This window comes from Physella acuta, unplaced genomic scaffold, assembly GCF_028476545.2.
Source record: "Physella acuta isolate Inbredline_101_S28 unplaced genomic scaffold, ASM2847654v3 ptg002184l, whole genome shotgun sequence".
Lineage (NCBI taxonomy): Eukaryota > Metazoa > Mollusca > Gastropoda > Physidae > Physella > Physella acuta.
The window spans coordinates 113,068-174,226 of record NW_026733685.1 but is presented as its reverse complement, the minus strand read 5'-3'; the positions used below and the strand labels follow the sequence as shown (position 1 = coordinate 174,226).

Sequence of the window (61,159 nt, the reverse complement as noted above, 5' to 3'; positions counted from 1 at the left end):
GATATTTGACTGAACTAAGCACAGCCGCTTTTACTTTCCCTAATGTACATCAGAGCTGGTTGGACTTAGGGACCGAGATCCAAACTTAAGAGTTTTGAAGTAGAACGTCCTTGAGTATACCCAGCGCAGGTTGGTACCCAACACATAATAGGTGAAGTAAAGGCGGCTGGGCATGGTGCTGACCACACTATCTCTTCATACGCCGAGGACACAGAAACAGGTGAACTCTACTTCTCTTACCCCATGGGGGACCGTCATATTCGAAAGGGAACTTTAACACTTTTACCCTTACCCGCTTTTGGCCTATATCTCGCAATACTTTGAAGCTAATTTTGTTAATGCATTGTGTTTCTTTACCAGCCATAGGACTGGGATTATGGCTGTTCCACATATAGCTTACATGTAGCAATACTTTGAAGCTAATTATGTTAACAAATTGTGTTTGTTTACCAGCCATAGGACTGGGATCATGGCTGTTCCACATGACACTCAGATACAGCATGCAGGTATTTGTTTATTATTTGACCTCATTTAGTTCTTGTCAAATGAGAGGGGGTGGGAGTGGGGGGTATTAAAAACGTGTTCATTTGTTGACCTCATTTAGTTCTTATTATATCGAAAAAAAGGGGGGGGGGTATCAAAAACGTGTTCGTGTTGACCTAATTTCATTCTTGTTATATAGGATTGGGGGGGGGGGGGGTATTAAAACGAGATTTAACATGGGTGGTGATGACTGATGGAAATATTTTGCTTCATGTTGTACGAAAGGGGGGGGGGGTCAAAGTGTCGCATTTTGTTTAGTATAATATGTGCACAATCTCATTGGATTGGGACTATAGTTAGGGTCGTGGATAGTGCTATGATAGCATAACCAGGAAAAAGTCTGGGTCTTGAAATACGTAGGCTACATCTTTTGAATTAAACAAAAAGAAAGGTTATCTGTATGGTAGTCTTCATTAAAAATAGCCTTTAGTAAGGGAAATATAAATTTGTGAGAATTAATAATTCCCGATGATGAGTTACATTAAGTAATTATATTCTTTAACAATTGGCTAAGCGCGTAGCTTGAGTTACTAAGTAAATGAAAACCGCCAAATAAAAAACTGACCCAGAACAAGAGAACAACAGTGAAACGAAACAAATAAATGACTTTTTAGTTTTAAAAATGTGTGTAGTTTTTATATCCGTCGGTTGACGGGCTCATTTATACATAAGTATAATCAGTGACGTAGCGAGGTCGGGTGTCACCCGGTGCGGCACTTAATGGTGTCACCCCCAGAGGCCTAGCTACCCTTCCCGGGGACAAACTTTTAAGTTTTCGATTTGCACCCCCCCCCCTCTCAAACTTTCGATTTGCACCCCCCTCCTCAAATTTTCGATTTGCACTCCTCCCCCCTCAAACTTTCGATTTGCCCCCCCCCCCCCCCCTCAAATTTTCGATTGCACCCCCTCAAACTTTCGATTTGCACATACCCCTCAAGTTTTTCTCTATATATTTTGCTATTTTTTGCCTTGGTTTCACCCCCCCCCCCCTAAATGGTGTCACCCGGTGCGGTCCGCCCCCCCCCCCCGCCCCCCTCGCTACGCCTCTGAGTATAATATAATTTTATTTCCTTACAGCTGTTGGATGAGGTTCCGATGCTGTGGGCCAGCACTTGTTTTATTTATTTAACGTAAGTATTATCGATTGTTTGATGATAGGGTTACTATAAATGGTCCTTATTGGAGGCAGGTAAAGCGGGTGGGGTGCTAAAAATGGTTATGGTCTTAAGTTTAATGAGCTGATGGAGTGGAATGGTGAAGCACTCAATTGCGGGCCTGCAAGAATCGAGTTTGGTTCTGGTGTTTTCCTGCAGGACATTCCTGTCCACACTGGTCTAATGGGCGCCTGACCAGTGTTTCTTTCAGACTTTTTTCTCCGGGAGGGGGGGGGGGAGGGGGCACTTGAAATTTTCGGGGGGGGGGGGCGTTAGACTTTCTTGGGAGGGGGGCGGACACTGTTAAAAGTATATATTTTCTTTATAAATTATATAAATTTAATTTCGTTCGGGAGGGGGGCGGAAATTTTTTTTCGGGGATGGGCCCCCCGAAGAGGTGCCTGGAAGAAACTCTGCGTCTGACTTGGGAAAAGTAGATCAAAGAAATAAATGAATTTTACTTCATTAACCCATTTGTTCTCAAGGCGAAAAATGTTTGGAAATTCGTGTTAGGCCTATATAATTATGGATGTGATTTAAAAATTACAATAAGTTTGTTATTTACAAGAAAATAGAGCTAGAAATGTTCTTTCTGACCAAAGAACTTCTGTTTCAGTATTTTATTACACAGAAAATGTTAGGAGAAATCTAATTAAGCATTTCTTTTTAAGGTTAATGGTAAAAGGCAAGCCAAATATAGAAAACAAAAAACTTCAAGCGGCCTTGTTTACAATGTGTACTATTGTCACTCTGGCAAGTATTTTTTTCGTCTTTTTTTTTAGTTTAAATTTATTTCAACTTAATTCTAAAACATTCGTTTTGGTCCAGTAAAAAATGTTGTAGGACTTTTATTTTTTTTCATGAATATATTTGTGACATCGATATTAAAATTACTATATCATTTTTTTGCAAGCAAATACTCCTACTGTAGTAAATATTAATCAAATATTAGATAATTAAAATCAGATGTGTCAAAATAACTTAATAATAATTTAAAAAAAAAAAAAGTGATTTCAATTTATTAAGCAACAAATAATTTATTTTCAGATGCACATTCTCATCAACCTACCTGTTTTTTTCCAGGTAACTCACACATAGTAATATATATTAGATTTTTTTTCTATTTTTCAGTATATAGGCCCTATATCAGATTTAATGGAAAAAAAAATTCCAATGGACATTAACTGTATCACTATCTTTTTACTTCATTAGACATTTCATGTATTAAAATGACGTTTTTATAATTGTTTTTACAGGTAGTTTATGGTGTTTTGAATGTTATTGTCATTTTTCTTCTATTTAAAATTGCATTGTAAGTATTTTTTAGATTTACTAGTTTCGTTACAATTATTGATTACTGCAATTATTTAAAGTTTAGTAATACAAAAGTAAATAAAAGTTCGTAATTTTAGTTTAGGACTCAAGTCCACAGGTTGTCTCCCCATTTATCTAACTTTAATTTGCAAAGGGAAACAACCAAATAAATACCGAACAAAGAACAAGCCAAGAAGCGGGACAGATTTAAACATTTGTGTGCTTTTTTACTCTTTTTTTTATGACTGATGTCTGATTGGTATTATTGCTAGTATTATATACAAAAAGGAATTATAAGTATATATTAGAAGCTTATGACAAATTTGTCATTTCAGAACAATGGAATGTAATAAAGCCCTTTACATGTTAGGGTTTTTATGTTACCTGGTTGGTTTCATCCTATGGAATGTGGACAACCTATACTGCCATAAACTTAAGTGAGTGAGGATAGTCTCCCTTTTGAAGAGACATGTATACAATATTATATTTACACATTTACATTTTTAACACTAGAAAAAAATATGAATATTTTTTGTAATGATTTTAAAAAAAAGTTGTTAATGATAGGTAACTGTCCTAGTTATAAACCTGATCAGCGTATTATTTTAAGTTAAACTATTATTTTTATCAAACATAACTGTGGACCCTCAGTGAATATTTGATGCTTTAACTTTCAAATCAAAATAAAAAAAATAACATCAACACATTTTTCTGGATTGTTTTAGATCTCTAAAGGTTGCACAGACTACAGGCATGTTGTTTGAGTGTCATGCATGGTGGCACATTTTTTCAGGCATTGGTGCATATCTCGGCTTTTTATTTTTGTAAGTAAATTCATAAAGTGTAGTGTTTTAAAAGAATTTTTTTTTTATATTCCACAAAAACAAAAAGATGGTATTCTGTTTAATATTATAATGACATTTTGTTAACGATTTCAAAGATATAAATTCATTATTTATCATCTTTCCCCATTTGTGTCTTAAAACCTAGGGCAGATGAAGTAGAGTTCATCTGTTTCAATAATCATGGTACACGGGGGAATAGTGTGGTCAGCACTATTTTATATTTAGCTGCCTTAGTTTCTCTAAGATGAGTCATGTACCTACCAAAGCTCAGGAAAGTCCTACTAACACAAGCCATGGATTCAAACTTAAGGCTTTTGGGTTAGTGGTTGCAAGCTCTACCATCTGACCATGCCATCCCTTAAACTATTAATTGCATGTATACAAATCCTGGTTTAAAATAATTTTAAAACTCTTTATTCTTGTCTATTTATTTGCAATTAAATTTTCTTTATACTTAGGCTACACACTAGATATGTGTTTCTAAAAAAGAAGCCAGTTATTCAGGTTTGTTGATTTGTTTCTTTAATACATACATTATATATATATATATATATATATATATATATATATATATATATATATATATATATATATATATATATATATATATATATATATAAATAAATATAAATATATATATATATATATATATATATATATATCTATCTATATATATAAATATAAATATATGTATATATATATATATATATATATATATATATATATATATATATATATATTTACAAATTATATATATATATCCACTAAGTACAGCAAAAATGACACAATAATTTAAATGTTTGTTTTTATTTTTCTTTCAGTTGGTATTTGAATTTTGGCCTTATGTTATTACAGACACCACAGAAAACAATAATAAAATAAATATGTAATCTATTATTTTTGAGAGCCATGATTTGACTTATGCAATCTATTTGGATTAATTCTATAATTCAGTATTTTTTGTACATTTTGCTAAAAAATTATTTTTCGTTTTTGTTCTGTTCCTTTAGTCATCTAAAAGTGTATTTTAAGCATATTTTTTTATTTTACCACGTTTTTTTGGATGCATAATTTATAGTAAAAATTATGAATGAATTGAAATGCATTATTATAATATAAATAAATGTATTGATGTTATTCACTAGAAGATTTAGACTGTTGTTTTTGTTACTGTTTATGTGCTTGCTGATAATTAAAATTATATAATTGTGTCATATGTATAACAGATAAACCATAGCGATAAATCCAGCATATTGTGATGTTAATCTCAGCCAACACCTTTTTTTACCATGCTACATATCTTTTTTTATGGTTGTGTGTGAATATTTTGATCACAATTATTTCAATATTTGATTTATATATATATATTCACATTTCATATTATTTATTTTTTTAAAGTTGCTATAACATTTATATTAAATCACATTTCATTTTATAATTCAATTTTATAGATCACATTGTATTGTATTGTATGAAATAATGTGCTAGTAAAAAAACACATTCCAAATAAAAAGGAAAATAAAACCTACTTTGGCTTGTGGAAATTTTGTTGCTTTAGTGACTTGACAAAAAACTCAAATATAAAAAATCAAACCAGATTTTTATTGCATTTCTAAATGGGTGCTTCACTATAAAGGACGTGTAACATTTTTTACAATTTATCATAATCTAGGGCCTATTTAACAAAATTTATTTATAAAGTATTTATAAATATAACAAAAATAAATACTGATAAGGATATAAATATGGCAAGCAACCTGTGTACATTTATAAGACAATTTTTTTTAAACACCTTACCCAATAAACACACTTTTAAAACTATACAATAATATAAGCATGATATAAAACAATAAAGCAATATATACAGTTTTTATTATACTAGAAAATTATAATATTAAATAATTTAACATTTTGTAATGTAAATTGTAACTCTTTAATATATCACAGTAGAATAGATCCCAATACCTGAGCTTGTATTATTTACTTTATTAGTCACATGATGTTGGATTGAAGTTTTAATTAAAAATTTCAAAAGCAACACATTTTTAATGTGTTTGCTATTTCTGATGATAACCAATTCTGATTAAAAAAAATTATTTGTTTTGTTCCATAAAATTTCTATTGCCTTCCAATCATTGACATATTTATAAACAAACGAGATACTATTATGGAGTTTGGCTTTTAACGATAGGCAATTAAGACCATTGGCAGTAGATTTTAAATAACATTCTAATTAAACAACTTATAGGTTGGTGTTAAAAAATGTGGTTTATAAAAATTTATCTTTAATTATGAGCTTGACAAAAAAATTAACACTAACATCTAACATAAAAAAAAACAAAATTTTTAAAAATATAATTAAGATTTCTGTAGATACATCAAAATTTTAAAAAATCTGTTTAGATGAGTTATTAAAAAATGTTTGCAACTTACGATTAAAATTACATTGCAACTTGCTCACAAACAGATTCTATTCAACATAAAAAAATCTTACTTTTGTTTTGAAATTAGTTATTGAAACTCTTTAAAAGAACTAATGATAAATAAGCTTTGTTTTATCTCATCTTCCATGTATACTGAATGAGACAAAATGCAGTGTTTTATTGCAGTTATATAAATAAATTATACTGTGCAGGAAATAAAATGATTGGTGCATTAAATACAATACATATTCACAGTAATTGAGCAGAAAGATTTCACTTAATAATTTAATAATGGCACTAGAAACAGAACGGCAAGAAAAAAAAACTTAGAAAGAGAGAGGCATACTTATTTCATCTTGTTTAAGTTTATCCAGATAATATGAAAGGTCCAGAAAGGTATACAGTACAGCTACATATTTTAAATTAACAATTCTTATATAATTTCAGAAAAGTGTGTATATAAATAGAATTATTGTTGCATTTTTACCTCTGCATTTGTTTAGATTATCTCCATTGAGATATATGCATTGTTTTGTTGAAACATGTACATTAAAAATGATGACAATATTTTGTAATACAGACACTAACTAGGCCCATTTAATCTACAAAAGTAATTTTCTCTATATTTTATGGGACAATTTCTTTTTTTCTAGTTGTGACTATAATTATCAATGAAGACATAGTCATAGTGTGGTGGACTTCCAGTTCTGAATTTATGTTTAGCTTGTTTTCTCTCCCCTTGAGCACTCTTGCTTAGCCCTTTGACTGGCACCTGTAAATTGAAGCACAAGAAATAGAAAAAGTAGAAGACAATTTTTTCACAGCACTTGTAGGTTTAAAGCATTTGAAGGAAATTATATACAAATAATACATGATCTAAGAAGAAGGCCTTTTTGAGTTGATATTTAAAGATATAAAAATACAATTTAAAGATATAAAAATACATGAGTAATATGGTTCTAATATAAAAAAAAAATATTTTACATTTCATTACTAAGAATCATTAATCTAAAGTACTGATTTGGTAAATAAATATTAATAATATTTAAAAAAAATTAATGTTGAAGATTAGAAAAAGTGAGAAACATCACCACACATGTTATTTAAAATACTGGTCAACGACTAGAAAAATACTTTTTTAGGATTATTTAAAAGTTTATTTAGTAAATTATAAGAATAAAACAATCTCATCAAAAGATGTAGAATAAAAAAAAAAAATAACCCCTGATTGGTTAAGTTAATTGATTTCTTTCTTTCACCACACCAAATAGCCATTAGCGGAAAGATGTAAGTATTTAGTAATTATTTATTGTTATGAATTAAATGCACCTGTTTCCAACAATAATGTACAAATATGAGTGAGAAATAATAGGATAACACATGTTTATTTAAATATTGTTTTTGAAATGATATTTTTTGTAGCGATAATTTAAAAAAAAAACTTTTAAAAGTTTCAAATTTAAGATTTTATCTTGAAGTCAACTAAGAAAAACTTTCAAAGCTTAACCATTTTTTTGGAATAGGCTATCTATAGAGTACGTTGTAAATTTACATAATGAAATCTACTAACAGCAGAAATAAACACATTAATCAAATTTGAACAAAAATGTGATTACACATCTAATATTAAAAATTATATCTCCAGTTTGTTGTTAATTAAATGTGGAAGCAAAATGTTAAAATCCCTGCAAAAAAAGTGCACCTATATTTGGTTAAAGACAATCATAAAAACAAGAGCAACCCATTCTAGTGATGATACAGAACCGCCATTAATGTATTAGCTTGACCTAGTCATGCAGAAGTTTTAAACTGTTAGCTGCCATGCACCAAACAAGATAAATCTTACATTATTTTTTGATGCGTTGAGGGGAGGCAATATGATTTTATTACTTCTCCTGTACACAGTAGAATCTAATTTGCCATCCTTTATCAGAGATCCTGTAACTCTCCCTTTGACTAATTGCTTTTTATTATTAGAATTTAATTGAGCTCCTTGTTTTTTATTTCTTTTATTTCTATTTGAAGAACTTTTGTTGTTTAAACTCCCTGACCCAAATCTGCTTCCAGAGTTTGCTGATCCATTTTTAGACAACATTTCTGAGTTACTTCTGCTATGCCAGCTTCTCTCCCTTTCCTCGTCAATTTCACTTTGATCATTTTCAATATAAGAATCAGATTTGTTATACCGAACGCTTTCGTTTTCAGAAGATTTATGACTTGAGGAAGATCTGGCTCTAGTTTTCACACTTCTTCCTGAAGCCTGTAAGTTGTCATTAGTACACAAACTTAACAAATCTAATTTTACATGGTGATACAGTGTGCCGATTTAAAAATAATTCATGAAAATAAATAATTAATCAGTAAATTTGTGTTGCTACTTGTTTAAATAAAAATAAGACATGTTTTTTGTGTGTGAAGCAAATCCGTTGATTTGAATTAAATTAATTTGGAGCTGTACAATCAAAACTTACATCACACTGTGTTCATTTCATAGATTTAAAAGAAAATAATTAAAGTGAAATTAAAATATTACAAATTGAAAAAGTAGGTTTTTGCTAAATAAATGTTAGATAAGTGAGATTTTTAATTTAAAATCCCTTTGTTGTAACTAAAATGACAAAGTTTAAATTAGTGAATATGTGAAAATTTCTGAATTTATTTGTTAACCTATGTGATTTTAACACATTCCATTTATGTATACAACAATATTAAAATCAGTAGATACATAATTTTAGATGAAGGCCCAACTAGTGTTCAAGATTTAAAATATTAAAACCAACAAGCTGAAACATATAACGACAGAGACAGTGCAAACCATCAACTTCTTTAACCCACAATCTCATGCATAAAATTGTGTATACCTACATACTTGTCTGCCTGATGAAGTCAAAAAGGTGAATCAAGTTGGAACTTGTTAAAAGACTTTCACAAATATTTTTTTCAAACAAAACAAAATTCTTTTAAATTAGATGCTTGTATTACTCTTTACATAATGAAAAATTACTCTTTCTTTTTCAGCAGAAACGTTTTAATTTTGAAAAAAACAACAAATATTTGTATTCTGTTTCACTCTGGTTAATATTTAGGGACATAATTGAAAGGAGAGGATTTTAATAGTGTTGCTTAGACAAACTGCTGAAAAGAAGTGGGTGTGACTTACAAGAATCTTCTGAGACCCGGCAGTTTTCTTGTTTCTCTCAGCTACAGTGGCAGCAGTTGGGCTGTCACCTCTGTGTTTGGGGCTAGGACTTCTGGAGTGGCCTAGTGATACGTGAGAGTCAAATAAAATTCAGGATCAAATTTAAAGAAAGCATGTGTGGTAATAAAATAATATAGAGGATCAAATTTAACAAAATGTGTCTTGTAATAAAATAATATGAGGATCAAATTTAACTAAAGCATACATGGTAATACAATAAAAAACTTGAACTACATAGTCAACTATGGTAACTTTTAAAAAAGCTGTGCTCAGACCATATTAGAAACAAAAGAAAATAGATAATATAATGTCATGCTCAACTTTTTTCATTTAAAATTATAACACATCCACTTGTGTGTTTTTCCCAGTTATTTAACAAATTACATTTAATCAGACTTGGCTAAAATTCAATTTTTGAAAAAATTAGGACTTTAATAAATTAAATAACATGTCAAACTGAGATATCGATCTTATATATAAACTTGAACTATCAGCTGCAAGTTTGTTTAAGTATTTGGCGATGATCATTTTTATTTACATATATTTTACAAATATTTTATTTACCTCCAATTCTTATGCATTCTTCTTTATGTCTGGAATTCCATGCTTTCATCTTACAAGCCTTGCTGCAGTAGTAGACCTCCTTACACCTTGTACATGGAACCAGGCGTACTCCCACTGAACGTCCACACTCGTAACAATATTTGAACAATGGTTTTCTGCAAGAATTCATAGTTAATTTAACATCCATGCTATAATCATAGGCTAGTAAAAAGATTGAACATTTAATTTAAAAATTAACCTTACTACAAGATTATATGTGTAGCATTTGTAAAAAAAAATTAAATTTTGAAAAGTAATGTAAATATGTTTTAGAACTGCCAAGAAGTTTTTGAAATAAAGAAATTTAAATCATAGTTATGCAGCCTTATCTTTCAACAAAAACACAATGTTGTCTTTTAAAAAAGAAGATAGAGTAAATTCAAAAGTCACAATGTACGAATTTTAAAACAGATTCTATCAAAAGCTCAACTTATAATCATAAATATAATCAACACTTTTTTCACTTTAACAAAAATTCTAAGGTCTATTATAATTGTAGTAAACATTTTGAAAATTTATTTTAGATTTTCTTGGAGAAATAAAAAATTTATGTGATTTTGTATCTGTAATAAAGTGAAATAAATAGAATGTGCATAGATATAACATACAATATACATAACATATTACTAAAGTAACATCATATGTTATTTACATAATGACAGCGTAATAATTTACAATGAAATAGTTGAATAGGATATATGGAATAAAGTCTATGTTAATGATAAGATAAATAATAATGACACAAAGAGATATACATTTTTAAAATACTAGCATCCAGAGTTTCTTCCAGGCTTCAACCTTGGGGGCTCTGGCCACCTGAAGAAAGTTGCCTTCTCCCTCCCCCCCTCCGAACAAAATGGAATTTATAAAGAAAACGTATACTTTTACCAGTGTGAGCCCACAGAAAATCCCCACCCTGGAGAAAAAAGTCTGGGAAAAACACTGCTAGCATCTACTAATAAAGTATCATTTTGAAGTATTGTAATATCTAGCAAACTAACATTTATATTAAAATATGTTTTCATGTACTGACATTCATGCATCCACATTTTTATGTTTTCATACAACATTTTAAAATACAATCATTCTTTATATTGCAATCTAATATCAGAATAAAAAAAAAATTATTAAAATTATTAGAAATAAAATGAAATAAAATGCAAAATTAAAGCAGTTTAAAAAAAAAAATTTTTTTTTTGTTATTATTTTAAAATCTTATTGTTAAATTTTAAAAATTACTATATAATGAGTGTTACAGTAATATAATGTAATATAAGATTTAACCAAAACCATGGAGATAGAAACATGGGCTGCCAAAGGGATTATTTCTAGTAGGAAATTAATAGCACCAGCAGAATTTAAACTTGAAGCTCAATGGATGTTGAATTACTATAATCTGGATGTTCAAGTAAATATTTATACATTTTTATTTAAAAAAAAAAAGCATTATTTTTACTTTAAAAAACTACTCTTGAACAATCTGCAGGAATACTGAGAAGTCTAGGATACTGGCATTGTACTATACATATTCATACATATGTGTAATAGAGAGTATAAAGCAGTTACACAAGTTATGTTTTTCAATGGCTGACCTCACTGGGGTTTTTGACCGGCTACGGGTCAAACTCTTAATCTGTTTAGCATCCACGCCCTCTATAACAATGACACCTGACCTGGGTTTTGACCATTACAACCAGTACATGTATAATTATATATACATACACTAAATTATTAAATAAGTGGAATTAGAAATACCTTTGATGTCAAATAGCTTATTTGGTTAAAAAAATATATGGATTTAAACACAACATTTTATAATAAAATATAATATAAACAATTATGTTACGGTAATAGATTATCTTTTTTTAAATTTATGTCTTTAAAAGTGGGATTTTAAGTTGTATATTATTAAATGATAAGTTGTTAAAAACAATGTAACATGATCGTTTCAATGACATTCAATTATTAATTTAGAAACACACACAAAGTAAAATAAAATTTGAACTACAGTTAGAATAAAAAGATGATGATAAATCTTGCTAAAATGGTCAGAAGGAAAAAAAACTGTCTTCATTTAATTTTTCTTTTATTAGTGTTTTTTTTTAAAATTATTTTATTTATGCTATGAGATATTTTTAAAAAATAGAGCACACAAACTTTTGGAAAAATTTCAAGTCTGAGACACAAGACAAAGACTCACTTTGTTGGTGTTGATGCTCTACTCTGTCCTTCACCCTGCCCTAGTGTGGGGTCAAATACAACCTGATTTTGGTCTTGGTGAGCTGATGCATACCTTGACCTGACACCAGGTGGCAGCTTAGCGCCAGCACCAATGTAAACAAAGTTGGTGCTAGCACTCTGGCCTTCAGATCAAAACAACAAAAGAAAAATTAGCCATTTAAACTTAATTATTCATTAGTACACAAACCAAACAATGAAAATTTATAATACTTTTAATTATATACAATTTTATATATTTTTTTTATTTTAAAGCTTTCTTTTTAACACAAAAAAGTAATATGAATTCTAGTTAATAAACTGACAACAAAACAATATAACTTTAAATAATATTCAATTATAGATAATTTTATAGAAATTCTCATTTTAAAGCTTTCCTTTTATGTATAGCTATATTTAAGCAGATGAAATGTTATAGTGATGATAAAAATAATATTTTTTTCTGAAATAAGACAACTTACATCTGATTCCCTCCTTTTCTATAATAACATTTCTTTTTTTCTCTCTCTCAACTGCTTTGATGCGCATGATATCACCAATGTGACCAAGCAATTTACGACGTGCATTATACGTTTCACGTTCAGCATGAGTTAGTGCATGGTAAGGCATATGTGCAATTCTACGATCCTATACAAATTGTGAAGTCAATTTTGTGATTTAAAACAACACAACAACACAACAGTGAAATCTGTATGTGAAACCAGCTTTTGTAGAGACAAAGTATCATAAAATTTTGTATGACCATGGTGATGGAAATATTTACAAGAAATGACATATACTTGACAACAATCAACAGTGAATTGATGATTAAATAGTGAAAAAAAAAATACAGTATTTTTATGCATGCCATCTAACATTAAAAAAAATAATAGGTCCTAGGTAATTTTTCATAAATATTTTTAAAGCTGACAGTTTTAAATTAAATATCCTAAATCTAAAATTATAAAAAATATTTTATACTTTAATGAAAATATGTGTCGAGCAGAATTAAACTACATTTATTAACAACAAAATTCAACACAACAACAAAATAACACAAATGCCACAATGAAAAGTGATGTGAACATTTATTTACACACTGACATTGATTTACACAGTAACTCACCTGATTAAACATGTAATAAGCATAGTCAACGGCTGTGCCCACTTGACGCTTTGGTCCTATTAGAATTGGAGCCAGCACATCCGCCCCTGCCTTGATTAGTTTATCAACCTACAAGCATAAAAATAAAAGTCATAAAATGTTTAATGTAGTTTAATTTATTATTCTAGATTTTAACTTTTATATTTCTTCTGGTTGTTGTCAGGTCTTAATAAACAAAAAATTTACTAATTATGTTAAAGCTAGTACATTTATATGTTGATTATTTATTCTGGTTGATACAAACCATAAATAAAGAGCCTGGACAAAATATTGGTGTCTTAGATTTGCCTAACTGATTACTGATCATGTAATTAATTTAATTTAATTTCAAAATTTTAATTATCACAGCGTGTCACATATGTTATGGGGGACCAATTTAACAAAATTCTGAAATTGCTTTTGATTACATGTTAATGTTATTTATCTGTTGAAAGCAGGTAAATTGGTAAATTTCCTTTTGCAAGCAGGAAATTACTAACTCAACTTTATACTTGAACACTGAACCACCAATCATAACACCATGCCCTTACTCTAAAATGTACCAACTCTACCAACTTATCAATGTTAAGCCTAACCCAAGTCTCTACCCCACTGACTTCAAAGGCTGACATTACCTACAACAATAGTCATAAAAAACTTAAAACTCTACTGACTATAAAAGCTGACATTACCTACAACAATAGTCATCAAAAACTTGAACAAATGAGAAAAGTGTGGACGGACTCACCAGCTGTACCCTGGCCTGGATGCTTCTCTGATGCTCGTATTCAGTGCTTGTAGCTACACACAAAGCACTGCCTACCCCGTGGGTCAATGGGAGGCTGGGGTCAGCACCAAAGGCCAATAATTCATCAATGGCCTGCACATTACATGTTAAGATTGTAAGCTTTTCATTTTAAGATTATTATAAGCTAAAAAAGGGATATTTAGTATTTTTTATGAGTATAAAAGAAGCCATTTTAAGAAGTTATAACTTGTAAAGAATTCAGTATTATAGTGCAACAATCAAATATTTAAGTCAGCAAAGTAGACTATTGTTGATTTTAATGCAGTAATGGGATATCTCATTAAATGTTATTTCTTAAAAACATAACATGCCATCTAGTTTGAACAAGTGTGAAATTCGGATGCATGTCTGCAAAATACATATTTCATCATTCTGTAGACCCTGGGTAATTTAAACTAATTTCCCATTACTCATTAATAAATTAAAAATCAAAACAAGAAAAAAAACACAGTTTGGCTTACAAAAATTATATACCCAAAAAAAAAACAGGTGTTATGTGAAAATAATATAATTAATTTGAAAGATGTCTAACTAAGTTTCTGAATATTGAACTCAGAAAAACAAATTTTTACATTTAATAACAACTAAAAAAGATGAGTATTGACTTTGAACACCAAGTGCCGTAAGTTTTTTTTCTTCAGAAAAATGATTTAAATAACTTACCAGATCATTACCACTGGCAATAGCAAGGGCAAGGGCAGAGAAGCCATTGCAGATCAAGCTGGAGTTGGCTTTGTGTTCTAGAAGCAGCCTGACAACTCGACTTGCATTCTGTACATGGCATTTAAGAAAATGTTTATTAAATAAAAATGTTTGCTTTAGTTCAGTTATCATTTTCATTATCTAAAACTAAAAACACAATTGTTTTATCAGCCCAGACTTGAGTTTAGGTGCCTAATAAAATAAGATTTTGAACCAATTCCATGTGATTTGAAATTTTAGAACAGGAAAAAGAAATGATATAAGTATTTTGAAAATAATATAATGTATTATAGAAAAAAAATCAATTACTTTGTAAATAAAAGTTACTTATTTTGTATTTACTTTATAATTATCATCCCTGGCACACGCAATCTGCAAAGCTGTCCTTCCTCCTAGAAGTTGTTTTGATTCCTCTGATATGGGATCTTTTAACCACTCTTCTTCCTTGAAAATAAATACTTTTTGTTGTATTGCATTGATTATACCATACAAATTGCACAGAAAAGTAGATAGTAAAATGTGTGTTTTGAAAGATTAAAAAAATAATAAGGAAAGAAAGTTAAAACAAAAAAATACAGAAACAATAAATGTTACCAGATTTCTATTTAAAAAAGAGTCATCTTCCTCAGCCCTGGCATCTGGGTCAGCCAGTGCATTTAGAAGTAGCTCTGTGATTTGTATTCCCTCCTCCCCAGTTATGGCACAGGATATGTGTAGGGGATACAGGCCGCCTCTCTGTAAACAAATTGTATTTTTTAGAAACATAGTTGCCATGTATAATCCAGCAGGCTCGTAATAATTTAAAATAATTATTACAAAATTAAATAGAGGTTGTTTAAATAAAATACTTAAGGTTTCAATTTTTTGCATTCAGGCAAAAAAAGAACATTAGCAGGGTGTTTAATCTGTTTGTGATTAAACTTAGTTTTCAATTTTATTATCAAACTTATATTTTTAAATATAATATTTAAATTATTTATTCTAGGTATAAAAATTTGAAATAAACAGAATGGGTACCTCTTTTCCTAGTTTTGTATTTGGGTTAGCTCCCTTGAGAAGAAGCTGTTTAACCATGTCAACATCAGAAGACTTTATGGCAAAAAATAAAACAGGCATTGGTACAAAGGATGCATTAGGGTCAGCACCTCTTCTTAGAAGAAGATCCAAAGTTTCTTTCATTCTTTCATTCCTGCAAAATATTATGCAACATCATTTACATTATTTTTTTCAATCGAGTCAGAAATAACAGAGTTACTTAGTTTTAAATTGTTTGAAAGAAATCCTAAGAAAAAAAAACAACTTTCAAATACTTTCTTGCAAGCAACAGTATAAAGGACAATAAATCATTCAGTTGGAAAATATTTTTATAAACCCCAGATCATCTTAAACAAGTATCTTTTGACATAGTCACATTAGTATCTTAAACCATACAATCAGAATCTGTATCTCAGCCAAAAAACATCTAACCCTTATCCTGAATTATTAATAAATACACCATACTGAAAAAATTTAAATACAAAAAAGCAATAAAAACTAAAATTATCTTCAAGACTTACATCTAAATTCATGATACTTTTTTGATTAAGAGCAACAGTAAAAAATAAAGTTCCCTTTTTGAGCTTGATGATCCATGGGGCAAATAAAGTAGAGTTCACCTGCTCATGTGACCTCAGCATTTGAAGAGATTTTGTGGTCAGCACTATGCCTTGCCACCTTCACTTTCCCTAATGTGAGTTAGGTACCCATCAGAGTTGGATGGACTCAGGGATGTTTTACTGAACCCAGATTCAAACTTGAGACTTTCGGGTTAGCAATGTAGTGCTCTACCTCTAGACCATGCCATCCCATAAGAGCAAAAGTGTATCAATTAAAAGTGTGTTAAAATGGAGACATTAAAAATAAAGGAAAATAAAGTTCCTTACTGGGATAACTGGATGGCTAAAAATCTGGCTTTCCCTTCACCAACTTCAGAAGCCTCTCTGCTAATAATTCGCTCGTTCTGACTCAGGTGTGTGGCACACCTTTCCACCAATTGCTCCGAGACTTCTATATGGTAATTCCTGATACTGTGGTTTGACTCAAAATCTTCTCCCTCTTCATTCCTTTCTTTTTCACTATCATCTCCTTGGATGTCATTTTCACCACCGTAGGCGGAATCAGCATCTTCATCAGGACTAGGTTGAGAATTCTCATTTAGGAGATTTGAAATTTCCTCATTATCGACAGGCTCGTCTAAAGTAGACGTTTGTTCCATTAACGAGACAGATTTAGACGCGAGGTTGATTGGGGCCGATACAACTGACTGTGACCTGATCCGGTTAATCTGGTTAAGCCGGCTAACTCTTCGTTCTTTGGTGTTTACTAATATACCCTTAGGCTGTGTCTCTGGCTTTAGAGTTGACTTGAGGATGTCTTGAAGAGGTTTCATGAATCTCTCAGCAATGTTGTATGTAAACCCTTCAATGGGGTAATAGAAGATGGCCCCAGCAGCAAGGGCAGAGCACCCTTCGTCACTAAGTTTGTTGACGTCTGCACCTTGATTTAAAAGAATATTTATCACATCTATGTGCCAGTTTACCTGCATTAAAAAAAAAAAATTTAGATGAAAACGAGTAAACTGAGGCACAATGTATAAAGTATGTTTTTAAATGCTAATGGAAACTTAGGTATGGATTTTAAAAGATTGGAATATAATGAAAAAAAAAATGGTTAAATCATAGTAAAATACTTTAGCATTTGTCAATCAATGACATAACACAAGTAAAGCCAAATTTATCTCAACCATCAAACCTCATCGTAATATCCATTTCCCCCCTATTTCCTAAATGATATAACTAAATTCTATCCTTGTCCTAAATTAAGATAATTCTAGCATCATTTTTTTAAAGAAAAAAGCCTTTATGGTATTGTCATAAATGTCTATGCACCCTTTCCCTAGTTGAGTAACACTGTTAATAGATGACTCTTTAGGATAGTTTAACAAATTGATAATATATATACTAACAGAATAAAAAAAATACTGTATTCAATAAGTTCATGTTTGAATTATATCATTATTAATGCACATCTTTGTATTCCACTAACTAACCTACTTATCATCTTTAATACGTTAATTTAAATAATAAAAAAAGGATTTATTACTGTTGCTCCAATTAGTGGGGTGTATCCATCTCTATCCGCTACATCAGGATGCACCTGTCCAGAAGACAGCAGCAGTTCCACTCTCGATGCATCTCCTTTGGCAGCGGCTGTTATCAGCTCCTCAGATTGCCTCTCTAGTGGCCCTTTGCCTTTGAACTTTGACCTATCTAATTTTAGAACAGACTCCACATCAAACTGAACACTGGATGCCCCATCACAGTGCCGGATGGTGTGTTTTTGTAAAGCGATCAATGATGGTGTGGCGTTCCAAGCTACAACCTTATCAGCTGTCTCTGATTGCTGTGAAAAGTTTTTGAAAAACTCAGCATCAAATGCTTTACGGTTGACAGCAAGGCTTCGGGAATCCAAAGCAGGGCTTAAAATTTCCTGAATTCTGTTGCTCAGGTTAGGCTTAGGCATATAATCAAAGGCCAGCTTGGGGTTCAAAATATGATCAATGGTTGAACCGGTATCATCTTTTTCTGACATGTCAATGTAAGAAATATTTTCCTCAGGTTTAAAGTCAAACTCTGGGCAGGAGTTCAAGGTAAATGCTCCTTTTATAGGTGAGCAGAGTTTTATAAGTTTTTCCCCACTCCATAATCCCACATCTTCTTGGCCGTTTTGGTAGGTGATTACACCAGGCCCTTCTCTCTCATCTTCTTTATACAGTCCCTGTAGGGTAAGAGAAATCATTGTTAAAATAATAATGAGATTTCAAAGAAAGTTATGTACATAATCCAAACTATAAAATATTAACAGATAGAGTCTTTAAGAAAAAGAAATTATGCAACACTAAACCGGAAGTTAATCCTTACCTTGATTCACAGGTAGCATAATAAACAACCTCAATACAAAACTGGACTTTTTACAAGAAAAAAAAAATTATGAATAAAACTGCCCTGTTAATCTACCTGAAATACATCTCCATTCTCAAATACAAAAGTCCCATAGCCTTCTTTTTTGTCCATATAAAATGTTCCTGAGTAGGATGAGCCATTAGGCCATTGGTATGTGCCTTTACCATGCCGTCTGTCTTTAAAGAATATTCCTTCGTAACTCTACAGAAGCAAAAAGCAAAATATTAGTCCCCTATAAAATGACACTATTTTTAACCCTCATATATATCTTATAACTAAAAATGGAATAAAACAAATAAATTTTAAAAAAGGATTCAGGTTTATATTTTTTGTTACTGCAGAGCATTACAACTACTAGTGTCTGTATAAATAAATAATTGGCTCCATAATCTGAAAGATGATTGAATAATTGTGCCTTGGAATTCAAAGCACTAAGCCTGATTAGTAAGTTTAGAAGAACTAAACATTTTGCCCATATTTAAGGCCCTCCTCTCTCTACACATTGCCGATGTAGCCATTTTGGCATCAGTTGTGTCACAGGAGCTTCCAAAAAGGTTTAATTTCTGCATTTTCTCTACATGAGAGATTGCTGTTCCAGCTAATGGGCCAGGGGGCTCAAACTCAGGACTTTTAAAATATAGTAACCATGTGCTTTCATAATGTAGTGTTAATCAATGAGTTTATTATCACCTTTTAAAATTCTAACAGATGTGTATAATGTTAAGATAAGCAGCTTTAATGTAAAGGAACATAACCTAAAGGAAAATGCATGCTTACCTCCCCATTGGACCACACAATCTTGCCCCTGCCATGTCTCAAGTCATGTTCAAACTCTCCTGTGTAATAACTTCCATCACTCCAATGTTGGGTGCCTACACATTTTATATGAATGAGTTTATTTTTGTAAGCTTTAAAATATGAGTAGAAAACATTGAAAAACCTGAGGTCAACTTTTTAAACAAATGTGTTTACTTATTTTTCAGTTGGTTTATTTATTTTTTCAAAAATGGAAATTTAAAAGTTAATAAATTAACCCAAAAGTTCTACAATCAAACAATTATCATATCATGAAGACCCGAAAAACTTTTTTCTTAAAACCAATCAAAATGTTAACTTCAAATTTATTTATATAAAACATAAACATTTTACAATTTCCACAATGAACTACAGGTTATCTAATTGGTATAAAACCCAGTTGTCTTCAATACAAAACAACCATGATGAATTGCCAAATAGGCCTTGTATTTTTAGAATAAACATTAAAAAAAAATGTGTATAAATATTTGTATTCAGTTTTAAAATGAATTTAAATTGTGCACTTACCAATGCCATGCCTCTGATTATCAGCATAATCTCCTTCATACTTTGACCCATTAGGCCACACAAAAGTTCCCTTTCCAACACGTTTGTGGTTTATGACTCTTCCTTCAAACTTTGCTCCTGACTCATATTCAACAGAAATCTGATGATCCTCCAATTCATCTTCTTTAAATGATGCTGCAGTACTTAAGCGATGCATACTTTCTGTGGCCATTACTGATTGTTTATTTTCTATTTTAGATAATAAGTCAGTTTGAACATCAACAATTTAACTTTACCAACCTTATGATACCTTACACATCTTTCCTAATCATAGTAATATATAATTTTAAAAAATTAATTTAATTTAAATATTAGAAGATCTATTAGCCTATTAAATTAGGCATACTAAAATTAGTAATACATATTAATTATTGGTAATCTATCGCTTTAGGTACGTAAAATCGGCAGCGGCTAGTAATGTAGGAAAAAGTTACCTCATTGTCAAGGCTTTAATAGAAGTATATTGTGAATTATCTGTGTCAAATATTCTAGATAACTGAATAATAAACCTAAATCAATGGCTAAATATATCAATGTAGGCCAGAAATTAACTTTAAACAGCAGTGTTTGAGAGCAAGATTTGCTATATAAACAGCAGCCATTTGTAAAATAAAGTGGCTTCCCCTGAATCTTCGCTATAAATTTAACAAAATAAAACTTGAACAAGATGGCTGCTACAGTAAATGAGCATGGTTGCATCTGATGAAAGCATCGCTACTCTTCATTTATTACTGAAATTTTTTAAAAACATGTACATAAATGAAACAAGGAAACATTTTTGTATTTTTCAAAACATAAATCCTCATCAAAATGTGAAATAATTATTAAAATTTAAGGAGTCACCTGTTTTTCACATTACTAGTCGCGGGCGATTTTACGTACCTAAAACAAACCGATAGATTACCTAATTATTTATTGAGCCAAAATAATGAAATATAAAATAGTCCTACTCTAAACTCTATATAATATATAATTAATACAAACAGACAAAAGAAAGACTCAAAACTGAATATACTGAGAGTAGCAACGTTGTCACTGTCACAGAGCCTATGGCCTGCGTTTTTTTTTTTTTTTTACAATTTTGACTAAAAAAAACAACACAACACAACTTGAACTCAACAACCGTCCTTCCTTCCTTCCTTCATCTTTCCTTCATACCTTCGGTTTAAAGTAAAGGTTCCGTCTAAAATTTAAACTATTGGCATTTCAAATATATTTTTCATTTTTGAAACCTAATGATTTTTAAAATATGAAAAGGTATTTCATCTAGCAAAAAACTAGCGAAGTACTCATGTTATGAAAAACAATGTCGCCATTTTGACTCCACGTTGCCAAGCAACAGTACAAGGGATGTTACTCTTTGTTGAAAATGCTTCGGCTTGGCCTAAGATGTTCAAAGACCATCGCCATCTCTCTAGCCTTCCGAGAATTAATAAAGACTTTTTGACATTATCAGTCTAAAATCTGTTAATTTTTACAAGATCGATCACCATCATTAATCAGTAACATTTTAAAACTATCAATTCAGAATGCTTTAAAATGAACATTCAATGAGTCATAGATCTAAATATCGGCATAATGAGGTCGAAGGGAAATTAATGAAATAAACATAAACTTTAAGTAAATTAGAGTACAATCCCTTTAATTGAAAAAAAAATCAATTTTAGGCCCATGTATTTGCTGTGGTACAAGAACCAGATAAAACAATATTTATTGAGTTCCGTTATTAGATGTTTTATGATTGAAAGTAGCAAACAAAATTCCGTTGATGAAATAATAAGTAAACTTATTTAGGCTCGACGAAGTTCATTAGTAAGTATATCATCCGCACAATTTTTTTGCATTTTCTTATCTAACCTTATCTGTATGACGATTCTAAGAGACTCACATGTAATGAGACTGTTTATAATACACTTTTCGGCTAACATATTTTGGGAGCAACATTGCATTTACAACCAGTGGCGTAGCGGGGGGGGGGGGGGTGAATGTTAAATAGTCTAAAGTTTGAGGGGGGGGGGGGTGGAAATCGAAGGGTGGCTACGCCTCTGGGGGGTGACACCATTAAGTACCGCACCGGGTGACACCCGACCTCGCTACGCCACTGTTTACAACGCAACCTGTTTATGTTAGACTAAATTGTAGAAACAACTTTAGGGTAGGCCTAAACATGAAATGGTGTTGGAAGCAGGCTTTGTTAGACATAATGTTGACATTATTATTTAAATGCCAAAGGTGGACATAGGTACATATGTCGACGTTAAAGTAGAAACTACTTTAAAACTTGATGTCCCCCACCCCAACCCTCATCATAATAGTAGGTCGTAACCTGGTGTCTTACAGAGTAACCCTTGTCTGTATGTGTACATATCTAATAGAGGGGTGATGGCAACTGGACATAATAAAATGAAGGTAAAGTTACGATTTCGAACCTGGGTCAATGGAGCAGGTCAAGTAGAGTTCACCTGGTTCTGCGATTTCCGTAGATGCAGAGATAGTTTGGTCGCCTTTCGTAGCGGACTAAGCGGATGACTAAGCAACGAAATCTAGCTAACAATCAGGATGGAGAAGATTCCAAATTGACTATACTTTTAGTCCATCATGTATTACATAGTCGTGTGTGTGTGGGGTGGGGGGGGGGGGGGGGGAGGGGGGTTAGGACTTTGGGGTCGCGTCAACTTTCCTAAACGAAAGTCAGGTATCCATCCTATGGACTGGAGCCCGGGATTCGAACTTATGACTTTTGGGTCAGCAGGCTTGTAGCCTACCGTCATGCTGAGCATAGTGCTGACCGCATTATCACTTCCTATGAAGGTTTTACTGAAACTGGTGAGCTCTTATGTACGCGTATTCTTTTTTTTTTTAATGGGGCACAATGTAGGTTATAAATTATAGTTTCCCTAAAGTTCTGTGATTTCCCTAAAAACTTAGAAAATAAACAACTTTTTTTTTCGTGAAAGAAGATTTCATTGCATCTCTCTCAAGCACAGAAAAAGTGTGCACCAATTAGCATGACGATGCGACGCAAGGAAATGAAAACAAGAAATCGTCTTTAAAAATTACGATACTCTTTTAAAGTAGTCGATACTAGTGGGCTAATTTCTTGCATCGCTTGCCTTGTACAACTACACAAGGACTGTACATTATACATTCCCCTATTTATACATCTGGATAATCACAGATGTATAGGTGTTATTTAGCAACTTTCGGTAGTATTATGGAGTGTTTGCGTGCGTGTTTGTGTGTGTGTGTGTGAGGAAATAAGAAGTGGGTTGTTAGACCCACTTAAACGCAAATTATAAATGTAAAATTTTTTTTTATGCTTTAAGTACATTATCCATAAATCTTAACCTTATCACCACCTAACTGACACACAAGTAACTCATCAATTTTCCCATCTTTGAACTTTAGCAGATCGTTTTTCTCATTTCACTCAGATATCGTATTCGTAGAACAAATAGGTAGCCGGTAGTCGACTATGCCAACAAAGTGTGAGAGTGTGTGTGTGTCAGGTGAACTTAAAACTATTTGAAGGTATTTTTTTGTTGTATTGTCATCTACTTCACTACAAACTAAGTCTCTTTACTTGGGTTATTTTAAACTTAAACTAGTTGTTTTAAATAAATTTAATTTATGAAAAATATAAGAATAAGCCACCTATTTGAGTTCGGTTTAATACTTCAATGTAGGCCTAATTTCTTCGTGAGCTAATTTGTTTACTTTCTTTTTATAAATTGTAGATTCCTAGATATATGATCTAGTCTATACATTATTATTCCGTTTTAATTGTTGACCATTTTGTTCTCCTTATAATACTAGGTTGACATAATCAAGGGTGACACCAAACCAAATAACTGACATAACTTACTGGAAAAAAAAGATACCTAATAGAACCGGATAAAAATTGATTGAACAAAATATCGCCTGATTGTAGTGCTGACCATATTATCCCTCCATCTGCCGAGGTTACAGAAACAGCCGAACTCTACTTCACTTGCCCCGTGACGCATTTGGTGGAGGGGGGGGAGCTGCTATTTTGAATTATAATTATAAAAAATATATGAGGGGGGGGGGGGGCGGGGTTACCATCGCTAAAAAAATGCCCGATGTCTACATTCAGTAATCTAATAAATAGAAGAAAATAAGCTCTGTTAAATGACATGTTGGCGTGTTTACAAAAAAATATTTAAAATATCTTTCATATCCTGTAGATTGAAGGACCTCCATGGCGGGCGAGTCCCGCGGTGCCATTAACCGCAAGTCTAGTCAGAGGACTAAAAAAGGAGCTAAGAAAAAGGAAGCAAAAGTGGTTGTTAAACGTGTGTAAGTGAAGGCGTTTTCTGCGGTACTGGTTGATGGTTGGTCTGAACCAGTGGCGTAGCCAGGATCGTCTCAAGGGGTGGGGTGGAGGGGGGGGGGGTTTCCAATTTTTACCCGGGGACAAACTTGCGATTAGCACCCCCACCCTCAAACTTTCGATTTACACCCCCCTCAAGCTTTCGATTTGCACCCCCCTCAAACTTTCGATTTGCACCCCCCTCAAACTTGTTATATATATACCGAGGGGTCTATGGGGGGGGGGGTTATGACCCCCCCTAACCCCCCTGCCTACGCTACTGGTCTAAACACCAGTTGTTGGCCTAAAATAGCGTGATGTGACTTTAAGTTAAAGTAGTTTGAGGAATGTGTGAATAACAATTGATATTGTAAACTACTGTTACGAGAATGGGACGGTGTGGCCTAACGGTAGAGAGCTAGATTGCTAACCAGAAAGTCTGGAATTCGATTCTGGGTTCAAAGTCAGTAGAATGTAGCTGTCCACCCAGCTCTGATGGGTATCAAACTTAGTTTAGGGAACGTAAAGGCGGCTGTCCATAGTGCTGACCACACTATACCTTTATATGCCGAGGTCTCTGAAACAGATGAACTCTACTTCATCTTCCCCATATGCCATGGGCACGAACGGGAAAAGATGATGAGATGATGGTGACAGTCACGAGATTTATAAATTTAGGTTTGGTTTAAAATTAGTAAATAATATCAAGCACAGCCGTGCTAAATTCAAATTGTAATGCTGTTTGGGGGTTATACAGAGAGAATATTGCTGTCATTTTGTTTGAATCTACCTTGTTGAAGGCAGAAACATAGTTAAGTTTTTAGTATTCTTTATTTCATGTTTAACAAATAAATTACGTGAGTTTGGATTAGTAGTCATTTAGATTCTCGGTCTGCTCAGAATGCCGAACGCACGACGAGCTTCGTTCAACTGACTAACTTGACCTCTTCGTACTGAGTTATACTCAGAGGCGTCGCGAGGGGGGGGGGCGGGAGGTGCGGACCGCACCGGGTGACACCATTTAGGGGGGTGACACCAAGGCAAAAAATAGCAAAATATATAGAGAAAAACTTGAGGGGGGGTGCAAATCGAAAGTTTGAGGGGGGGGGGGTGCAAATCGAAAATTTGATGAAAGTTTGTCCCCGGGAAGGATCGCTACCCCTCTGGGGGGTGACACCATTTAGTGCAGTACCGGGTGACACCCGACATCGCTACGCTACTGGTTATACTAGTCAGTCAACTAATCATTTTAAGGAGGAGATGGGGGGGGGGGGGAGTCCTAACTTAAATGTTAATACATTTATCAACTCTTTGTACTGAGAACACAACAGTTGACCCCGTCAAGTTGACAAACAATTTATAAGCCATGTATATAACATTAACAACCTCTGAGCACCTCGTTTACAGTGACTTCGGACGTAAACAAACAGCTTACACACTACACACTCAAGGGACATAACTATGGAAAATGTAATACAAGGGACGTAACAATAACTCACAAGACATAACGCCACAAATCTCGCTCTGTACAATTTTAACTAGAGTTCTACTCCCCCCTTGAAACAGATGCCAAGTACTGCCCGGTTTCGGGAATGTCCAGTGGCACAACGCCATCACCAGCCTCTTCAAGCTCATTAAGTCAGAACCGAAAGTAGACGAGACTGGGCTCCCGTTTGATTACAAGCAGATCAAGAGAGAGGAGACGTTCACATACCTTTGTCAGAAGTAGGTACCAGCACCAGTGTGTGTGTGTGGGGGGGGGGGGGTGTAGGGGGGAGAAAGGGGAGGGGGCAGCTTGGTTTAATCAGCGGCGTCTATTAGGAATTTATAGGTGGTTCGCAGCACTTACAGGGCGACACCAAATTCATTAAAGAGGATGACACCTAAATATGAAAAGTCGAAAGGTTTTACCCCCCCCCCCCCCAAATTAACATCTATCTCTTATACATACATGACTTGACTTTTTCCTTTATGGCCTCTGGGAAGCAAAGGGCTACAGCCACACCTCTTCACAGGACTCTGTTTTGGGTATCTCTCTTTACATTCACCAACGTAAGCCCAGCAGCCTTTGCCTCATTTTCTACTGCCCTTCCCCAGGATTTCCTTAGCCGGCCTATTTTCCTCTTCCCCTGGGGATTCCAGTCTAATGCTTCCCTCGCGATATTATCCTTCCCTTCTCAGGGTATGCCCAATCCAGTTGTGGGCTTTAATGTCCCTTCCTAAGAGGAACCTCCTCGACCACATTGATGTTGGGGTTTTCGGTTTTTGTATTGGCATACACAGACATACATTATATATATATATATTTATATATATATATATATATATATATATATATATATATATATATATATATATATATATATATATATATATATATATATATATATATACACACACATATTCTGTTTATTTGATTGGGAAGACACCTTTGAGTAACAACCAAACTAACGACGCTGATGTGAATTCTGTGCGTAATTAATAATTAATCTATTATATAGGAACTCTACGAACTATCTCACGTTATTTTTCTCTGTACTGTAGATACATCCAATACATCCAAGTCTTCCAGAAGCTCGTCGACTGTCTGCCCCGGCTCATCCACCCACAGAAAAGAAAATTGCTGAAAAAATGTATCGAGTCTACGGGAGGACGCATCTGCGAGATCAAGGTAAGGTATCAGCCTTGGTTAGCGTCATTCACACAGGTAAAAATATAAAGGATCGGCCTTTTTAGCGCCATTCACACAGGTGAGGAAAAACAAGGGATCGGCCTTGGTTAGCGTCATTCACACAGGTGAGGATAAACAAAGGATAGGCCTTGGTTAGCGTCATTCACACAGGGGGAAAGACAAATATAAAGGATCGGCCTTCCCATGGGGAAGACTAATATAAAGTACCAGCCTTGGTTAGCGTTATTTAACCACGGGGAAAGACTAAATAATATAATGGATGGGGCTTGGGGTTAGAATACAATTCTAAGAAAATGTATCACCCCTCCCCCTCCCACCGCCCCCACTTACCACCCATGAAATGGCAGTCCCGTTAATTTTTTTAAATTTCCAATCAGCACCAGATGATCAATTGGGATCGATCTCTCATCCACTACTTCGACGATTTACTGCAGGATATGGGCCTTATTCCGGAGAATTTGGAGATACCAATCCCAGTGTATATGTTACATGTGAGTTTATATTATCCCAGTGTATATGTTACATGTGAGTTTATATTATCCCAGTGTATATGTTACATGTGAGTTTATATTATCCCAGTCTATATGTTACATGTGAGTTTATATTATCCCAGTGTATATGTTACATGTGAGTTTATATTATCCCAGTCTATATGTTACATGTGAGTTCATATTATCCCAGTCTATATGTTACATGTGAGTTTATATTATCCCAGTCTATATGTTACATGTGAGTTTATATTATCCCAGTCTATATGTTACATGTGAGTTTATATTATCCCAGTCTATATGTTACATGTGAGTTTATATTATTCCAGTCTATATGCTACATGTGAGTTTATATTATCCCAGTCTATATGTTACATGTGAGTTTATATTATCCCAGTCTATATGTTACATGTGAGTTCATATTATCCCAGTCTATATGTTACATGTGAGTTTATATTATCCCAGTCTATATGTTACATGTGAGTTTATATTATCCCAGTCTATATGTTACATGTGAGTTTATATTATCCCAGTCTATATGTTACATGTGAGTTTATATTATTCCAGTCTATATGCTACATGTGAGTTTATATTATCCCAGTCTATATGTTACATGTGAGTTTATATTATCCCAGTCTATATGTTACATGTGAGTTTATATTATCCCAGTCTATATGTTACATGTGAGTTTATATTACCCCAGTCTATATGTTACATGTGAGTTTATATTATCCCAGTCTATATGCTACATGTGAGTTTATATTATCCCAGTCTATATGTTACATGTGAGTTTATATTATCCCAGTCTATATGTTACATGTGAGTTTATATTATCCCAGTCTATATGTTACATGTGAGTTTATACCATCACAGTCTATGTTACATACAGTCTATACTATCCCAGTGTATGTGTCCATACCATCACAGTGTATATGTTAGATGTGAGTCTATACTATCTTAGTGTATATGCTACATATGATTTAATATAATATCGGACTATATGTTAATGTGAGAACATACCATCCCAGTGTACATGTGTTCATACCATCCCAGTGTAAGTTTATACCATCCTTGTGCATATGTGAATTAATACAATCCCATTGTAGATATGTGTTTCATACCATCTCAGATATAATGTGATTCCACACAATCCCAGTGTATAAATTATGTAATGTGTGAGTTCGTACCATCCCAGTTCATACAATTTCACTAGTGTAGTATCAGAATTTTCTAAAAAGGAACACAACAAATAAAAAAAAAACTACAACAAACAAACTAAATAATGTCTTGTATTAGAAACTGAACACGAAGAATTTTCTTGAAATTTTTAGATATCACAACGAATTACCCAATTTTGCCTTAATCACTGACTTCTATATCAGTGGCGTAGCGTGGTCGGGTGTCACCCGGTGCGGCACTTAATGGTGTCACCCCCTAGAGGCGTAGCGACCCTTCCCGGGGACAAACTTTCAATTTTCGATTTGCACCCCCCCCCCCTCAAACTTTTGATTTGCACCCCCCTCAAATTTTCGATTTGCACCCCCCACCCCTCAAACCTTGTCGGTATTTGTCAAATTTGCTCTTAAAAGACTATTCAACAGTCTAAGTAATCACTTAATTAAGTGGAATTATAATTTTTCTGTATATATTTTGCTATTTTTTTGCCTTGGTGTCACCCCCCTAAATGGTGTCACCCGGTGCGGTCCGCACCATCCCCCCGCCCCTCGCTACGCCCCTGTTCTATATAACTCTCTAGTAACCCCGCCCACTCTAATCAAGGTACACTACTCACACAAACGGTTACCACCATGATTATCTCCCTTACACAGGACAGGCGAGAAGTTCTCGGCATGAGACAGCAACTCTTGGCGTGGATGCTGAAGAGGATAGAGACAGCCGGGGCCGTCAGTGTGGAGGAGCTGACGAGGTCTGGGGGGCCAAGTCAAGGGCCAGAGTCGGTCAAGTCAAAAGTTGACAATGTACCCAAAGAGGTTAAGTCAGCGGAGGAAACTCATAGGTAAAATAATTTCAAGGAAAACAATCCGTAAGGTTTTTAGGGGAATCAGCTGGCAAAGACAGGACTGTCATGGGGTACTGCCTGGAAAATTGCCGGTGACCCACTAAAGTGGAGAGAGCTTTCTCAGTTTCTTCCAGGCATCTCTTCGAAATGGAATTTATATAGAAAATATATACTTTTAACAGTGCCTCCTCCCGGAAATTATAGTCCGCCCCCCCCCCAGGAGAAAAAAAGTCTGGAAGAAACACTGCTTTCTGTGGTGGGTCCATGTCTCTTTCGCACAAAAAGCGAAAGATAAGGATGAAAAAAAAGCCGTAAGGTTTTGCCGTAACAAGTAAAGACTTGCTGTTTTATAAAACATTGGCTAAAATATTAAGGATTTTTAAAATGTAAAAAGACGTGGAGTTTACATGAGGCCTAAAATTATTTTTCGACTTAAAAAAAGGACCCTTATCTTTATATCATCAACCGGAGACAGTTTTCAATACAATAAAGACAGCCGGAATGGTCACGTAATTTAGAACCGCATTTAACATTTTTTTTGTACCACTTAATTTAAGATCAGAGTTAGTGTACGTGTGCGTGTACGTTTTTACTTTCTCGTATATACGAAGTATAGAGAAAGTATTGTAATCGTGCAGAAAAAAAATCGAGATTTTTACAAATCTCGACGTTTTACACCTCACTGATACGGAAAAACATAATTTTGCAATCTTGTCCGTATGTCTGTGTGTGTGTGTCTGTGTGTCTGTCCGTGTGTAAACACGATTACTTGAGTACCGTTACAGCTAGGTTGATGACATTTCATATATAAGTATTATATCAAAATCGTAGATCCGTATCAACTTTTGAGCGATTTCCGACAACCGGAAGTGGTACTTTTTCTACTTTGAATTTTTCAAAAGCCTATAACTTGAGTACTATTTCAGATAGATAAATGATATTTCACATGTAAGTAAAAGATCTAATTCTCTACCTTCTGTAAAATTTTGAGTAATTTACGTTGACTCGAAGTAGTACTTTACGCTACATCCGATTTCTCAAAAAACTAATGTAAATTTTTAAAGTACTAATAATATTGCGCACTATTATGCGTTTTTTATTTAGCGTTCACTTGGTGTGCAATTAATTTGTCTACGAGATTTTATTCTATTTTTAAAACTTTAAGTATTTAAAATGGATTAAAAATCATTTCTATAGCCCGAGTTCCCATCCCCTGTTATTTTATATAAGAATATTCGAGAAAGTTTAGGGGAGATCACTCCCGGTTTATTGAATTTGTGCTTGTACGTGTACGTAGGAATGTGAATGTTCATGTTAATACTAATATGTATACGTATGCATATATATATATATATATATATATATATATATATATATATATATATATATATATATATATATATATAATTAGGCTTTTAGCAAGTTAAAATCTGCCTCTGTAGGTACGTACCAGACGGTCGGTGTATGCTACTGATTCGAGAAATTAACAGAATTCCTGCCATGATGGCCAAGGTTGTCAAGATCCAGTGTGCTTGGAGGGGCTGGCTGTGTCGACAGAAGGTCAATAAACTCAGGGACGCCGAGTTTGAGGATCTCGGCATGAAGATGCCAACGGGTTTAATGGCACCAGTGGAGACCATAGACATGGTAGGTGGAGGTGCGAGGTCATTGGTAGGTGGACCTGTTGAGGTCATTGGGAGGTGGAGTTGTGGGGGTCATTGGTAGGTGGAGGTGTAGGGGGGGTCATTGGTAGGTGGAGGTGTCCGGGTCATTGGTAGGTGGAGGTGTGGGGGTCATTGGTAGGTGGAGGTGTGGGGGTCATTGGTAGGTGGAGGTGTGGGGGTCATTGGTAGGTGGAGTTGTGGGGGTCATTGGTAGGTGGGGGTCATTGGTAGGTGGAGGTGTGGGGGTCATTGGTAGGTGGAGTTATGGGGGTCATTGGTAGGTGGAGGTGTGGTGGTCATTGGTAGGTGGAGGTGTAGGGGGGGTCATTGGTAGGTGGAGGTGTGCGGGTCATTGGTAGGTGGAGGTGTGGGGGTCATTGGTAGGTGGACCTGTTGAGGTCAATGGGAGGTGGAGTTGTGGGGGTCATTGGTAGGTGGAGGTGTAGGGGGGGTCATTGGTAGGTGGAGGTGTGCGGGTCATTGGTAGGTGGAGGTGTGGGGGTCATTGGTAGGTGGAGGTGTGGGGGTCATTGGTAGGTGGAGGTGTGGGGGTCATTGGTAGGTGGAGTTGTGGGGGTCATTGGTAGGTGGGGGTCATTGGTAGGTGGAGGTGTGGGGGTCATTGGTAGGTGGAGTTGTGGGGGTCATTGGTAGGTGGAGGTGTGGTGGTCATTGGTAGGTGGAGGTGTGGGGGGGTCATTGGTAGGTGGAGGTGTGGGGGGGTCATTGGTAGGTGGAGTTGTGGGGGTCATTGGTAGGTGGGGGTCATTGGTAGGTGGAGGTGTGGGGGTCATTGGTAGGTGGAGGTGTGGGGGTCATTGGTAGGTGGAGGTGTGGGGGTCATTGGTAGGTGGAGTTGTGGGGGTCATTGGTAGGTGGAGGTGTGGTGGTCATTGGTAGGTGGGGGTCATTGGTAGGTGGAGGTGTGGGGGTCATTGGTAGGTGGAGTTGTGGGGGTCATTGGTAGGTGGAGGTGTGGTGGTCATTGGTAGGTGGAGGTGTGGTGGTCATTGGTAGGTGGAGGTGTGGTGGTCATTGGTAGGTGGAGGTGTGGTGGTCATTGGTGGTGGTGTGGGGGTCATTGGTAGGTGGAGTTGTGGTGGTCATTGGTTGATGGAGTTGTGGTGGTCATTGGTTGATGGAGTTGTGGTGGTCATTGGTTGATGGAGTTGTGGTGGTCATTGGTAGGTGGAGTTGTGGTGGTCATTGGTAGGTGGAGGTGTGGGGGTCATTGGTAGGGGGAGGTGTGGGGGTCATTGGTAGTTGGAAGTGTGATGTCATTGGTAGGTGGAGGTGTGGGGGTCATTGGTAGGTGGAGGTGTGGGGGGTCATTGGTAGGTGGAGGTGTGGGGGTCATTGGAAGGTGGAGGTGTAGACGGACCTGTGGTGGTCATTAACAGGTGAACCTGTGGAGGTCATTGTTAGGTAGACCTATGGAGGTCTTTGATAAGTTGAAATGTGGAGGCCATTAGTACGTGGACCTTTTGAGATTATTTGTAGTTGGATCTATTGTGGCCATTGGTAGGTGGACTTGTGGAAGTCATTGGTAGGTGGACCTAAAGAGTCCACTGGTAATTAATTTACGTAAACCTTTTAGACTTCGTTGAAGGAAATAAAAGATTAATAAAACATTACTCATCTTGTGTTAGGCTTCCTGAATTTAATATTTTGTTTCCCAAAAATTAAATAAAATTTACTCTTTTTTTTTTTAAACGAGCTCTTTATCTTGTAGGTAGAATACGAGGAAAAAGAGAACATGTACTTCGAGAGGGAGGAGGAATATAACGTGAGCAAGGTTCTGGAATACGAGAAATACGTCGAGCAGAACGGCATGGACCTGGCCCTACAGATGAAGCTCAACCTTACCCAGTGGCTCCTTGAGATGCGCGACCTGCAAGGGGAATTCCCCGACTACCCGGAAGACGAAGAAGGCGGATGTGACGAAATTTTTAAACTGAAGACGGTCGAAGAGGTGATGGAAGAACTCGATGAAATGGACGACCCAAAGCAGAAGGCGCCGGAGCCGGCTAAGAAGAAGGAGCAACCGGCGAAGCCGGCGAAAAAAGATTTTTTGGAGGATCCTGGGTATATGATACCGGCTTCCGGGTTCATGGTCGGTTTGATTCACTTGTTGAATGAGTACAACAGTTTTTGGTACTGCAAGTACGAGGGGCAGAATCCTTTTCAGAGGTTTGACAAGGAGCGTTTGTTGGATGAAGTACGGTCGGAGGCTGGGAAGGTTATCCGGACACAGGTGAAGTATACTTTTGGTAGTAGTGTACACAGTATAGCTTTCTCTGTAGCGTACATGTTGCTTTTTCAGTAGCGTGGATCGGAGCTTAGTGTTCTCGAATAGCTTTTAAAATGTTCTAAAACAACGACAATATTCGAGGTAGTATTTGAGCATACAAAAATGTTTTAATGAATTATTAAATAGTGTTTAAATACTTCTGTTGGTTTTGAAATTGCTAAACAAGTATCAGCATGGATGTAATAATTAATAAGCTGATTGTCTGCACAGGAAGATAAGCTGATTGTCATATGTCAGGTAAATAAGCTAATGGTCCCTATATCAGGTTGATAAAATGGGTGTTTTTAAAGGTAGATAAGCTAACTGTTCCTATGTAGGTTTATAAGTTGATTGTCTCTATATCAAGTTGATAAACTCATTGTTTGTACAGGTTGATAAACTGATAACAGGTTGATAAACTAATTGTTTATACAGGTTGATAAGCTGAATGTTTGTACAGGTTGATAAGCTGAATGTTTGTACAGGTTGATAAACGTATGGATTGTACAGGTTGATAAACTAATTGTACAGGTTGATAAAATGTTTGTACAGGTTGATGAACTAATTGTTACAGGTTGATAAAATGATTGTACAGGTTGATACAATGTTTGTACAGGTTGATAAACTGATTGTACAGGTTGATAAAGTGATTGATTCTGCAGGTTGATAAAGTGATTGATTCTGCAGGTTGATAAACTGATGAGGTACGAGCTGGAGAAGCTAAAGTTTGCCGTGGACGACAAGATCTACAAGAGCACCATCGACAGGAAGAAGAAGGAGACGGTGCCGAGGTAGGTGTGTTGTTGTAGGAGGTGTTTGTAGGTGTGGTGGTGAAGGAGGTGTTTGTGGCTGTGGTGGTGTAGAAGGTGTGGTGATGTAGGAGGTGTTGGTAGCTGTGGTGGTGTAGGAGGTGTTGGTAGCTGTGGTGGTGTAGGAGGTGTTGGTAGTTGTGGTGGTGTAGGAGGTGTTGGTAGTTGTGGTGTTGTAGGAGGTGTTTGTAGGTGTGGTGGTGAAGGAGGTGTTTGTGGCTGTGGTGGTGTAGAAGGTGTGGTGATGTAGGAGGTGTTGGTAGCTGTGGTGGTGTAGGAGGTGTTGGTAGCTGTGGTGGTGTAGGAGGTGTTGGTAGTTGTGGTGGTGTAGGAGGTGTTGGTAGTTGTGGTGTTGTAGGAGGTGTTGGTAGCTGTGGTGGTGTAGGAGGTGTTGGTAGTTGTGGTGGTGTAGGTAGTGTTGGTAGCTGTGGTGGTGTAGGAGGTGTTTGTAGTTGTGGTGGTGTAGGTAGTGTTTGTAGCTGTGGTGGTGTAGGTAGTGTTTATAGCTGTGGTGGTGTAGGAGTTGTGGTGGTATAGGAAGTGTTTGTTGCTGTGGTGGTGTAGGTTGTGTTTGTAGCTGTGGTGGTGTAGGAAGTGTTTGTTGCTGTGGTGGTGTAGGTTGTGTTTGTAGCTGTGGTGGTGTAGGAAGTGTTTGTAGCTGTGATGGTGTAGGTAGTGTTTGTAGCTGTGGTGGTGTAGGTAGTTTTTGTAGCTGTGGTAGTGTAGTAGCTGTGGTGATGTAGGAGGTATTTTTCCCATGTATTTTGGGCACGAACGGGCAAATTTGATGACTCTCCTATTAAATTTTCGAACATGGTAAAGAAAAGACGAAATCCAAAATAAATCTTTCTAAGTACTAACGTAAATCTGTTGAGTGGTCCGAGTTCTGGCAAATATCTCTCTCACAGGGACAAGAAGAAAGCTGACCCGACAGGAACCAAAACCGTTGAAGAACTCTACGGCGAGCTGGTCCTGATGGGACTGGTCAAGCCGGTCAACAGCGTCAGGTTCAAGGACATCATCGGTGACAACAACTACCAGCGTGACGCCCAGAGGGGGTGCATCCCCACGGCCTGTGACGTCAAGAACGTGGTGTCGCTCTTGCTGGGTCTCCCGCTCAATTCGCAGTTTATCCATTCCAAAGTGCCGTTAATTAGGTAGGATAAAGTTAGAATATATCCATTCCCAAAGTGCCTTTAATCAGGTTGGATAAAGTCAGAATTTATCCACTCCAAAGTGCCGCTAATTAGGTAGGATAAATCACAATGTATCCACTCTAAAGTGCCGTTAATTAGGTAGGATAAAGTCAGAATTTATCCACTCCAAATTTAATTTGGATAGAGTCAGAGTTTATGCATTCCAAATTGCCGTTAATCAGGTAGGATAAAGTCACAATTTATCCATTCCAAAGTGCCGTTAATTAGGTAGGATAAATCACAATTTATCCATTCCAAAGTGCCGTTAATTAGGTAGGATGTCACAATTTATCCATTCCAAAGTGCCGTTAATTAGGTAGGATGTCACAATTTATCCATTCAGTGTCCTTAGTCAGTTAAGAAAAGGGTCCTGTGGTCATCGACTATGGAAGCCAATCTAAAATGAAAAGCAGGCTGAATTAGGAGTCAACGGTCTATATCTCGCATAACAGATTTGACACTATTGTGTTTGAGGGAATCACGTCCAACAAGAAGGAGAGGTAACTTAAGTCAGAAATATTTTTTTTTCAAAATTGCCCTTTATTAGTTAGGATCAAGTCAGATTTATCCATTCCAAACTGCCAAGTCCAAGTGCCCATAATCAGGTAGAAATAAACCAGAATTATAAATTCCAAAACGCCATTCCCACGTCAAAAAAATCTCAGTTAAACCAGAACAGCATTCATACTGTCCAAAGTTCATAAGGTCGAATCAGGTGGTCGGGCTTATATGAAGCCAAACTCTTGAACCAGAGCGGGTCAGAACTTCTCTATCCCCTACCATCTCCTACTTGTAATACGTTGCTATGACTACTAGAAGTTTTAAAACTTGTGACGAAACACCTGACCTGACATCAAACATGACGTCTGAAATGAAGTTAACTGTGTCGTAAGACAAGATATGATGTGTAAAATGACATAAAATCTGATTTTAGACAAACATAAAATGAGAAATGACGTGAACTATGACGTAAGACATAACGTCGGATATATTTGAGATGTGACGTCAGACGTGTACTTGCAGCTCCCTGATGTTTGCCGGACCCCCGGGCACAGGTAAAACGATGCTGGTCCACGCCATCTGCCGTGAGACGGGCTCGAACCTGATCGACCTGTCCCCCTCAAACCTTCAGGGCAAGTACATTGGGACCGTCGAGATGAACTACCTCAAGTTTGCCTTGTTACGGGTAAGATTTTTACTGCTTCAATTCTGCTTTAAATTCACATTTTGTTTTACCTCGACTTGTGAAAGGTAAACTTTTTACTACCTCAAGTTTGCCTTGTTAAAGGTAACATTTTTACTGCTTCAATTCTGCTTTAAGTTTAGATTTTTTTACCTCGACTTGTGAAAGGTAAACTTTTTACTACCTCAAGTTTGCCTTGTTACGGGTAACATTTTTACGTCTTCAATTTTGTTTTAAGTTTAGATTTTTTTACCTCGACTTGTTAAAGGTTAACTTTTTACTACCTCAAGTTTGCCTTGTTACGGGTAACATTTTTACGTCTTCAATTTTGTTTTAAGTTTAGATTTTTTTACCTCGACTTGTGAAAGGTAAACTTTTTACTACCTCAAGTTTGCCTTGTTACGGGTAACATATTTACGTCTTCAATTTTGTTTTAAGTTTAGATTTTTTTACCTCGACTTGTTAAAGGTAAACTTTTTACGACCTCAAGTTTGCCTTGTTAAAGGTAAGTTTTTTACGTCTTCAATTCTGCTTTAAGTTCAGATTTTTTACCTCGACTTGTGAAAGGTAAACTTTTTACGACCTCAAGTTTGCCTTGTTAAAAGTACATTTTTTTACTTCTTCAATTCTGCTTTAAGTTCAGAATTTTTTACTTCGACTTTATCTTGTGGAAGATAAACTTTTTACTTCATCAAGTTGGCAATGATAAAGGTAATGTTTTTTTACTTCTTCAGTTTTGCTTTGTTAGCGTTACTATTTGAAGCTTGTTTTGTTAAAACGAATTTCTATTCATAACATTCAGAACCCACCCTGTTATAAATGTTAATAATCAATCCGCACTCTACATTGTTTTCTTCTTTCAAGCCAAGTTGTAAGGAATCCAAATGCTGCCTTCAGGGCCTTTATATATTACGTTAACGCAACTTTTAGGCTTTTTCTTTTCTTCTTCTTCGTTCTTAATTTGTAATGTTGGAAGAGATTCCCTCCAACATAATTAAGTGTTTTGTATCAACTGGTTATGTGCCATAGAGGCCATTGACTTCGATTTCAGCCTGCTTTTCTTTTTGGTTTTTTTTTTTTGGATTTGCTTCTATAGCCTTTGTCCAATGAACAAACTACACAAACTACAAGGCAGCAGTTGTTTGATTTTGGAGTTGTCTCTCCTAGAAAAGCTGTCCACAGCTATCACACCTCATCTGCCCGGGTGTTCAAACTCGAGGCTTTTCGGTTTAACAACCATGAGCTTTACCGACTCGACCACACCGACCCTCTTTAAGCTTCTATTAACACCCAAATGCAACACAATTTTATCCATCATTGTGACTATTCATATACAACACTAATACACCATCTTCATTATATTTCATGTATAACAATTAAAAAAACCCACCCATTTTACCACCGCCTCAGGTGGGTAAAGCTATGGAACCCACCGTATTCTACATCGACGAGTGCGACAACCTCTACTCCACCGCCAAGTGGTTGGGCAAGAAGGAGGACAACCCGGCCAGATGGATGTCGTTTTTCCCCGCGCTCATGAAGATGGTGAAAAACGGCGATCGCATGGTGCTGATCGGGGAAACACACAACCCGTTCAATTGTAAGCGGCCACAGATGTTTTCTATGTTCAAGGTAGGTGGGAGGGGGATGGGGAGGGGAATGGGGGTGGGAGGGTTGTTGTGGTTTTGTAGAATAATGCTAATGTTAAATTACATGGCCGAATTTTGTAATTGTTTTGTCGAGTTTTTAATGTTAAGTCGACATTGTGTTGTTGTTTTGTAAAATAATGTCAATTTTTAATAGTAGGGCTAACATTCGTTGCACTTTTGTATAATACAATTTTTACTGGTAAGGCTAGATTTTGTTTCTCTTTTGTATAATAATATCAATTTTAATGGTAGGACTAGATTTTGTTGCTCTTTTGTATAATAATATCAATTTTAATGTTAAGGCTAAATTTCGTTGCTCTTTTGTATAACAATATCAATTTTAATGTTAAGGCTAGATTGTGTTGCTCTTTTGTATAATAATATCATTGTTAATGTTAAGGCTAGATTTTGTTGCTGTTTTGTATAATAATATAAGTAAAGTTCCATTTCAAACCTGACGGTGTACTTGGCAAGTGAAGTTCACTTGTTTATGTGACTTCGGCATATAAAGGGATAGTGTGGTCAGCACTATGTCCAGCCGCCTTTACTTACCCTAACGTTAGTGAGATATCCATTAGTGTTGGGTGGACTCAGGGACGGTCTACTGACTTGAACCCAGATTTGAACTCGAGACTTACGGTTAGCAGTCCAGCTCTCTACCTCTAGGCCACCACGTCACATTTTTAATGTTAGGGCTAGATTTTGTTGTTGTCTTGCCTGTTTATTTCACTTTTATATTAGTTTATTAAATTGATAATTTTTTATTTCGCTGCGGCGTGGTCGTGTGTGTTATTACTATCCAAGGGTTAAGTAATTTCTTTTGCAAGAGATGATAATTTATAGTACAGATAAAGTATAGCTCGGCTGTATCTGTGGTGGAATATGACGGTATTGTGGTTCCTGAGAATACACTACCAACTTTACATTGACTTTTAAAAAATCATTAGGACTCCAGCCAAAGAATAGAACATGTAGTCATTCAGCTATTTTTCGCGTGCCTTATCACTCAGCCACTCTCATTACCTCGGCAGGGTCAGGACTTTGAATGATTAACATAAATCTTTGAGCCCACTTAGCTCTAGCAGTACCCAGCATTAAATCGGGAGTAGGATGAACAGTTATCTTACCCATTAAAAACCCACGATGAATGCTATACCACATAACTTGCCTGCGTGTTTAAAAAAAATGCACTCATCTATTTATCCGGGGCTGCCAATTTCTATTTTTTTCTAGAACGTTCTTCTCTTCACCATCCCTGAGTACGGCAGCCGGACCGCCATCTGGTCGGCCTTCCTGGCAAGACTTCCGGCGTTTAAAGCTTCCACTCTCAACGTATCCGTGCTGTCTAAGGTCAGTTTTCTAGAGCACGCACATATCCGTGCTGTCTAAGGTAAGTTTTCTAGAGCACGCACATATCCGTGCTGTCTAAGGTAAGTTTTCTAGAGCACGCACATATCCGTGCTGTCTAAGGTAAGTTTTCTAGAGCACGCACATATCCGTGCTGTCTAAGGTAAGTTTTCTAGAGCACGCGCATATCCGTGCTGTCTAAGGTAAGTTTTCTAGAGCACGCACATATCCGTGCTGTCTAAGGTAAGTTTTCTAGAGCACGCACGTATCCGTGCTGTCTACGGTTAGTTTTTTTAGTGCACGCAAGTATCCGTGCTCTCTAGGGTAAGTTTTCTAGAGCACGCACGAATCCGTGCTGTCTAAGGTTAGTTTTCTAGAGCACGCACGTATCCGTTGAGTCAAAGGCACTAGAAGCTTTCGAGGAGAATAGGGGGGGGGGGGGGCGCACTGACATTTCGTCAGCCCCCAACCCAAAGAGACGCCTGACAGAATCTCAGTGTTAAACGCAGTTTTGACCCAGGTTTAAGCCAGGTTTAGGTCGGGTTTAACCCAGGCTTAGTTCGGCTTAGTTCAGGTTTAACCCATGTTTATCCCTGGTTTCCCATCTCCCTCCCCAGATGACCGAGGGCTACACAGCGAGGGAGATCCAGTTTGTCGTGGACAACGTTCTGCACGCTGACCGCATCTCCCGCAAGAGGGCGGTCACGAACGAGGAGTTCCTGCAGTGTCTGGGCTTCATGGGCAAACCTCCGGACGTCACGGAAGTCTGGACCAACTGGTACATGTCCACGCCAATGGTCAAGCAACACATGGACTGGCTGAGGGCTATGGACGAGCTGGATGAACTACTTGATTCGGAGGAATAGTAGATTCATAGGGTATCATTACACTGAGAGATAGTTCCGAAGTTACATTCATTGTATTTTAAGACGGCAGTGCGTTTGGCTTGCAAAGTTATTTAGTACGGCACTTTTTCAACGTTGTTTTTCTTGAAATAACTGTACCACAATGACTAGTCACACTTTTTAGTATTAGAATAGTTCCGACGTTATATTCATTGTATTATAAGACGGCAGTGCATTTGGTTTGCGAAGTACTTTAATACGGCACTTTTTCAATGTTGTTTTTCTTGAAATAACTGTACCACAATGACTAGTCACACTTTTCAGTATTAGAATAGTTCCGACGTTATCTCATTGTATTATAAGACGGTAGTGCATTTGGCTTGCAAAGTACTTTAGTACGGCACTTTTTCAACGTTGTTTTCCTTGAAATAACTGTACCACAATGACTACTCACACTTTTCAGTATTAGAATTGTTCCAACGTTATATTCATTGTATTATAAGACGGCAGTGCATTTGGCTTGCAAAGTACTTTAGTACGGCACTTTTTCAACGTTGTTTCCCTTGAAATAACTGTACCACAATGACTAGTCACACTTTTCAGTATTAGAATAGTCCCGACGTTATATTCATTGTATTATAAGATGGCAGTGCATTTGGCTTGAAAAGTACTTTAGTACGGCACTTTTTCCAACGTTTTTTCATTGAAATAACTGTACCACAATCACTAGTCACACTTTTCAGTATTAGAATAGTTCCGACGTTATGTTCATTGTATTATAAGACGGCAGTGCATTTGGCTTGAAAAAGCACTTTAGTACGGCACTTTTCAACGTTGTTTTCCTTGAAATAACTGTACCACAATGACTAGTCACACTTTTCAGTATTAGAATAGGATTTTTTTTTTCATCTTGTCAATCGCGAATTTCCCAAACAATGTACAATCCAGTATTCAAAATGCCCTTATTGTATTTTCTATTTATGTAAATAGTGACGCGAATTTATCCCTATCATATTTATCTTGAAGTACATTATAGAGCATAAAAATGAGTAATTGAATGGAGAATATGAGGAAAGATTTTTTATTAGTAATTTACAGACTAGTTTGTTTTTTTATAACATTTTTAAAAATAATCTAGAATTCGCATATTATATTATATATATACATAACTATTTACCTTTATTTTTGAATACCATTTATATTAGCCATTAGCCATTTATAGTTTAAACATTTTTTACACACTATAAAAATTAAATGACGTATTTTATAGCGTTCGGTAAAAAAAAAGATTATTTTAAATGTGTTTAATTAGGCCTGCATTAAAATAAAATGAACAAAAACAAATATTACTAAGATTGTAAAAAAAAAAACAAAAAAAAACGAATAACCTAATTACTGTTTGAAACTCCTAGCCTCCTTTACTAAATCCCTGACTAATTTAGAGTAGGACCAACGAGATCGTTTGGACTAGAGCATGTAGACTCACTTGCTAGTTTTTGTGTAATCCAACTTTTTTAAAAACCTAAATCGCGTAGTGTTTTTTTTTTTTTTTTTTTTTTAAACAATGACTTAGCTGTAATTTGGAGGACCGAAACCAATTTATTTTCAACAAGTCGACATGTGACTGTAATCTATTTTTAGCCATTATTTATTTTTAACACTCGGCCACGATATCCTCTCCTTCCGGAAACTACCGACTTCTATTCGGAGTTGCCCGGAGGTACAGTGTTCCGTTATGAGGTATCCGGAATCGGATGATAGATAATCGAAGCCCTCAATAACTGTTTTAGGCTAATTTATAAAGCAAGATTTTTAATAAACATGTTAATATTTTTGCAGTATGTATAAAATTTTAAATGTGATAGAGTATAATTGGTAAAATATTAATCACATGGTATATTGCGCTCGTATATATTTAATTTAAGATTAAGTAACAGCTTAGGTTTGTTATGCAAATATTTGACCTTTTGATATTTAAATACTTAGGTTTGGATGAAGATATTAATGTGAAACACGCACAAAATACCTCTAAATAGACAAAAGACTAAATTGTATTGTAGAACCAACAGTAGTTATAATTATATGTTGCTTAGTTGAATATGGTAGTTGCCTTTTTTGTTTCGTATAATGTGTATTGTTGAAAGTGTATGTTGTAGATTTGGCATGATACTTTAAAAAAAAACTTTTACAGACTTTTACCCGTTTTTGTTTTGTTTAGAGGTGTCTGCAAGAAAAAAAATCAATTAAATACAAAAGTCTTATTTTATGGATATACTTTGATACTTTTATCTATGATGATTTGTTTTTATAAAAAATATAATAAATATAATTTTTAACTGGAGAAAAGGAGTTCCGTCTTTTTGAACACTATATAACTGTTTCATTAGTCTATGTTAGTCGACAATTTCACACCGTTTTTTGTCTAATTTAGTCGACTGTTTCCCACTGATATTGTCTATGTGGGAATTTTTGTTGAATTTTTCTTAAAACATCGATATTTTTCCAAAATCTTGTCTGAACTCTTTAAACATAATATTTTAATCAATTCCTATTACAATCTATTAGAACAGTTTTTTTAAAACGCGAAATAACGGCTAAAATTCTGTTTAACATTGCTTTTTTTATAATGCAAAGGTGTGACGTCTCACCATCTGAACCCCCCACCCCCCCTCCCCTCATCACACACCGTCACAAAACTACAGACCCCCTTCCCCCCTACGAGTGTGACGTCATTTATGGACGACCCCTATGTTAGTCGACGTTTCACACCGTTTTTTATCTAATTTAGTCGACTGTTTCGCTCTCATATTGTCTATGTTAGTCGACCCTTTCACACTGCTATAGTCTATGTTAGTCGACCATTTCACACCGTTTTTTGTCTAATTTAGTCGACTGTTTCCCACTGATATTGTCAAATTTAGTCGACCATTTCACACTGATGTAGTCTATGTTAGTCGACCGTTTCGCACCGGTACTTTCAGTGTCACCACGCATGTAACTGAACCCCCAGCACATAAATAACTTCTAAGTACACCAGGCCAGGTAGCCAGTCAGTCTAAAGTTAAAACTATGCCAGGTACAATGTAAAATGTACAACGAAAAGTTAATGTACAGCAAGGCCGTGTTTTTTTGTTACCCCCTTCTTTGATGTATAGCAAAGAGTTTCTTCCAGGCACCTCTTCGGGGGAAGGGCGCCGAAGAAAGTCTCCCCCCCCCCCTCCCTCACCCGAACGAAATGGAATTTATATAAAAATATATTTTTATCAGTGTCCGCCCTCTCTTCCCGGAAAATTTTGTCCGTTCCCCCGAAAATATCAAGTGTTCTCCGCCTCACTCCCCGGAGAAAAAAGTATGGAAGAAACAATGGTATGGCACAAGGACAGTAGATGAAATGAGGGAGAAAGTAATATTGTTACAAAAGATAAAAAAAAAAATTAGTTGAAATAATATTGATCGATGAAATAAAGTTATAGTTTTTCATTAATTTTAATTACAATCTATCACATGATACATATCCTACGAATATAGATCACGTAATACACTACACAGTCAACGGCGTAGTCGCATGGTAGAGCATACAACTGCTATCACGTATCGGGGTTCATGTCTGTTAACGTTCCTGAGTCAACCCAGCTCTAATGGGTACCTGACTCACATTAGTGAAAGTAAAGAGACTGGGTATAGTGCTGACCACACTATCCCTTCATATGCCGAGGTCATAGAAACACGTGAACTCTACTTCACTTGCCCCATAGACCGTCAAGGTTGAAAGGGAACTTTACTTAATACTCTACACCAGGTATAACGACAACAGACACAACATGCCATATATATATATATATATATATATATATATATATATATATATATATATATATATATATATATATATATATATATATATATATATATATATATATCGCGTGATACACAACCCCACGTGTATAGGCCACGTGGTACATCTCCACAGGTTTATTTATCACAGAACACACATACACGACTGAAACAATTAAATTTTTTCCAAGGATACTTGTACTTATATAACTCCAGAAACAAGACTTAGCTACTTAGGCCTAATATATACAGCAAATACGAAGTAACAGCCATATTTCAACCTAAAGCAGTTTCGCATAAAAAATGTACAGTTTAAATCCTAAAGTCAGAAGTCTGGTGTCGTGCTTAGAAAAACTAATTTTAAAACCTGACATATATCACACTAACTTAAGTGCCGTAACGTCTGTCAGTCCGTCCGTCCGTCCGCCCGTCCATCCATCCGTCCGTTCGTCCGTCCGTCCGTCCGTCCATCCATCCGTCCATCCATCCGTCCATCCATCCATCCATCCGTCCATCCATCTGTCCATCCATCCATCCATCCATCCATCCATCCATCCATCCATCCATCCATCCATCCATCCATCCATATATCCATCCATATATCCATCCATATATCCATCCATATATCCATCCATATATCTATCCATATATCCATACATATATCCATACATATATCCATACATATACCCATCCATCTTTCCATCCATATATCCATCCATATATCCTTCCATATATCCATCCATATATCCATCTATCCCTCCACCCATCTATCCATCCACCCATATATCCATCTTTCCATCCACACATATATCCATCCATTAATTTAAACAGAAAATAAACTTATCTACGTAAAACTCAAACCATAAAATATTCTCTTATCCATGTTTATCTGCCACCCATTTATTCACCATACCATTTACTTATCCACTAAAATTAAACTCACACCAACCTAACAAGATGAGAACCCCTGTCTGAACATTAAGCCATGTCCTATATGGCCCACATCTTAAAACTAAAAGCCCCCACCATAACATAAATCACACTTGTATTAGCCATGAGTAGCTTCCCCTGCACCTTTCTTTCTCACAACGCCGCTTATTCCCCTTTATTTCCAACCGTGTGATTGTGACAATGTCACTGCGATCCCGTCAACTGGAATAGCTTATCACTTTCTGATCTCTACAACAGGAATTATTTTCTTGCAAGACTGTATAGAAGGTAAGATTTGTTACACGAATTAGATGTTTATTAGAAGGACAGTGTTAGTTCCTTAATTTTTCTGAGATGTATTATTTTCTGTTTCTGAGTTAGTTAAATATATAGTTTTATAAACAAGTTTTCGTTTTAACGATGAAGTAAAAATAAACCGGTAGTGATCTCCCCTAAACTTTCTCGAATATTCTTATATAAAACAACAGGGGATGGTAACTGGGGATATAGTTATGATTTTTAATCCATTTTAAATACTTAAACTTTTAAAAATAGAATAGAATCTCATAAAAAAAACATTGCGCACCAAGCAAACGCCGAATAAAAACGCGTATAATAGTGCGCAATATTATTAGTACTTTAAAAATTTACATTAGTTTTTTGAGAAATCGGAAGTAGCGTAAATTACTACTTCCAGTCAACGGAAATTACTCAAAATTTAACAGAAGGTAGAGAATTAGATCTTTTACTTACATGTGAAATTTCATTTATCTATCTGAAATAGTACTCAAGTTATAGGCTTTTGAAAAATTCAAAGTAGGAAAAGTACCACTTCCGGTTATCGAAAATCGCTCAAAAGTTGATACGGATCTACGATTTTGATAAAATACTTATATATGAAATTTCATCAACCTAGCTGTAACGGTACTCAAGTTATCGTGTTTACACACAGACACACACACGGACAGACACACACACACACAGACATACGGACAAGATTGCAAAATTATGTTTTTCCGTATCAGTGAGGTGTAAAACGTCGAGATTTGTAAAAATCTCGATTTTTTTATTTTGCACGATTACAATACTTTCTCTATACTACGTATATACGAGAAAGTAAAAAGGAAGGTGTTAGCTGTAGTTTTGATGTAAACATAGTGTGATGTTTATCTTCTTCAGGTCCAGTTGGGTTGGTAATTTATCTTAATAGGTTAACAATTAAATCGTAGTGTCTGATCTTGTGTATAAATCAATAAAAGAATTCCATAATTTAAAAACAAGAACGGTTCAATGGCATTATTATCTGAGACAAAATATCTGAGAAAAGATATCTGACGGACAAAATATGAATATGATCTCAGGGTAAAATATCTCAGTACCAATTATCTCAAGGATGGGACGGAGTGACCTATCGGTAGAGCACTAGGCTGCTAACCCGAAAATCTCGAGTTCGAATCCGGTTCCAAGTCAGCAGTACGTCCCTCAGTCCACCCAAACTCATGTAAGGGAAAGTAAAGCCGGCTGAGCGAAGTGGTGAACACACATTCCCTTCATATGCAGCGGTCAAGAAACAAACGAACTCCACTTCATCTTCCCAAATGGGGTCGGCGTGGTCGAGTCGGTAAAGCTCATGGTTGCTAAACCGAAAAGTCTCGAGTTCGAACCCTCGGGCAGATGAGGTTCGTTAGATGGGGACAGTCACTCTTATAAGAGAGACAACTCCAAAATCAAACAACTGCTGCCTTGTAGTTTGTTCTTGGTTGGACAAAGGCTATGGAAGCTAATCCAAAAAGAAAAAAAGAAAAGCAGGCTGAAATCGGAGTCAATGGCCTCAATGGCGCATAACCAGTTGACACGTATCCTTAATTGTGATGGAGGCGTGGTCAAGTCGGCAAAAGCTCATAGTTGATAAATTCGAAAAAGTCTTGAGTTCAACCCTCTGGTAGTTAAGGATCGATCCCTTCCAACACTAAAAATTAAGAACGAAGAAGAAGAAGATCTTCCCCAATGGATCGCTAGGTCTATAGAGGAAGCTTTATTTGATTTATTTGTCTCAATGACAAAATATATCAGGACAAATGATCTCCAGTCCCCATTACAACATATTTCTATGCACACCACGATCCGAACTTCAGACTTTTTTTTAGCAGCTGAGCGCTCTAACATTTGACCACGCCGTCCCATATTTTAGTGCATGTAGCTTAAACCTGTTAATAGTTTGCAATACGACGGCCACCTCCGAAAGTTAAGCGCGAGTTTAAATCGCCCAACCCCCCCCCCCCCCCCCCAATTTGTTTACTTTATTTTATAAATGGTAGATTCCTAGATCTAGATCTATAATCTATACACTATTATTCCGTTTTAATTGTTGAACATTTTGTTCTCCTTATAATACAATAGTGACACAATCAAGGGTGACACCAAACCAAATAATTGACAGAATTTACTGAAAGAAAAAAGATACCTAATTGACCCGTATGAAAATTGATAAAAAAATATCGCCTGATCGCAGTGCTGCCCACATTATCCCCCTCCCCGCACATATAACCTGTACCAACAACAGTATTGGTTAATGAAAATATAATTTAAAATTTCCTCTATTAAATCCAACCATTAAACTTACTCTTCTAGTTCAAAATTTCAATCTATTTGTTGTAGAGGCCCTAAAATGTGTCTACATTTAAAGCATGTGTGTGAAAGGGGGGAAGGGGTGTTTAATTTTCATAACAAAGTCACAACCAACTAAAGAAACAAACAGACAAGCAAGGAGTTGCACGCGAAATGAGGCCATTACTGTGTTCACACCGTACAACAAAGTTCGTTTGTTTGTCTCTACAAACCACTGTCTGAATTACATAAACTACACGGTGACATCATTAAAAAACATACAGAAATAAATGCGTTTAGACAGCCTTGAATTAAACAGGCGCTAAAAATAGACCGAGAACTTTCCGTTTCGTTCGTAATTACAGAAACTCTCCACGTAATAAGTAAGGCTTTGGTAATTTGTACCACTTCGTACATATTATAAGACATTTAAGTCTTTTTTTCTTGAATAATTTCAACGGTGAATTTTGGTAAATTTTGCTCTTGAATAAATAAACTATACTAATATTTTAAAAGGAACAATATTATTAAAATAAAACGAAGAATTGTAAATAACATTTTATTAGATGCACAACCCCATTGTTAAGAGCCATTCTTTATCAAGAATTACTTGAGTGCTAGATTAAGTAGGTTAGTTATTTTTGTATTAGATTTTCAAAAATATGGTTAATTGGTTGTTTCTTCTTGTCATACTACCATTTGTACATTAGGTGCACAACCGAAATGTTAGTCGCAATTTGATTACTTGCCTCGAATGCTAGATTAAGTAGGTTAGTTTAGTTTTTTTGTTAGATTTTATAAAAAAAGGTTGATTGTTTTTATTTGCACTACAACCATTTTATTTGGAAATGTTGTAGTTGTTATTTAAAAATTAAACGCCTGGCAAGAGAATGTGTAGAGTGGTGATAATTTACATTGGACCTATGTTCTAGAACAAACTCAAAGGAAAAATAATGATGACGCCTTTCCAATAGGTATGAAAAATCTATGTAATCATACTAAATTTAAAAAAATGGCAAGCGTCAACATTCTATTTACATTTTAAAAAATTGAAGCGGTTTGAACCATTGATTACACTCATTTTGATATTTTTGTATCGAAAATAAATCGCTGAAAAGCCGTTTAGAATTATTTTATCAATTCAAATATTTAAAAAAAACTGCCTTCAACCTCTTCTTAAAGTCATCGGGAACGGTCAGAGAGAGTATAACAATAAAAGTCAGAACAATTGTTTTCCATGATAAAAATACTAAATAGTGATATATCGTGCATTGCGTAGTATTGTATTTATATTAAATAATATAACATCACCAATCACCACAACACTCTGACTCTACAAATCCTAATTAAAAATATTTTTTTTTCTAAATTATTATTATATAACTAATAATTATTCCTTTGACTATTTCTAACCTAAATGAAACTGAAAGTAATTTTGTCCTATTACACAAATGTTATAAAATATTCAATTTCGGTTGAAAAATATGCTTTCTGCAAAAAAAAAAATTGGAACCATTTAGAACCAACTTTTCATGCCAATCATCAAGACTGCACACACACAAAACTTATGTGAACAGAATTATTTATTTTTTAAATTGAAGAACTTTAAAGCCTCTGTAATGTAGTCACTTGCCCCTCAGTAGAGCACGTCACTACGACAAAAACAAACCTGTCAGACATGTCACTAGCTGTGGCAAGTCAAAAACTCATGGAAGTGACCCGTTAGGAATATAAATTAACCCGGTGACCTCGTTAGATGATGCTCGTTAAAAGTACGTTTACCTGGTGGTCAGGTCGTAAATTGACCAGGTGTTGAAGAAATAGCTACAGATCCTTGTTGGACTTGGGACAAGTTTGGTTTACATTATGGTCAACGGTAGTAACTTGACGAAAGTCGCGGACAGAATTTCTTCCAGGCATCTCTTCGGGGGGGGGGGCGAAAAGTCTACCGCCCCTCGATGGAATTTATATAGTAAAAATATACTTTTACTAGTGTCCGCCCCCCCCCCCCCCCGGAAAATGTTGACCGCCCCGCCCCCCGAAAATATCAATTCCCCCCCCCCCTCGGAGAAAAAAGTCTGGAAGAAACACTGGTCGCGGAGTTGAAGGAATAACTTAACGTTGTTGTTGGACCTGAGACGAGTTAAAACTTGATTCATTATATTGTGGTCAGTAGTTTTAAATTGACCAAAGTCCAGGTTTTGAATAAATAGCTAAAAGTCCCTGTTGGACTTGGGACAAGTTAAAACTTGGGTTACCTTGTGGTTAGGTTAGGTTAACCTGTCGCCCCGTCTGGTACATAGGCCATTGACAATAGCTTTCCGGGCATCTCTGTCCTGGGCTAGTCTCTCCAACTGTCCCCAGGTGTATCCAATCTTCTTGGTGTCTACCTACAAGTCACGTCTCCAGGTCTTTCTTGGTCTGCCTCTTTTCCATTTCCTTGTGGATTTCAGGTGAGAGCCTGTCTTGTTATGCTGGATACAGGCTTCCTGGTTGTGTGGCCAATCCATTTCCATTTTCTCTGGAGGATCTCTACTTCAACTGGCAGTTGATTTGTCCGTTGCCATAGAACATCATTTCTGATGGTTTTAGACGAGCTTATTTCATGTATTATTCAATATACAATCGAAATATATCATTAGCCGTTGTTGCCAGTTGATTTTGTTCTGATCTTAGTCCAGTTTGATGTGGTTGGTAGTTATATAAACGATTTTAAAATCTTTTCGATATAAAACAATGTATGGGGTTGGGGAAAGGAGGGGGGGGGGGGGGGTTATCGTCCTTAACGAGCTACTGATAGTGTTTTAAAGCAAATATTTTTAGTGGCAGCATTGGTACTGTCGAATTCACAAATTATGATTTACTGAAAAGTAGAAAATAAAACAACTAAATAGCGGCGTATGATACGCCGCGGGTCGGCTCGTTTACATAATTTCAAACATTACTCGAAACCAAAAGATTTACATTTGTACATATTATATCAATGTCAATCTGCTGTTTGATTTAACAATTGCAATGCTGATAAGCGATTTAAAATCGAGACAGATATGTGTTAATTTATTTTTTGCCTCAGACATGTAATTTACAGCGTCAGTTTGCCTTGCATGTTGGCTTTAGTATCACAGTTTTCATTCTCGGCTTCTGAGGACTGATACAGATTTACAACAGTAATATTTCTTTCTGACAAGTAGGCTACCTTCATTCATTTAATATGGTTTTTAAAAAAATGTTTGTTGTTGTTATTTTTAGAAGCAACAAGGTGTTTTTATTATTAAGTGTTTACACATGATTTATATAAAATTTGTGATCAATGTAAAATGCTTTAAATCTTGTGACATTTTATATATAATTAACTTTAAATACATAGAAGGCCTACACATTTACAGGCCTTATATTTTTAATCACACTTTTTTTTCAGTTATAAAGCAATACATTATTTTATTCAAAATTTATAATAATTTAATAAACATTTAAATTACAAGTAATATAGAACAAATTACAAACTTTTTTGGACATTTCAAATATGAATCATACAATATATAATTTTTTAGACGACAAAGCAATTAAAAAATCTTTTTAATCACACTTAAAGACCCTGTTTAGACGTGGCTGTAAATCTTATCAAATGTAATAATAAACTAAAGGCTAAAAGAACCTAAATATATATAGTAACTAAATGGTATTTGTATAGTCGACGGTTGCCAATAAAAGTAGTTTTAAATGTATGAATTAAAAAAACTAGAAAACAGTCACTTAATTTTTTTTATGTCACAATTAAACATAATAATCACAGCGATTGACATTTGATACTTTGTCATTACTGAATTAATTATTAAAAAATTTTTTTGAGAACATAGCTATGTGTTGTCTCCCCTATTTCGTGTTGTATTTAATAATGAAAGTGAGTAGGATACTATGCTACAAATTAGTTTTCAACATAAAAAAAATTATAATTATATTGCAATACTTTTAACCTTATAAAACAATATTGTGATACATTACTTCTAATAAATAAATAAATATGTCCACAACAAGGCTTTCACGTTTTGTTTCCCTTAGCCACTCGGCGAAATAAAATTCTTTGTATAATAATGGCAGAGGAGTGGGGGACAAACTTTCAATTTGGCGCCCCCTCGGGAGCAAATTTTCAATTTGCACCCCCCCCCCCCCCCTCAAACCGCAAAATTGGCAGCTAAATTGACATTTTAATTTGTTTTTACAACCCATTTTGGCGCCAACTAAGGTCGGCGCCCGGGGACATATGTCCCCTCTGCCCCCCCCCCCCCCCAATCGCTACGCCTCTGTAATAATGTTAAGATAAATGATCACTATATATTTTCAATGACGCCTTGGTGGATTTATAACACAACTGTGTATAGTATAAATCTTTAAAAAAATAAGCTTAAATAGTCTGGGTATGGTAAAGCGATATAGTGTCATTATTTAACCCCCCCCCCCCCCCCCATTCATCCACGTTACTTCTTTACTTGGCAAAAAAAAAAAAAAAAAAAAAAAAAACCAGCCCCCAAACCGTACCGTGTAAGAACCTCTCTTGAGCTGACGTTTAAACGCTAACACACACCTGTTAAAAACCCCCGCGACAATATCGTCTTCTGGAGCCGTCACACACCTAGCTCTCCCTCTCTTCAACACGATGGACGGTAATAAACTTGCACCGCAATGATTTTTGCAGTTCATCATCATAAAGTGGGCCGAAATTAAAGTTTTGGGATATCGTTTTACACCCCCCCCCCACGCACCCTCGACCATCAAACTCCCATAATGTCAAATATATTTATACAGGCATATCGCTCTATCTCTCTTTATATATATATATATATATATATATATATATATATATATATATATATATATATATATATATATAATGCATATATATATATATATATATATATATATATATATATATATATATATATTTACATTTATATATATAGAGGCAAATATATATGAATTAATAAAGAGCAATTCGATACTTACTGATCAGAAGCCAACAATTTTCTAACACTGCATCTTTTTATTTTCTTTCTTCTTCTTCGTTCTAAATTTTTAGTGTTGGGAGGGATCGAGCCTTATCTGCTAGAGGGTTGAACTCGAGGCTTTTTTCGAATTTATCAACCATGTGCTTTTGCCGACTCGACCACGCCTCCATCACAATTAAGGATTACGTGTCAACTGGCTATGCGCCATTGAGGCCATTGACTCCGATTTCAGCCTGCTTTTCTTTTTGGATTTTCAACCATAGCCTTTGTTCAACTAAGAACAAACTACAAGGCAGCAGTTCTTTGATTTTGGAGTTGTCTCTCCTAGACGAGTTGCTGTTCCCAGCTAACGAGCCTCATCTGCCCGAGGGTTCGAACTCGAGACTTTACCGACTCGACCACGCCGACCCCCTTATTTTCTTTCCATTTGCTAGAAGTCCAAATCACATTCTTCTCCCTTCCCCCTTCGTGTCCAGGATATCAATGCACAGACAAAGTAGCGTTCATCAATAACCTTGACATAGAGGGGAAAACGTAGCCAACGCTAGGACCAGCTTCCTTTGTTTCCTCAACGTGAGTTAGGTACACATCAAAGATCGTGTTTGGGATCCGAACTCGAGACTTTCGTGTTAGCTGTCGTGTACTCTACCATCCAACTACGCCGTCACACCAAAATCTAATTAAGTCAAAGAAATGCAGTTATTGTGTGTTGTTTAGGATGTAGAAACAATAACGATATTAAAATCTCACAAGCCAGGCTAATAAAATAATTTAAAATTATCAACGCATTAGGTTAAAACAAATATTCGTTAGAGTGATTAAAATTATTAGGTCTTCTACAATTTCATATGAAGTTGTTGGTAAAATATCATAGGTACTGAGAGATATGACCAAGAATTTTACTATTATAATTCGTTTTTTCTTTCTTTTATTGCCTCAGACATGTCAATTACAGCGTCGGTTTAGCTTGCCATGTTCGCTTTAGTCTTTGGTATTACAATATTCGTCATATTGTTGTGAGGACTGATACAGATCCATTTTTTTATTTATTTATTTTTTCTCTTTTTCTCCTCTTTTTTTTGGCCTCAGACTTGTAATTTACAGCATCAGTTTGCCTAGCATGTTCGCTTTAGTATTACAGTTTTCATCATCGGCTTGTGAGAACTGATACAGATCTACAATAGTAATACTTCTTTCTTACTTGTAGCCTATTTTCATTAATTTAAGATGGTTTACTTATACATAGGTCTAATACAAAACTCTAATTACAATTTTATTAAAAAAAAAACAACTGAAAATGCAAATATGTAATTTAATAATGCTTCAAGAAATTTTTTTTCCATCGGCGTGGTGGGCTGAGGGGGGGGGGGGGGATACAAAAAATTAAAATTATAAAAAATTTAAGCAACCGGAATGTTATGTTGATTACAATGAGACACTTCAAAGCGTTCACTTTCGCGCCATGTAGGGTACAACTTTCGTCAATACACGGTTTGGCGCCCAGAGTTTTAGAGCGACTATGTTGGCACTTGGCATCCGTTAAACCGAGCGTCCTGCATAGCGAGTAAGGGGTACTACTATATTCAGCTGTAAAACTACAACAGGCTTCTAAAAATAACTTTGAAACGCGAGGAAATCCTGTACAGTTTCGTCACCTTGCGAAAGATGAAAACATAACTTTTTGAATATGAGGAGCCTACTGTAGAGTTTCGTCACTTTGCGAGTGATGCAATAAGCATCTATTATTAGACGATCCAGTCAGAAATTGAGATCGAGCATCTAATAATAAAACAATAGTAACGCTAGCATATTGCATCAGTCACACTGATGTTTAAAACACGTCAAATAATTTTTTTACGTGTTAAAGAAAAAAAAATCCTGTTCATTTGTGTCACTTTAGCGAATGACGAAATCTGCATCACTGTTTTTAGGATGCTATTTGGCACGCTGGGTTATCCTATGAGAACGATGGCGCCTGTTAGTTTTAACGAGCCAGGGGCCGTACGCTGCGCCTATGCGGTAGTGAAATCGGGGGGTGGGGGGGGGGGGGGGGGGGGGGCTCCTGAGAGCGCCCTTCTATGTCCCTGACACATGGGTGGTCACCAAAGTGTGTTTTACCTCATTCTTTCGGTGATTGATTAATGTACACTCAAGGTTTTCACGCGGCAGTGTAGGAAAACCCGTGTCCCGATAATTATTATCTAAGCGCAGGCATTGTTTACATTTAAATGACACAGTTTTAGAAAACAAGGTCACGCGACTAAGAACATATGATTGGTAATGCATTGGTGATATCCTTCTAATATATTTCGTCAGACTTTCTTCTATCCCCGCGGCAACGCGCGGGGGACGGGTACGCTAGTATATATATAAAGAGAGAGAGAGAGAGAGAGAGAGTGAGAGAGAGAGAGAATTTAGTTTGGGGGGGGGGGGCTTTGCCACCCCAAAGAGATGCCTAGAAGAAATTCTGGCCCCCAAACGTATATTTGATAGTTAATCCGGCTCTCGGGCTGAAAATTTTGGTGACCCCTGGATTAGGATGTCGTATATTTTTTGTGTGTCTTCCCCAATAATGCTTTTGTTTCCTTGGAATGTAGCTAGCGTTTCTTTATAAAAGCTGCCTATGTCATTTCCCCCATAGTGTGGTGTTATGATGTTTAATTTTAAAATGCTCTTTATGTTTAACCCAATGTAGTATTGTGCTAATGGATGATAATGTGGTACTGTACTATGTTTTTTTTTTTTTTTTTTTTTTTTCACTTTTATTTATTTATTTATTTTTTTAATACTTTTATTTGCAATTAAAACAAGTACATCAACATCAAATTTTTTAACATAATTTTGAACACCAAATGAAAACGAAAGGTTTTGCAAATGTACATAATGAATATTTACATGATGTCATGTATTTGATTATAAAAAATTGCAAAGGATGACAGTAAAAGGGGTGAAGGTCAAATGAAAGTGTCAGAAGTCTGGGTGGGGAGAGGAAAGAAATTTTTCAGAGAGGGTCAATGGGACAGTGAAGCATTTTCTATGTAGGGAAACAACTTAAGTTGACTAGTTGAAAGGGTGTTGTAGTGGGTATGTATTTTTTTTTTTTTTTTAAATACTTTTATTTGCAATTTAAAACAAGTACATCAACATCAAAATCTTACATAATTTCGAACATCAAATGAAAACGAAATAGTAATACAATATATTACAATATATTACAATAGTAATATTTCTCTCTTAGTTGTAGCCTGCTTTTATTCATTTAAGATGGTTTACATATACATAGATGTAATACAAAACGTCTAAATATAAAGAAAAATTAAAAATTAAAAACCAACCTGAAACTGAAAATGCAAATGTGTAATTAAAATTAAATGATGATTCAAGGGATTTTTTTTTCTCGGCGTGGTGGGCTGAGGGGACGAGGGGGGGAGAGGGGGAATTTGTTTTTTTTTAAAGTGGAGCTGAAATGAATTTGGGATTACAGAGAATTAAAATGATACAAATTTTAAGCAATCGGAAAAGTTATGTTATTACAATGAGACACGTAAAAGCAAACACTCTTCCCTTACAATCATCAATATCTATACAGTCCACAATTAGTTTTTTTTCCTTTTTATTTTTTTTTTTGTTTTATTAATTCAATGGTATTTTTTTTTTTTTTTAATTTTTTTTTTTTTTTTATTAATGTTCAATTAATTCAATTGTATTTTTTTTTTTTTTTTTTTGCCTCAGACATGTAATTTACAGCGTCAGTTGTGTGTGTTCGCTTTAGTATTACAGTTTTCATCACCGGCTTGTGAGGACTGACACAGATTTACAATAGTAATATTTCTTTCTTACTTGTAGCCTACTTTCATTCATTTAAGATGGTTTACTTATACATAGATCTAATACAAAACATCTAAATATAAAGAAAAAATAAAAATTAAAAAACCAACCTGAAACTGAAAATGCAAATGTGTAATTAAATGATGATTCAAGGGATTTTTTTTCCATCAGCGTGGTGGGCTGAGGGGACGAGAAGGGGGGGGAGAGGGTTGAATTTGGTTTTTTTTTTTAAAGTAGAGCTGAAATGAATTTGGGATTACAGAGAATTAAAATGATACAAATTTTAAGCAATCGGAGAAGTTATGTTATTACAATGAGACACGTAAAAGCAAACACTCTTCCCTTTCAAACATCTATATCTATACAGTCCTCAATTAGTTTTTTTTCCTTTTTTTTATTATTATTAATTAAATTGTTTTAAACCTTTAAATCAGTAATAATAATTTATTTGATAGATTTTACACAGCACCAAAGACATGAAAATCAATTGCATATATAATAATCAAATGGAGAAAATAAAATGGCATAAGAACTAGACTAAAATAAGGTGTGCAAACTAGGTTTCTCTTGACTGCTTAGTTTACTGTGCTCTGTCCTTAGCTGAGGAGTCAAAAGTTCACATTGTAGACAGAAATAGAAACCACCGTGGGAGAAGTGTCTCTGTAATACACATTACTGATCTATCATTCCAAAACTTTCCCTGACATAAAATTGACCCTTGGCAAAGAGGGCACGCTACCTTGAAAATTCCGCCAGTCCGGTTGAGTGGAGGGAAGTGTGTGTGTGTGGGGGGGGGGGGGGGTGAGGTGTGTATCTCTTTTTAATTGTATATACGAGAAAGTAAAAAAAGATAACTAATGAGAAATTATATTTAACTTATTTTGGGAGCTATATTTAGGTTACAAATATTTTCATCAATTCACGTTTCTTATTTCGTTTGCGCAGCTAAATTATAAATCACAGTTTTATTTAAAACATAAATAAAAGAGAATAGATGTAAATAGTAATTATTATTAACACTATCTATTAAAAAAAGATAAAAATAGTCCATGTTTTATTCTGAGTGTATCATTGAGTTCTATGTAAACTTACTTTTTTATTGTTTCCCTTGGTAACAATATTTCTTTCTTTACATAGTGAAATGGGAGGTAACGTATTGCAGATATTCAGTCCCTTTTTTATCTTTTAATCTCTAAAAGTTTTATGATTTTCGCCAAAATTTACACTTTGATCAGATATAGAAAAGGAGACTTTCTAAATGATATCAAGTATATTTTTGAATCGACCAATAGTGATCTAGTGATTGTTGCGGTGTATGGGTGAAGAGGCGGAGGTCACAGAGGCAGTGTTTCTTCCAGACTTATTTCTCGGGGGGGGGGGGGCACTTGAAATTTTCGCGGGCGGGGGGGGGGGGGGCGGTAGACTTTCTTCGGGGGGGGGGGGGGGGCGGACACTGTTAAAAGTATATATTTTCTATATAAACTATATAAATTTCATTTCGTTCGAGGGGGCGGTAGAAAATTTTCGGGGGGGGGGGGCCTAACCCCCCCCCCCCCCGAAGAGATGCCTGGAAGAAACTCTGCACAGAGGCTTTTTTAGGTAATTATTTTACTTTTAAACAGGATTAAATTATAGAGCTTATAATGCAGGAATTATAATGCGCTTATTCTCGGTCATTTCTATTAGCAAACTGCTAGGAAATTTTGTCAACAGTTGTAAATCGTCACTGTCATTCAATGGATGATGCGTGTCCAATACAAACATGAATTAAAAAAAATTATTTGCATTAATTTTTCTATTCATTTTTATTTCAATTTAATAAATGCCCCCCCCCCCCTCTCCTACCTCCCCCCACCTATAATATTGGCTTAATCCGTGAAAATAAAAGCAACAACAACCCGTAATTCTTAGTATAAATTTTATTTTAAATTTTTATTTTAAACCCCTGCATTCTACTATCCAAAACTGCGGCCTTGTTCTCTAAGCGACTAGCTGTCACAACCGGAGTGATGTCCCTTTGACGAAGAGGATTATGGGATTAAGGCCAGCATCAGTCTATGGTAAACTCGCTTGAAAGCAGACCACGTGACATGTTTAATAATTTTACATAACTTTACCCCACCGATAGCCAGTAGAAGGAAAGTCAATTTAAAGTCATTGCTTGTCTGGCTTGCTCAACAGTTTTGCTAGCCAATTAAGTTAGAAGCTGATTTTTTATTTTATTTTTTGCTAGCCAATCAACAGTTAAAAGCTGATCTTTTTTTGCTAGTCACTCAATAGTTAGAAGCTGATTTTTGTTTTACTAGTCACTCAATAGTTAGAAGCTGATTTTTTGCTAGCCAATCAACAGTTAGAAGCTGATTTTTAATTTATTTTTTGCTAGTCACTCAACAGTTAAAAGCTGATTTTTTTGCTAGTCACTCAACAGTTAAAAGCTGATTTATTTTTTGCTAGTCACTCAACAGTTAAAAGCTGATTTTTTTTTTTTGCTCGCCACTCATGAGTAAAAAGCTGATTTATTTAAATTTTTGCTTACCGCATATCTGACTAGCTCAACAGTAAAAAAGATGTTCTTACGAAATGTAAATTAAAAAAAAAATTATCATCTAGGATCTTGCGGTCACTTTGGCAGATGAAGTAGAGTTCACTTCTTTCTGTGACTAGACATAAAATGTGGTCGGTTCTATACCGGCGTTTCCTTACTCGAAATTGTATCAGTTTAACATCTTCTGCGCAGCTGCTAACGGACATACAAGAAAGACTCGATGCTACGCTCGGTTATTTAGGCCTGTGAGCATTAAGTCTCGTGAATCTGTTATGATTTATCCATGTCGATGTGGTCAAGTCAGTAAAGCTCATGGTTGCTAAACCGAAAAGTCTCGAGTTCGAACCCTCGGGCAGATGAGGCTCGTTAGCTGGGGACAGCCACTGTTCTATGAGAGACAACCCAAAATCGAACAACTGCTGCCTTGTAGTTTGTTCTTGGTCGGACAAAGATTATGGAAGCAAATCCAAAAACAAAATCTAGCTGAAATTGGAGTCAATGTCCTCAATGGGGCATAACCAGATGACACGTATACGTAATTGTGTTAGAGGGGATCCCTTCCAACACTAAAATTAAGAGCGAAGAAGAAGAGGCTCCATGATAGAAACATTTGAAAAAAATAATGGTAAATGATCCAACGACCTATATATAAGACACAGACAATAGTTTGTAAAATGCATTAGAAGGCACAATTTGTAAGTTGACGTTTTGCCTTAGACAGAGTTAAGATAAAAAGGTAAATATTGTAAACACTCGCTGGTTGAACCCAATGTTGACATCTCATTTTATGTAAATATTTTTGTAGTAAAATATAGTCGAGGATGGCGGTCAGTCAGTTGTATGGCTCCTTGATTATTATATTAATGTAGATTTGAAAACGAGCACTTCTGAGCAGTGTTTCTTCCAGACTTTTTTCTCCGGGGGGGGGGGGGGGGCCGGACACTGTTAAATGTATATATTTTCTATATAAATTCCATTTCGTTCGAAGAGAAGCTTGAAGAAACTGCTTCTGAGTGCATGGGAAGGCGTGGTCAAATCGTAGGGCGTTTGGCTGCTAACTCGTGGGTCTCGAGTTCGGATCACGGTTCAGACTGGTGACTGTAAGACGATCGAGTCCACTCAGCTCTGATGGGTACCTGACTTACATTGCGGAAAGTAAAGGCGGATGGACATACTGCCGACCACATCACACCTTCATATGCCAAGGTCAAGAAACATGAACTTATCCTATCTGCCCAAAGATCTAAAGAGGAAACTTTACCTAACTTGGTAGTGCACAATACCAACCATACGGAGTATCGTGCAGTTAGAGTGAGGGGTGGGGTGGGGGTGGAAGAGTAAAATGAATGGCCTCTTGTAAAAGAAGGATCTAGAAGGATTAGGCTAAACGGCAACAATACATGCCGGCGGTGTATCGTTAAAGCAACAACACCATAAATAAAGTGGTGGATTTGTTGACGCATGCAAATTTGTGACCCACGGGGAGATGGGTTGTGGGGGGCGGGGTTAAGGGGAGGTCATTAGCATCCCTCTGCAGACCTGTTTATTTACAACCATGCTGTACGGTTTTATGTCTCTTTA

General features: G+C 35.6%; 4 protein-coding genes across 4 annotated transcripts; 3 read left to right on the top strand and 1 right to left on the bottom strand.

The window, feature by feature from the left end:
* Positions 1-453: 453 nt before the first annotated feature.
* LOC131932476 (alkaline ceramidase 3) lies at positions 454-5,347 on the top strand (the record flags this gene model as incomplete). The annotated part of the gene is given in 9 exon segments (XM_059289385.1): positions 454-506; positions 1,621-1,673; positions 2,369-2,450; positions 2,745-2,780; positions 2,954-3,009; positions 3,347-3,448; positions 3,737-3,835; positions 4,315-4,360; positions 4,678-5,347. Coding segments are annotated over 9 exon segments (596 nt in total), but the record flags the coding sequence as incomplete, so codon positions are not given.
* An 848-nt stretch (positions 5,348-6,195) lies between these two features.
* On the bottom strand, positions 6,196-21,637 carry LOC131932475 (ankyrin repeat and MYND domain-containing protein 1; the record flags this gene model as incomplete). The annotated part of the gene is given in 19 exon segments (XM_059289384.1): positions 6,196-7,051; positions 8,126-8,539; positions 9,440-9,540; positions 10,043-10,197; positions 11,674-11,754; positions 12,282-12,444; positions 12,781-12,946; positions 13,425-13,532; positions 14,191-14,322; positions 14,914-15,021; positions 15,295-15,396; positions 15,547-15,687; positions 15,970-16,141; positions 16,875-17,530; positions 18,094-18,768; positions 19,008-19,154; positions 19,731-19,825; positions 20,277-20,504; positions 21,474-21,637. Coding segments are annotated over 18 exon segments (3,750 nt in total). The 5' UTR covers positions 20,488-20,504; positions 21,474-21,637.
* A 2,154-nt stretch (positions 21,638-23,791) lies between these two features.
* LOC131932474 (dynein regulatory complex protein 11-like) lies at positions 23,792-37,751 on the top strand. The gene is made up of 12 exons (XM_059289383.1): positions 23,792-23,846; positions 24,524-24,635; positions 26,215-26,373; positions 27,193-27,319; positions 27,718-27,831; positions 29,658-29,845; positions 31,291-31,499; positions 33,249-33,766; positions 34,490-34,593; positions 35,520-35,768; positions 36,831-36,993; positions 37,725-37,751. The coding sequence occupies exons 2-12, from the start codon at positions 24,538-24,540 to the stop codon at positions 37,749-37,751; spliced, it is 1,956 nt and encodes a 651-aa protein (XP_059145366.1). The 5' UTR covers positions 23,792-23,846; positions 24,524-24,537.
* A 658-nt stretch (positions 37,752-38,409) lies between these two features.
* LOC131932468 (dynein regulatory complex protein 11-like) lies at positions 38,410-40,957 on the top strand. The gene is made up of 3 exons (XM_059289376.1): positions 38,410-38,622; positions 39,873-39,989; positions 40,604-40,957. The coding sequence occupies exons 1-3, from the start codon at positions 38,413-38,415 to the stop codon at positions 40,850-40,852; spliced, it is 576 nt and encodes a 191-aa protein (XP_059145359.1). The 5' UTR covers positions 38,410-38,412; the 3' UTR covers positions 40,853-40,957.
* The last annotated feature ends 20,202 nt before the right edge of the window (positions 40,958-61,159 follow it).

Excerpts from the sequence above, each read along its gene's own strand:
- LOC131932474 (XM_059289383.1), top strand. The coding sequence starts at position 24,538 with ATGGCGGGCGAGTCCCGCGGTGCCATTAACCGCAAGTCTAGTCAGAGG. Across the intron at positions 27,832-29,657 it reads TCCCAGTGTATATGTTACAT|GACAGGCGAGAAGTTCTCGG; the intron begins GTGAGTTTATAT and ends TCCCTTACACAG. Across the intron at positions 34,594-35,519 it reads AAGAAGGAGACGGTGCCGAG|GGACAAGAAGAAAGCTGACC; the intron begins GTAGGTGTGTTG and ends TCTCTCTCACAG.
- LOC131932468 (XM_059289376.1), top strand. The coding sequence starts at position 38,413 with ATGGAACCCACCGTATTCTACATCGACGAGTGCGACAACCTCTACTCC. Across the intron at positions 38,623-39,872 it reads AGATGTTTTCTATGTTCAAG|AACGTTCTTCTCTTCACCAT; the intron begins GTAGGTGGGAGG and ends ATTTTTTTCTAG. Across the intron at positions 39,990-40,603 it reads ACGTATCCGTGCTGTCTAAG|ATGACCGAGGGCTACACAGC; the intron begins GTCAGTTTTCTA and ends CTCCCTCCCCAG.